The sequence below is a fragment of the Diplotaxodon limnothrissa genome, linkage group LG15 (genome assembly GCF_057381915.1).
Source record: "Diplotaxodon limnothrissa isolate DT_005_m linkage group LG15, D_limnothrissa_male_GT1.1, whole genome shotgun sequence".
NCBI lineage: Eukaryota > Metazoa > Chordata > Actinopteri > Cichliformes > Cichlidae > Diplotaxodon > Diplotaxodon limnothrissa.
The window spans coordinates 32,781,193-32,853,281 of record NC_140610.1 but is presented as its reverse complement, the minus strand read 5'-3'; the positions used below and the strand labels follow the sequence as shown (position 1 = coordinate 32,853,281).

At 40.8% G+C, this 72,089-nt stretch overlaps 1 long non-coding RNA gene and 1 pseudogene across 1 annotated transcript; both read left to right on the top strand.

Annotated features, from left to right (window-relative positions):
- Positions 1 to 38,973: 38,973 nt before the first annotated feature.
- On the top strand, positions 38,974 to 49,647 carry LOC146617792 (uncharacterized; annotated as a pseudogene).
- Positions 49,648 to 65,257: 15,610 nt separating this feature from the next.
- On the top strand, positions 65,258 to 67,477 carry LOC146617791 (uncharacterized). Its single transcript, XR_014906865.1, has 4 exons — positions 65,258 to 65,301; positions 65,764 to 65,842; positions 66,221 to 66,316; positions 67,079 to 67,477. It is a non-coding gene; the product is annotated as an uncharacterized LOC146617791 (long non-coding RNA).
- Positions 67,478 to 72,089: the final 4,612 nt, after the last annotated feature.

The window sequence follows — 72,089 nt, the reverse complement described above, 5'->3', positions numbered from 1 at the left end:
AGGCAGAGGTGTGCGGTGTGCACGAGCTCTCAGCCTGTTCCTGACGCCGGCTCGCGTAAAGGTCAATTTACTTGTCCATTGTTTATGGAACATTTAAACATGAATCCTTGATCTGCAAAAAACTGTAAGAATGGTGATAACAATCTACCAAATTGCTGTGAAGCATACATATATACTTTGATGCAGTAGTTTTGGTTTAATTACTCTTTATCTTTAGATTTGTCAGATTACAAAGGTCTAGGAGTTAGATGTCTGAATATTTTGCAGCAAATAGAAGGGCAGACGTAATAATTGACTCTTAACACCAAAAAGATTTGTTGCAACCTGCACAGAAAGGTCTTAATAAAAATGATTACATTGTACTGGACAAATGAATCCAGACGCCTCAGTGGGGGACGCTCACTCTTCTGCCAACAGAAAAACCTCAAAGGCAGGAGAAGGTTATGCTGATTATAGGTCATGTCATTTCCAAAAAACATGACACACTTGCCACAATATTCATCTTGCTGTGTGAAACTCCCGCCCACTCGCATCTTGAGCTATGGAGAAAGGCAGGCGTGAGCATGCAGCACATGGAATCGTTTTCATGGTCCAGAACCACGGAGACTTATTTTTTCCCCACACCTCTTATCATAAGCTCAGACAATATTGTCTAGTTACTCATGCTGAGAGATAGCGAGATGAGGAATGCGAGTGGCGAACGGCTTCTTTATGACACTATATTGAGATTGCACACCCACATATGTGGATACTCCTCCTGGTTAAAGAAAGGCAGCCCAATAAACAATGTATTTGCAGCTGGTGCTGTAATGACAGTCTGGGCCTGTGACGAGTCGCTGACAGAGAAACAGACCATTAAAATGCATTGAGGCGCAAATTCACGTCGCTTTCAGATAAATAGTGTTGAATAACAAGGAACAACATGGGTACCCTTGGTTGGTATTTCTCACTCAAGCTAATCGCTAACAGGAGAGCTGATGCTGATGGCGATGTGAGAAAAAACCCTGAGATGAGACATTAATTCATGTTCTCTGAGCTGCGGGGCAGTAATGTTTTGTCACTAAGTTACCATTTAAGATTTTTATTATAGATAAACACATCAGAGTGATGCAGTTCATAAAGAAGTATTAAGAATTTATGTTGCGGTATCAAGTGTTGAGTGGGCCACATGTCTGGATTTTAGCACCTCGTTAAAAGTCAAGCAGAACATGAATTATGCATGGATGAAATATTGTTCCCCTGGCACGGCTGTGTTTCTTAGGGATATTGTTGGGTGCAGAGACAAATCAAAGAGTCACTTGAGCTGTTCCATTTAGGGGCAGTTTACAGGCCTATGGGTGAATTAGGATCACACACGAATAGCGTAGGGGAAGCGTAAAGAATTTGTCGTCAGCGGGGGTTAGCAACAACTGGCTGGAAAAGTCTGCAGTTTGCTGATAGGAAACATAGCACAGCTTGCAGTAAACTTCAACTGCTCCCAGTCTGATCTGAGATCTACTCACTCACTCACAAATGTAAATTACATCTCTGGGAAACAGCTCGGATCTGGCACTTATCCCCACCACTCCCGAAAGGTTCAAGTTTAGAGGTTAAGCAGCAAACAGGGTCCTCTGGGTCACTTTGTAGCTAAGGGGAAAGGCACTCTAGCCTAAACAAGCTTCCAGTAGGGCTGACTTAGAAGAACTGACTGAATTTAATTTCACTTCTTAAACTCTGAAGATTTTTTGTGATGATTTAGTCAAAGAACTGGTGCCAACATAAGTCATATAATTTGTCTGTTTTTCCTCTTGTTCTGGCTGGAACAATGTAGGCTCTAAAAGTGTGTAGATGCCATCATTTAAGTCTTGTGTCATGGATTACAGATTAAGAATTACATTTTTCATTATGCTGTTGGGCGACTGAATTTTCAGTCCATGACTTTATTGTGGTATCAGAATCAGAATCAGAATCAGAATACTTTATTGATCCCTGGGGGAAATTATTTTTTGTTACAGTGCTCCATTTTAAACCAACATTAAGACAAGACAGACAATACGCTAACTAAGAATAGTACAATATATACATATATATACATACATACATACATAAGTCACTTATAAATAAATATTTGGAAAAGAAACATGTGTAGTTGTAGCAGCAAACAGTGTGTTAAGTGGATGCGTTGTACAGGGAGATGGCCACAGGCAGGAATGATTTCCTGTGTCGTTCAGTGGTGCTTTTCGGTAATCTCAGTCTCTCACTGAACGAGCTCCTGTGACTGACCAACATGTATTAAGGTCATAGTAACTTTATATCCCTGTTATGTATACAAGTATGTCTTGTCATTCCAGTATTATCATGGAAAAATGAATCTCTGTGAATAAATGGTAAACAAACTATACCAGACTAGTTCTATATTCCTTGAAGCCTATTAGAATATATTTTACCTTACAGATATCAATGTAACTTCAAGTAAACAACTTCAGAACTTAACCATCTAACCACTGTCTTTATACATTTTTTTTAAATGCAATTAATATGTGCAGTATTCTTAGTCTCATATTTTCCTCTTCAGACACAGGTGGCACAATCAAAAGTATCAGTTTCATGTACCAGAATTAAATCCCCTATTTGAAAAAATGAAATCTGTATAGCTTTTTAATAATGAAATACCCAGCGATATTTTTCTAAAGCAAGCAACCGTTTCTTTCAGACATTTAACAGTTTTTACAGTGAATTTTTTCACAAGAGTCAATTTAGACAGTTTGTGAGGAAACCCCAACATACAGATAATATTAAATTATGAGTAAAACTATTATTGTGGGGTCTTTTACCTTAAAATATAAAACACCTTGATCCTACTGAAATATAAAATTTAACCAAATTGAATTAAACAGACTAGTAGTGATACAGAATCTAAACTAAGTGATAACATTGAACATGCATTTGGGTACTAGAGCTTGCACCCTTTTCCCCCCATATACTGTAGACATTTGAACATTTGAACAAGAACTGTTCGCGACAGCATTTTTTACATTCAATTTAAAGTTTTATTTTTACCTCAGAAACATTAAAGTCAATAACTTGTTAAATCCATAGCTGGCTATAGGTATGACACTAGGTTAGACAGTAGCAGCACTGAACTGAGTTTGAATAATCACTTATGAATCAATCTTTTATTTTTAAGTAAAAGATGATGTTACATTGAGTACATGTATATAAAGTGTAAACCAAATCTTGAGGCAGATTATAAGGAATTTTCTGGATTTCAATAGTGCTGATACTTTAAATTAAAACACACACACACACACACACACACACACACATTATAGGTCTAAAGAGTGAATCATTCCAAATACATTTTAAGGCCTGCTATTAAGATATGTGTTTGATTGACAGTTTTATTAATTGTGTTTTATTTCTATTTAGCTTCAAAAGTTTAAAAGAAATAAACTCAGTGACCTAAAATAGAAGTCATGTTTTCAAGAAAAAAAGGGTTCATAAATATTCAGTGAATTGCAGTATCAAGTTAGTGAATTGCTTGACCTTCACCTCAATTGCTTTTTTTCACTTTCATTCTGCTGATGGATACCGATGGAAAAAGACATTCCTGGCTGCCTGGGTGGCACATGTGTTTGGTCATGTGCTGAAATACCAGAAAAGCACAGAGCAAAACCCTGCTTTGCATTGCAAAACAAAAACACTACTTGTCAGTTCAGATGTGGGGTGGAAAGGTTGGGCTGGGGAGGGGGTTTTCTGCCAGTTGTCAGCACCCACGGCTGTGGAGTACCCATCTCGACAAATCGCCTCTGTCAGCTGAGGGATGGAACATGAGGCTCTGTTGTGGTTCTGAAGTACAGATCAATGTCAGGCGTGAACTACTAGCTTGGCACTTTGAAGGCAGGGATGGTCATGTTTGGTTGCTGGTAGTGGAGTCAGAATGATGTTGACTTCTTTTCCCCATTTGTCCCCTAACAGACCTCGGTGGCCAACGCTGGTGAAAGTTTGGGGTGGAGTCTCTCTTTGTGTGTGTGTGCTTGCGAATGAGGGGGTCTAATTTCAGCTGCTTAGGCCTTGTTGTGCCTCGGAGTGCGTGATTTTAGGGTCGTAAGCTCATGTCTTAGGAGGCCCCAGCTGCCTGCCTGCAGGCTACGATCATCTCACCAACAAGCACACACATCTCACACCTACACATCTCACACCTACACATCTCCGCACTTTAACTAAGCAGCAGGGTCAAAGTTAACCCTAACGCTGAAAAGCAGGATATAAATAAAAAGGTCTTCTTCTTCCACCACATTCATGTTCATTCTGTGTTATCTGGGTTTGATATCCATACAACCATGTCATTGATTTACTGTTGTACGCAAGCCAACTTCCATGTAGCTCAGATTTCAGATGCTTTCACCAGCACCCAAATGCCCCATGACTCAGCACACCATGCCTTAAATAGGCAGCAAACAGGTTACAGATGAACTCTGGTATACTTTAACAAACAGCATGCCAGAAATAATTTAGACTTCTTCACTTTTTATACACTTCAGTGTGTTTAATTTTTACCTACATTTACAAAACCTACATTTAAACATCCAATATCCTTAGATGTACCTCTACAAGCTTTAGACACCTGGTTCCTTTTTGTTTGTGGTTCATTTCTGTTTGGAGAATTGTTTCTTGTTTTAATTAATATTTAGTTTGCTATTTGTAGAATTTTTTTTTTTTGCTTTATTTTAGTTCCTTGTTATTTAGAAGTTCAGAAGTCTTGTTTATTTATTGGATGATTTTCATGGTTGCCTTATTAAGCTTTATTTTATATTTTTGTTACGTCTTCAGTTCTAGTACTGATGCCTTTGAAGGCTATCTAACTTCCTTTCAGTCTCACCTCTCTGTTTTTCTTCTGTCTTGTAGTGTTTCCCTATCCCCCATTCCCCTGTTTAACCATGTTTTATTTCCTGTTTTATTTTGGTAGCTGTTGTTTTCTGTTTATTGTGTTGAGCCTTAACCCTTAGTGATCCCTTATGTGTCAAGTGTATCTGAAACGGATGAGACCCATTTTATCTAAACACTATACCCAAACCCCAAAACATGCTGCGCCAAAAAACTGGTCCACCCCAAGGATCAGGATAGAGTAATATCAGAGTAATATAGTGTACGCTGTTAAGTGCCAGGAGGATTGCCATGATTTATACATAAGGGAAACCAAACAACCTCTGGCTAAGCAGCTAGCACAACACAGAAGAGGTAACTCATCTGGCCAGGACTCTGCAGTCTCTTTACACCTACAGGCCAGTGGACACTCTTTCAACAATGAGGATGTACACATCCTGGACAGGGAGGAACGCTGGTTTGACCGGAGAGTCAAGGAGGCCATTTACTTGAAAAGGGAAAGACCATCTCTGAATCGAGAAGGGGGCCTAAGGGTACATCTGTCACCATCTTACAATGCTGTGATTGCAGCCATTTCCCAATTCTGTGAATGTACTCATGGCCATTGATCAGTGGTTGTTGGTCAATGGTCATGACAATTTGCATATCAATAATCATAAACTGACCTCACAGCCCATTGTTCATTCAGTGGTGCTAGCTTCAGTCATTGTGCAAATGTACTGTTTATAAGGTTGGGGAAAGCTGCAGTCAGCTGAGACTGGAGATGTCCCTTAGATGAGAGACAAAATGTTTCTCCCACTGAAAACGCTACATCCAGATGAACAGAATCAACTTTCTGTGATAGGAATAAGATTGTTCCCAGAATTTTGGAAATGCTCAAAATGTTGTCATATGCCTTTTCTGGCTTCTGTCTAGATCACACAATGTCAGAAAAGTACTTAGGGATAGAAAGAAGTGCTTGTCTGAATGTGGCAAGCTGTACAAAACAGTACAGTACAGCACCAGTCATGTCTTTCTGTTCATCTTCTATCTGTCATTGTATAAAGCAACATGGTAAAAAACAGCTGTTCACAAACACCAAAATAAAAATAATAAAAACTGCCATTTATTGGTTTTCCTCTTTGCAAGCTACATGTTTATTGTATACAGTGTTGGGAAGGTTACTTTTAAAATGTATTCCATTACAGAATACAGAATACATGCCCCAAAATGTATTCTGTAAAGTATTCCGTTACGTTACTCAATGACAGTAACGTATTCTGAATACTTTGGATTACTTAATATATTATCATGCTTTTTACAACAACGTGAATGTACTATTGTTGTGTGATTTATTACTATTACTGAAGGTCCGCGACTCCGAACTGTAGTAAAGGGACCTCTGACTAATACGGCGGGGTCCCTGTCGGCTTGTAGCCGAAATATAGATTTACTTTGTTGTCTGGGTCAACTTTTCTTGCGAGAGACAGAGAGAGGCGTTGAAAGACTGCTCCAACGGAACTTATTGTTTTCGGAGGAAAACACGAACACGGTGTACAGTCGAGTCTTAATAGCTTACTTACAACTGGGCTCGTCAGGCTCTCTTCTTGGCTGAAGTGGTTATTATTATATTTACATGCTTCCAGCTCCCGTTTTTCCTCGATGACAACACGTACCTTTCCACTCCCCTTTTTCTCCCTCCTCGCACTCACAGACCCATAACGTGTATGGCAGTCCATTCTCCCTGCAACACGGACAACATTGCCCATGATGCTACATTCTTTAGAGCTATGCTTGTAGCATTCTGCCTGTTAGCTTAGCACAACAACAACGAAAAGGCGCTCTCTCACCCAGGAAACACACAGTCGCAGAGAGAGAGAGAGCGTCGCCCTGTAACCATGGCAACCGTAACGCTGCCGCCTGGAACAACAGAACGTAGCTGTCAAACAAAACCCAAACAGTCCTGACCCGCGACAAAATGAAACAGGAAAGTACCGCAGTGTAATCCATTTATTTCAACAAAGTAACTGTATTCTGAATACCACCTTTTTAAACAGTAACTGTAACGGAATACAGTTACTCATATTTTGTATTTTAAATACGTGACGGCGGTACATGTATTCCGTTACTCTCCAACACTGATTGTATAAGATAACATAATCAACTACAGGCACTGTTAGCGTCACTGTTTGATCAACAGTTATTTACACATATGCATGAAACCAAAGTGCCACTGCACCAACAACAGGAAAATGTTTTTAAAAACAACAACATAACGTACATAAAGTATTATATAATATTCACCAGGTAGACATAAAACTGTCATAATATCACAGATCATCTACTAGAAATATTCATTTTTTTATTCTCTGAAATAGCTAAATGGTACGCTTCAACACTTTTAGATCTAAAAACTTAAGTTGCTCCATCTGTTAGTCATTCTTCTGCTTAGGATGCATGAAAACCCAGGGCAAGGCATAGTGATCACAATGTTTCTGCACCTGCAATCTCCCTGACAAAGGAGACTGCCAAGGCAATCACTGAGAAAATGAAAATACTGTATAAGACTCTGTAGGTAGGTCTCCTTTTATTCAGTTGCTGCCTGCAGGCTATTTCTTTATACGGTCATGAACATTTGTTCATCTTGGCTAAACGCTCACTTATATATACTTTTTCGCATTCATATGTGTGTGTGTGTGTGTGTGTATATATATATATAACAGTTCTGTAACTGTAACTTCAGTCGTTGCTGTGCTTTTTTTGGAAGTCGAATTTCCCAGAGGAACCCACCCGAGGGATTAATAAAGTTCTATCTTATCTTATCTTATCTTATATCAATATGATTGGATGAACAGCTCCAGAGAGAGAAGAAGAATGAGGTACAGCTCAAGATATGAGGACACTGTAAGAATCATCACTTTGACATCACGGCTGTTGAAATTGTTTCCCTTTCGGTCTTGCTCAGTTTAAAATGTCTCGCTTGCTCAGTCTGTTAAAGCAATGTCATTGTGCCAGACTCAGGTTGCTTTTGAACTGGAACCACGTAAGGTAGCACAATAAATTTTTTTGCATATGAAACCGAAGGACTTGTACTTACATGTTATGCCATTAGCTTGTCCTAGGTCACGCTTTCCTTCCACATGTAGCTTTGCTAAAATTACATAAAAAGTGCTTGCAGCAACAAAAACACAATATTCCAGAAACACGCTGATCCGATCAGCTGTTCACAACACTTTCTAGGTGGCGCGATCTATTGTATGTCCACCATTACCTGCCCGGAACCAGAAGTGACGTCATTTTCACGGAAAATGGCGTTTTTTACGTTCAGGGCGTTATAAGCCTATACCAGTGTTTTTAAAAGTCATATTTGGCTTCATGCTTTTCTGTATAGTTTCTGGGATGCTTAGAACTCAAATTGCACTGCTGGAAATAGTTTATTTTGATGCACATGCTGGGTTTTTTTTTTTTTGCAAATTTGCACTATAATATTTATTTTCATTTTTCCTGCAGTATCTAAAAATTGGTGTATCTCAAAAATGAAACTATGAAGACACTCAAAATAAATTTCCTGTTAGAAACTATTTTGTGCAACTTTTTTGTATTTACAGTTTCAGGAATAAACTCTTAAATTTCTCTAACTAGAAACACAAAAAAAGACAAAAAAGATTTTCAATTTTTTATAGTTTATTACACTTTTTTGCAATTTATGTAATAACTATGGACTAAATGCATATATATATATTATTAAAATTTGGGCTATAACGGTTGCATTGATGTATAGCAACTTGAAATGCTCCCAAAAATGGCACTACAGCATTTAAAAATATAAAGATAAGCTCTGGTGGACTTGGTTCTATGGTAGGTCTTAAAGGGTTAACATTCTCCACAAGGACATTCAGATAACATTGCTGAAATGAACCACATCATGCAACATTTCTGTAAATTAGTCATCACTGTTCAGAGGTGCCAAACGTATAGACATTCTTTATTTAACCCTTGTGTGGTGTTCATATTTTTGTTACTCAGCCAGTGTTCATGGGTCTGGTGGACCCGCTAGAGTTTTGGCTTTCCAAATTAACACTATCAAACAATTTTATGTTAAATTACTCAACAGATGTTTACTTCATCCCAATTACAAGCCATATGAACAGTAAACATGGTTAATTTTTTCCCTTTACCTTTGTTAGATCACATTTATGAATTAATATGTGTCTCATTTTTTTGATTTTTTTTTTATAAAACGTTATAAAAAAATAAATCAGTTATAATCAAGTGGAGTGAGTGGAAAGACAACACATTTACACGTGAAGCAATATGTTTCACAACTAAATGGGATCAGCTGTTCATCAATGGTGACATTATGCCCAGGTTTGTAAAACAGGGGGAGGTGGCGCACACACTTATCCCACACTGTCCTGATGGCAGCTAGCTTGTCTCTCTGCCGTCGAGCTGGTCTGTCGTCTCGGTTATCAAAACGGATAATCCTGGAAATTTTGTGGAAGTTTTCCAGAGACATTGATGCACGGAAAGGTTCGTGCCGGTTTCTGCATCCCACAGGATTCTGTGGATTCCCCTTTGGACCTGAAAACTCCTGCAAGGATAAGAACCCCAAAGTAGGCCTGCAGATCAATTTGGTCCATCTCCTTCCACCTCTCTCCAAAAACACACCTTCCTTCTAGATTACTGCAATCCAGAATAATTTTCTGGATGGAATCTGGGATGAAAAGCTAAAATGAAGACTTGATGTCCTGCACATGAGTAACTGTCAGCCGTGTTGGCCCTGGCTTATCACAGTAACAGCTCTGCAGGGTGGCTCATTTCTTGGGCAAGAAGACCATTCAATTTCACCAGTTATTGACATCCATATTTCTTCACTTGCTGTCTGGTGGGCTTGTTCTGGTCCTGGAGCTGGCAGCAGATGGGGTACTCGTCTTCGTTTTGTTACTAAATGGTGCTCAACCTCATCCTCTTCTTCAAAGTAACTGTCAGACTCTGAATTTTCAGAAATGTGAAATATTCTGAAACCTCTTTGTCAACATCATCCTCCGAAGCCCCTCTCTCTTCCAAAATCAATTGGATGGCCCTCGCAGCAGATAATCTTTTGCCATCTTGATCAGTTGTGATAAAGAACCACACTGGTAAAGTCTTTTTTATAGTATTATGCCCCTAATTTGCAGGTGGGACAGGGTATGAGAAAATAAAATTTGGATCCCTCAAGAAAGAGGGTAAAATGTGCGGGAATGTAAGAGCAGACGTGTTGATAGTTGAATTTTCAACAATGTTGCAACTTTGTGCGGGAACGGAAGAAAACACTATCAGCAGCACCAGAAAGGAGGAAGACAGAGTGTGGGAACACAGGACCTGCACTTTCAACACTTTTATTAGACCTGGGTCCAGTGGACCCGAACACCTTGTATGTAATGTAAATGTGTGGGGGGAGGTACAGTATGAGGTCATTGAAAATTAGTTCGGATTTATGTTCTTCACAGAAAATAAGCCAAAGCCAATGAATTTCAGGTTGAAAAAATAATTAATTGTTTAATTTTTCTTTTGAGAAAAACTGAAAACGGGTCTCACAGACCCGAACACCATACAAGGGTTAAGTAAAAGTACAGACAGATACCTGTGTTTAAAAATAGTCCAGTAAAATATAATATAATATAATATAATATAATATAATATAATATAATATAATTATTTCCATGATGGAAATTGGAGTTGATGGAGTTTATCAAAAGGTGAGAGTATGTTTTGCATACAGCATTAGAATAATCATTTTATTGTCATTATGTGTTCACACAATGAAATGTTCTTTAATGGAGTGACTTGAAATACAAGTACTATCCAGGTGAAGTCACCTGAGCCAGTCAGATAGTGAATGAAAATACTGTTAACCTGTCAGTGCTTTTTCTTCTAAAAACATGGATTAAATGATTGTAGAAGGCACATGAGAAAAAATCTAGTGTGAGAATGCACTGCCTCCTCTTTTTGTTTGCATCTAATGACAGCTGTTGTTTTTCCAGTATGCAGTTCATGCCATTTAGCATCCAGAATTAAACAGTCACAGATTTCAAATACATTTTTTAATCCTATTGTACAGTTTACCTTTTTAATATGATCATTTAGAATAGAATATTCCCATTGGACTAATATTGTCATTTATGAATCACATACCTTGTCATTGCATTGTCACAGAAAGGCTTTGAAAGCACTATGGCTTCTTTGCAAAGAATGATCTAAATACCTCTTAAAAAGGTTTTATGAGTGCGCAATAGACCTATCACTGTAGAGAAATATACAGGCAATACCTATTGAAGAAAAGCAATTTCTCCGTGGCTGGTTTCAGGTGCACTCAAAACTCTTCAAAACTGTTTCTGTTTGGTTTAATATTGCAACTCTTTTAACTGATTTATTACACATAACTATTTTTCATTTCTTTTGCTCTGCATATGCAAAGCTCTTCAAATTATCATCACGAACTGTGTCCTATTAACACGCTTGCCTTTCCTAGTAGTTGCTGAATAGTTGCATTAATTACTTGTTAATCTGCTTAACTGTAGGTAATAAAGGTACTACAGTGCAGTGGTTTCAATCATATGTATTTAATAGATTCTAATTTGTTCATATAAATGACGAGTCTTTTTCTGACCAATTCTATTTACATTGCACATGCTTCACTGCAGCATTGTGTTCCACCCTGAGCCTATCGCTGGCAAAGTTTGCTTCCTGTTAAAAGGGATTTTTTTCCTTGTCACTGTCACCAAGTGCTTGCTCATAGGGGGTCATCTGATTGGTAGGGTTTTCTCTGTATTATCATAGGATGTTTAGCTTACAATGTTGTTGTGATTTGTTGCTATCTAAGTAAAAACTGAAGTGAATTTTGCACAGGGAGTGACTCAGGTCCTGCACTAACAGAATCGATCATTGCTGTTTGTATCCAGCCAACATATAGTTTAGATTTCTCTATCAGCTGAAACAGAGGCCATCCAAATGGCTATAGCTGTGGTTGTTGATTGTGTGGCACCCTGAGTATTTTGAGCATCAAGAACAAATCTGAGATGTGTTCCTTATGTGTTCGTGTGTACCCCCCCCCCATCATCATCTTTTTTGCTATTTGTTGTGACACTAGTTTGCATCATAACAGAGCGATGTTATGGTGATATTTAGTTTCGCCAGTAGGTGGCACACGGGTGACTGGCAAAATAATCCCTCATAAAAGTATCGCAGGCAAGTTATTGCAATGGAAGCCATCAGTAACACTGAACTGTTTTGCTGTGTTTCAGGTGAGAGCAATATATAAGCGCTACATACATTTATGTAAAGTTGATACTTATTTAACATGTTTGAGTGTAATTCTTGTTTTATATGGTGTTTAATGTGAGTGAATAAGAGAGTTGTTTCACGTTATCCGTAAATAACGCTAGTAACGTTTGTGTGCTAGCTAAGTCATGTTAGCTTCCTGCATTAATCTCTGTAACTGTGTTGTTCCATCAGTAATGTGAAAGAAAACTGTTAGCTGGTTTTAGTTAAAGTTATAGGAAATAGACCAGCCAGTACATGTTATGTTGTCTATTGTTTACTGGTCATTTTCTCTGTGTGCTAAGGGCTGATTACATTACACGTAATGCTTCACAAAAGTATGTTGGGGTGATATTTAGTTACGCCAGTAGGTGGCAGTGGCGGCTCAGACACACGGGTGACTGGCAAAATAATCCCTCATAAAAGTATCGCAGGCCAGTTATTGCAATCAAAGCCGTCAGTAACACTGAACTGTTTTGCTGTGTTTCAGCGCAATAAACCTTCACGTGCACCTGGATGAACCTTGTCTTCTCTCAGTGTGTAACAATTGCAGATAATACATGAATTGTTTCTGTCATCTGCACACTTACTGGACATGCAGCTGAACACCTTCTGTAGTAATTGTTTAAGCTTTGCCCAACAAGGATAGATAGCTTACCTTAATACCTATATTCATCTCACAATTAAACTCTTTATTGTATCATATTGGGGTTTGTCACAGACCATAAATGCATCTACTAAAACTCTTGGACAGAGTTCGAATCTTAGTAACCTCAATCTCAAGGTCAAAGGTCAGATGTGAAGTTTTCTGAAAATCTTTTGAATGCTCTTTCACTGGCTGCTGTAAAACAATAGTTTCCAATTTTATGGGAAAAATGAAGTATTCTTATCTTATGCTTTGGACAACTTGTCATGCTTACCTATGCTGGAAATTAGAACATTTCTAAGAGCTATGCAATATTTTTATTTTTATTTTGGATTGCTTTCATTAGCTCTGATTGACTAATTCAAAAGGAGAACCCCTTAAACAAGACACTACTGCTACAGATTGTCAGGTGACAATTTAATGTACTGAACCCCATCTGTGTCAAATTACAGAACCATATGATATCACTAAATATGCAAATTTAACAGCTGTCATTTTTTTCTTTTTTTTTTGTAGGGAAATTAAAAACTGGCCTCATGTAACTCAGTTGTGTGATTCATTAATTCAAATATGATCTTCCAGTGGAAAGACCTCTACATGGAAATCTACTGAAAATGTGCTTTTCCCAAAAATGACTACATAGAGACACCAACCCACACACTCAGAATACAGGGTGGGCCATTTATATGGATACACCGTAATAACATGGGAATGGTTGGTGATATTAAAGTCCTGTTTGTGGCACATTAGTATATGTGAGGGGGCAAACTCCTCAAGATGGGTGGTGACCATAGTGGCCATTTAGAAGTTGGCCATCTTGGATACAACTTTTGTTTTTTCAATAGGAAGAGGGCCATGTGACACAACAAACGTATTGGTAATGTCACAAGACAAACAATGGTGTGCTTGGTTTCAACTCAACATGAGTTATTTACAAGTTTCTGACCACTTATAAAATGTGTTCAATGTGCTGCCCATTGTGTTGGATTGTCAATGCAACCCTCTTCTCCCACTCTTCACACACTGATAGCAACACCGCAGGAGAAATGCCAGCACAGGCATCCAGTATCCGTAGTTTCAGCTGCTGCACATCTCGTATCTTCACACCATAGACCAGCGGTCCCCAACCTTTTTTGCGCCACGGACCAGTTTATGCCTGACAATAGTTTCACGGACCGGCCTTTAAGGTGTCGCGAATAAATACAACAAAATAAAACTATAACCAGTACAGAAAAAAATAAGATTTATTCATAACACACGTGTAAAGACCCAGGAAAACCGAGTTAACGATAAAAACGATAACAAAATAACGCTGAAAACCGATAAAAACCCTGAAAACCATACATTTCACACGAGCCTCAACTGTACCAAACGACTCGGGGGTTGGGGACCGCTGCCATAGACAATTGCCTTCAGATGACCCCAAAGATAAAAGTCTCGTAGGGTGTCTTGCATTGAAATCTGCTGCAATGACCCGGTTACTGCGTTCACCAGATATCAACACAATTTCGATCTACTCCTCACGTGTTAACCTCTTCGACATGTCAATGGCTGTGAACAAAGAGAAACTTGTAAATAACTCATGAAAGAATAAAGTTACGTTGAAACCAAGCACACCATTGTTTTTCTTGTGACATTACCAATAAGTTTGATGTGTCACATGGCCCTCTTCCCATTGAAAAAACAAAAGTTTTATCCAAGATGGCCGACTTCTAAATGGCCACCATGGTCACCACCCATCTTGAGGAGTTTGCCCCCTCACATATACCAATGTGCCACAAACAGGACTTTAATATCACCAACCATTCCCATGTTATTACGCTGTATCCATATAAATGGCCCACCCTGTACATTCAAAAAGGATATGGCTTCATATCGAAATAGTGTTAGCTATGGCAAATTAACCATATTACTGAAGAGTAGAGTTACCTGTGAGAATTTCACGGCTCTGTTTTGTAATAAAAATGCTTTGATAAAGGCTAAAACCAGGCCTGCAGATACAGTGGAGAAAATATTTGTTCTCATGTTGAATTTGTAACTTTGCTCACTTACAAAGAAATTGAGCACTCTCTAATTTTATGGTAGCTTAATTTTAATCCAAATCAAATAATTATATTCCCCACTGCATGTACCTATAATGGAGCAGAATTCAGAACGATAAACTTAACTGCATTAGCAGAGGTCAGCAATCATAGCTGAATAGATCTCAGCTGTGATTTCACTGGGTTTATGTAAAATGTAATTTAACACAGTGAATAAACACATAAAAATTAGGGTTATTACAGTATATGTGTACCTATAATAACAGAGAAGAATTCTTTTTTATTGAATTACAAACGTGGTTGCATTAGTAGGACATAAATGTCATTATACATAAAGATCTAAAGAATGTCTTGCAGTTACAGTGCAGTACATGTTTGCATTATAATTACAGAAATCTCCAGTTTCAGCCATACAGGTTTAATGAAACTGTAAAATATACAGTATATAAAACATTCACACTTTTTTTAAAAGGTTCAAGATTTATTTCAGTCATCATCATAATAGAGTATGATGTTATATTGAATTACATGACATGCAGAAGTCTAGAAAAAACACGAACAATTAAGGTGGTATTTTTTTCTGCTAACATGCTAACCTGTGTTTTAAGGTAATATCATATGCAGTGTTGTTTTGTCACAGCTTTTTAATTTTATCTTTGGTTGAAAATATAAAGTACATAAATAATGCCTATCCTGGATGGTAGCAAGAAGACATAGACTTGTTTTGTAGTCACATCACAATAAATTAGAAGACGACATCAAAAAAGTACCAATTGTCATGGTCCTGGGTCCTTTTGACCCAGCGTTTTGTGTTTTCTCTTCGCGATTTTGGTTCTGTTCTCTAATTGGTGTTTACCCTGTTCCCCCCGTGTGTTCCTGTTTTATTGTGAAGGTCTGCGTCTTATGCGAGTGTTTTCAGTTTGCCTCCCTGGTCTCGTCATGTTAATCACTCCCAGCTGTGTCTCCCACCTGTGTGTAATCTCCCTGTGTTCTCAGTGTATTTAAGTTGTATTTTCTGTCTTAGTAATCGCTGGTTCGTCTGTGTTGTTTCCCCTCGGTCTCCCTGCGTCTCTTCATGTGTATTTCCCCGGATCTCCCTGCACCGTCATTCCTGGTTTGTGTCGTTAGTTTACCCAGTTTAGGTTTTCGGTTTCATGTTCACACCCCGTTGCTGTTTGTACCCACTGCTGTAAATAAACACTCACCTGCACCAGAGCTGCCGCCTTTTGGGTCCTTTCTTCACCTCCACACGGCTTGCCCCGGCAAACCGTGACAGTACGAACCAGCCACCATGGACCCAGCGGCAGTAAATCCTTCCGAGGAGCTCCAGGACGACATTGCGTACAATGTGGAGATTCTCCTCGGGCTATGGCTGGAGAACCCTCCAGAGGAGCTTCGTCGTGCCGTGGAAAGTCGGCTACAACGGCTCTTTTCTGGCCTGCCATGGCTTCTGCAGTCGCTTCCTCCGACCATGCAGGCTTTTCTCCGGCTCACACCGCACCTTCTCTCAGCCACTCCTGCCTCGCTGCCCGACTCGCCGGATGTGATCTTGCCCGGCCCGTCGGAGCCGTCTGCGGGGAGGAAACGCCGATCGCGCCGCAAGCGCGCCACCCCACAGCCGGACGTTCGGGCTTCTAAATCGCCGGCTGTGGTGAGTGAGGACTCTTTTTCATTTTCGGACTGCATGACTGTTCATTCAGGGGCTGCGTTTTGTGTGGCGGATGTCAACGCGAGCTGCTTATCGCCTGTGCAGCTACCGGCAGCTCGGTTAGCTCCCCCGCAGCCACTCTCAGCTCGGTTAGCTCCCCCGCAGCCACTCTCAGCTCGGTTAGCTCCCCCGCAGTCACTCTCAGCTCAGTTAGCTCCCCCGCAGCCATTCTCGGCTCAGTCTCCTGTGCCTCCTTCAGTTCAGTCTCCTGTGCCTCCTTCAGTTCAGTCTCCAGTGCCTCCTTCAGTTCAGTCTCCAGTGTCCCCTTCAGTTCTGTCTCCAGTGCCGCCTTCAGTTCAGTCTCCAGTGCCCCCTTCAGTTCGGTCTCCAGTGCCACCCTCAGTTCGGTCTCCAGTGCCACCCTCAGTTCGGTCTCCAGTGCCACCCTCAGTTCGGTCTCCAGTGCCGCCTGTAGCGCAGGCCCCAGTAGCTCCAGTGCCGCCTGTAGCGCAGGCCCCAGTAGCTCCAGTGCCGCCTGTAGCGCAGGCCCCAGTAGCTCCAGTGCCGCCTGTAGCGCAGGCCCCTGTATCCCCGGTTTCACTCATTCACTCCATGCAGGGAGAAAGTCTAATTTCACCTCAAGGTGCTTTTCACGGTTCAGCCGCCATTGGCACAGTTTGCTGCTCCAGGGCTTCCCCAGAGGCTAGGTCTCAGTCCCCAGCTGATTCTGGACCCCTGAAGTCTATGCAGCCACCTGAGAACTGCACCATGTCAGCGTTGCCTGGGCAGAGCCAGTGCTCAGTGCATCGCCAGTTGCCTTCGTGTTTGCCAGAGGACTCCATGACTGCTGGCTTAGTGGTGACTTCTGCTGGAGGGTCCGTAGGACCACTCCGGCCTTCGTCTCTAGTCTCCGCTGGAGGGTCCGAGGGACCGCTCCGGCCTTCGTCTCCTGCCTCCGCTGGAGGGTCCGAGGGGCCCGTTCAGCCTCCTGCCTCCGCTGGAGGGTCCGAGGGGCCCGTTCAGCCTCCTGCCTCTGCTGGAGGGTCCGAGGGGCCCGTTCAGCCTCCTGCCTCCGCTGGAGGGTCCGAGGGGCCCGTTCAGCCTCCTGCCTCCGCTGGAGGGTCCGAGGGGCCCGTTCAGCCCGTCCAGCCGCCTGCTGTAGCTCCATCATCATCCTTGCCTGGCCCAGCCTCCGTGTCTTCAGCCTCGCCTGGCCCAGCCGCAGAGCCTTCAGCCTCGCCTGGTCCAGCCGCAGAGCCTTCAGCCTCGCCTGGCCCAGCCTCCGCCTCTTCATCCTCGCCTGGCCCAGCCTCCGCCTGTGCTTCGCCTGGCCCAGCTTCCGCCTGTGCTTCGCCTGGCCCAGCTTCCGCCTGTGCTTCGCCTGGTCCGGATCGCCATCGCCTGAGTCGCCGCCGCTGCCTTCCGCGCGGCCGGCCCCCGGACCCTCTTCGCCCGAGTGGCCGCCGTTGCCTTCCGCACGGCCGGCCCCCGGACCGCCATCGCCTGAGTGGTCGCCGTTGCTTTCCGCACGGCCGGCCCCCGGACCGCCATCGCCTGAGTGGCCGCCGTTGCCTTCCGCACGGCCGGCCCCCGGATCGCCATCGCCTGAGTGGCCGCCGTTGCCATCCGCACGGCCGGCCCCCCGAACTGTGTCCACGTCGCCGCCGTTGCCGTCCGCACGGTCGGCCCCCCAAACTGTGTCCACGTCGCCGCCGTTGCCGTCCGCACGGTCGGCCCCCCGAACTGTGTCCACGTTGCCGTCCGCACGGGCGGCCCCCCGAACTGTTTGGACTCCTGTGCTGTCGTGATCCTGGGTCCTTTTGACCCAGCGTTTTGTGTTTTCTCTTCGCGATTTTGGTTCTGTTCTCTAATTGGTATTTACCCTGTTCCCCCGTGTGTTCCTGTTTTATTGTGAAGGTCTGCGTCTTATGCGAGTGTTTTCAGTTTGCCTCCCTGGTCTCGTCATGTTAATCACTCCCAGCTGTGTCTCCCACCTCCCTGTGTTCTCAGTGTATTTAAGTTGTATTTTCTGTCTTAGTAATCGCTGGTTCGTCTGTGTTGTTTCCCCTCGGTCTCCCTGCGTCTCTTCATGTGTATTTCCCCGGATCTCCCTGCACCGTCATTCCTGGTTTGTGTCGTTAGTTTACCCAGTTTAGGTTTTCGGTTTCATGTTCACACCCCGTTGCTGTTTGTACCCACTGCTGTAAATAAACACTCACCTGCACCAGAGCTGCCGCCTTTTGGGTCCTTTCTTCACCTCCACACGGCTTGCCCCGGCAAACCGTGACACCAATAAAATCTCAAATAGTTGCAACCTGTAATTTTAAAGAAAAAAACACTTTTGCCAAAGATTTAACACAGATCCACATTCGGTGAAAAGTCTTATCTATAGTGAACCGAAACAACATGCTCAGAATGGGTGACCATTTGTTTCTTATTGACAGCTTCGCGACACACTTGCTGTGAAGCTGGATGACTTTGAGGAGCAAGCTGCTAGATATTACAAAAGTATTGTGCATTTTATTTGTGGACTCTAACAGATTTTATAAAAAAGTGCGACAGAACAGTCTGCTGTCATTCCCAGGTATGTAGGGGGGAAGACGGGCAATAGGGTCATAGCAAAAGCCTTGGTAGAAGAGGGCCCAAGTAAAAATCAAAGTTACTATCAAACAGATATAAATATAGAAAAAGATTAGAAAATGTTTAGTGAATAAGACCTACTCCTCTTCTGGTGTCACACAGTTACACATCCTTATCATTCAAACAGCTTTTTGAAGTGCTGTCAATCATCCATCTGTCATCTTCATCATCAAGCCCCTTCAGCGGTTCTGCCTGAGTCCTGAGAGTCTAGAAGATCCTGAGGTATTCAAGTATACCTGCTGTTTAGCTTCCAGCTCAGTATGCACCGCAGACCTGAATCAGTGCCTTTCGGTCACACACAACACAACACAGTTATCCATCTTCCTTTCATTTCGTTTCACTTGACATAACTGCCAGATGAAAGCAGATAAAGAAAGCCACATTTTTAGTACTGGAAGAAACGTGCAAACTGGGAATTTTGCATATCTGTAAGATAAATTAAAAAATGAATATAAGCCTGAGTATAATATAATGCCCTTCTAATAGGCAATCGATGTAGATCAACTTTGTAGATCAACTTTTTTAAACTTTAATATTTTAAATGTTTTAAAAAGCTCTTTCTAAGGTTCTGCATACTTAAGAAATTATGTTAATACCCATCCTCTCTTCATACCTTCCTCCACATATGGTATTCTCGAAACTTCCATCCAGTGTTTCCTCATTTCTATCAGAAGTACCATGTCCTCTTCTTCAAGCCTTCTCACAGCCATCATCTTATCACAGACCTTCTTTTTGGAGTGAATTCAACCGTGCCTATAATTAAAAGAACACAGGACACTTATATTATTTCTTAATATTACTAAAGTAAACTAATATAAAGCATACCTTCAAGGGGCAGCTGCCATACGAAAGCATCACTATCAGATATGCCATTTCTACCATAGCAGAGAAGACTATTTTGGTCTTTTTGCCTTATTCATGAATCTGACACCTCATAACACTATTTGTTGGTCTGTTAAGGAAAACTATACATACCACCAACACACAAAAATAGACTGAAAACAATCAAACAGGAGCAACATAGTACTGCAATAAAAACCATTAGACACACCATAAGCACCTGTTTTCTTGTGAAGGTCCTGAGCTTGCTGCTTGACACACAAATCAAGGTGTTTTATCATTGTCTGGAAATCTATAAGTGCGCCCTGACCTCTTTATCCTTTAAGAACAAATGTAAATTGTTAATGATGTGTTCAGCCAAGCAGATTAAACACAAACTTTATGCACACAAAATAAGCATCCACTCTGTGCCCAGTCCTGAACATCAAGATGTCACATTGCTTCGTTAAACAGTTCACAAACATAAAACCCTGCTGTTATCAGGTTTTGTCATATAAACATGTAAAATGAATTATAGAAACTGTGTTGAAAATCGGACTGACCATTACAAAGAATTCTATCTGTTAAGGTCCAGGACAGGTTGGGTGATTTTAGGCAGCTCCTTCAATGCCTCCACCTTTGGGTGGGTCCTCTCTTCCCCACACCTTCCAGCCATTAGCCATCAGGAGGCTGAGAACTTAAGGACAGGCTGAGGCTCGGATTCTCTGCCAAATTGCACTTTTCACTTTAGTGGTAAATTGGCTCCAGCTTATGTCTTTGAATTCCTTGGCTCACAGTATTCTCGCAACTGTTTCCCATCTTCCATACAGAATCCAAGACCCAGTGCCCATTTACTCATCTGAAGGACAAACTGGATCAATCTTAAGGATTTTCTAGTATATTCATCCCCACATTTACCTCCAGCTCACTCTCACATGCTGAAATCTGTTCTACCAGACACAAAGCTGCCTGGCTGCTCTCTACCATGCCAGCTCTCCCTGATCTGGAATCCAATTTGCCAACTGACACATTAACTCACCACCTTTTTGCCTTGGACCACAAGTAAGACAATCTCAATGAATACCATTGCCCAGTCTCTACCAACTCCAACTAACATTGTGTTTCCCTGTTTCCCAGTATGGTATCAGTCTCCAGTCTGTGCTGTTCATCCTTGCTTCCCCCACACTATTCACTAGTTCTCACCTCTCCATTTGATCCAAAAACCTAAGGAATGTAATGCACTGGAATTGGCACATGAAATCTGCCTGGATTATAATGAACCTGGTGAAGTCACTGGTGGAATTAACAACTCATTTGTAACACATAATTAAATCTCAGAAACATTACTCATGGTTATATATCTATGAAAGTCAAATTCACTGATAATTACTGGGATGCAGCAGTAGTTACTGGTAATATAAGAATGCAACTTGTCTCAATAAACATGAACCAACCCTGTTATTAGTCACTAGTTAAAGGTCTACCATATTGCTTTTCTTCTGAAGGGTCCAACGAGGCCAAGATGCAGGAGCTGGTGTGCTTTCATCAGCAATCTGTGACGTTATTGCAATGTGCCATTTTTACATATTCTACTAAGTTTTAAGAAAAAGCCTGATGTTTTTTTATTCAAAGACACATAACATATGTATGCTTTACCAGGGTGAGACAGACTGCTCAAGCCCCGTTTTGTAGCCTTTTTCACATCAGAAGTTTAATTTGACAAATTAACTAGTAAAGGTTTTCTTTACTCTGAATCATTGGACATACAGGTCTGTCATGAGTCATCCGAGCTTACAGAGTGTGTGGAGTGTGAAATTGAGGACACAAAATGCAAACCCAGAAGCAAGCAGTATTCAACAGAAAGCGATTTGTTTTATTATGCTGTAAAATAGTCAAACAGGCAAAACATAAAGTCCAAGAGGGAACTGAAAACTATCACAAACAGACCCAGCAGTGAGGGGCACAAAAACAAACACTTTCACAAAGACTAAGGGGAAATAGCACTACTTATGCACACAGAAGGTCAATCAGGGCAAGTGGAGACAGCTAGGGAAAACAAGACACAGATGAACTAATTGCCACAGACAAGACAAGGGAAGTAAAACTAAATACAAAACACAAGTGGCCAAATACTACCAAAAGAGGACAGGAAGTAAACAAAGACAACAGACTCCAACGTACAAACTTGACACAGAAGGGTACAAGGGGAAGAGTAAGAAAACAAGAGACTATAGAGAATAAATTCTAAGTGGGATACGAATGGCAAAAACATTAACTGAAGCAAAGCACAAAGCTTCAAAATGATAAACAAGTATGCACACTAATAAACCAAATAGAAGACATTTAATAGGAAAGAAAGATCCCATAGAGTCCATAACTGAGTTCAAAACCCAGGATCATGACAATATCAAGCATGAAGAAATGAGGGGATTCTTAGGCAAGTTATATTGTACAAATATAGTCAGAGGTTTTTAAAATGTCGTCACTATTAAAGCTATCTGTTGAGAGTTATTAGTACATCCAATGATATAAAGCTAAAAGAAAAATGTTGTTAATTTTATTTTTTTTAAGGAGGACAGTCTTGGCCCCGAGAAAATACAGCTAGGCAGATACACATTTAGTACGAGTATTTTTTGTAAATTATTGTTTTTCTGGGGGGGGTTCCTTAAACACAGCAGTCCGCTCTAAGTACGCAGTTATACCTCTGACTTCAGTTAATAAATACTCAGAAGTTCATGTCTTGTTAAAAACTCTATATTCTATATATTCTATATCGCTCTCTCAAACATCAATCCCAACGCATAAACACGGAAGCTGCATTTGTTTGCCTTCAGTGGTCTTCAAAATAAAAGCCCCAAAGTTATATTGTAATTTCACACAAAGATGTAAAAAGCAGGAACCGATGGGAGATTTATCAAAGAAAAGGCAATATATATATTTATTTATGCTTGAATGCTCGCTTCCTAATGAGCTTACAGAGGTCTGTCAGAGACAACCAACAGACAAAATGTGGCCATACAGTTCCATACAGATTGTCTACCTGTTCTTGTCTCATTACTAAATAAAACAAAAACAGGGTCCAGTTCAAATTGCTAAACAATGTGAAGTGTGATGCAGCACATGATAAGTGTTTTGCCAGTCCTGTTCCTGTCTGATTTTTCAGTGTACTTCACTGTGGAATTAGATGCTTCCAGCAAAGGGGTCGCTGCCATCCACTCGTAATGGTCAACTTCTGATGAGCTATGTTCTTGTTTGTTTGTTTTTTCTCTTATTTTATTTCATTTTCCCCCAAGAGCACAATTGCAGTATTGAGAAGCAGGAGCTGCTGGGAGCCAACCCACTTTTGGAGAAATAGAGACGCTGGCTTGGGGGGGAAGAATATCCACTCACGCTGGATAAACCACAAGAATCTCACCCACATAAGTCAGCTAAGCACCTCAACTTCAGACTCGGTTGAGCAGGTGATTAATATGCCAAGGGCTAATGCAGAGGCCTGGTTTTGAGTCTGCCCCAGACCTTTTCCTGCATATCACTGCTTGCTTTGTTGTAACCTCTGACTGATGAAAGCCAAAAAATGTCTTTAAGGATAAGAAGGACCTCAAACCCCCTACTGCAATTAAATTTTACCATAACTTACTGTCTAAATTCTGCTTGAGAAGATAGAGTTGGTTCATGGACATTTAACATTATGGTCTTTTATATTTTACCTGTCAAGTTCTGCAAGTTGAGGTTTTTTGTGCAATTACTGGGGCCGGATTTTTAACCAGGAAGTACTCTAAAATAAAGGTTTTATTTGTAACATCCATAAATATTAAATATTTGGATACACTTATAAATTTTTACCGAACATAAGAAACAAGTGGTGCAAGGCAAGTTTAAATCGTACCCACTTCAACAAAAGCAAGGAATAGTGACAAATAAAACTGAATGATGACCTTCATATGTGCAGAGATATTTGACTTGTGTTTGATGTGGATAATATTCCCCCTTCACCTAAAAGCTGAGAACACAAGACTGTTTATCTCCCTTACTCCATACTCCATTCCACTTCATAAGATGTGTGCTTTCAGTGTAGCCCTCGGCCACTGCTGCTTTATGTTGTGTTGAGACATGACTCTGCTTTAAGAATCGAAACTGCACCGAATGGACTGGACCTCTGACCTTTAACACTGACACAGCACACTCTGCAGTTGCCAAGAAAGATATATGGGGTTCTTGCTTTCAGTTTAGTAGCTTTTTTGTCAAACCTTGCAATTCCCTGATGCTTTGCAGTCTGTCAGTTTCATCAAGCTGCATTACAGGATGGAACAGGAGTGCAAAAGAGGACAGTGCAGAAAAAATGATCTATAATATGTTCTGTAAGAAAGCATATATTTGAAATATGATGCTGATGTTAGTGCTTGGAAATTAGATCAAGCAAGTGTGTGTGTGTGTAGCGTGTAAAATATCATGTTTATATATTATACACTATTACATATGTTCAAACTTTGAATCATAACATTTTTTTTGCAAATTGGACAACGTTTAATAGAAAATAAAAATTAGATTTCATTTGAGAGAAACTGACCAAGGTGTTAAAAATAAAAAATATTCACTACATATGTAACATATTTCTCCTTTATATGTACCATCTAGGAACTCCAGAATTTTGTTCTAATCATATTAGACTATCTACAGATTTTTTTGTTTCTGTGATGAAACGTGTTATTTCTGAAAGTATTTTATATAGCAAACAACAATCTATGCATGATCCAGGACAATAGCTTCTGTAGTCACACATTACTCCAAATAATGCATTGAGGTAAGTATAAATACTGTAGGTGCAGGTGACTTATAGTGCCACTAATTAGTACATGTTGTTGTGGTGGTGGCAACTTGCTGGCTCTGGTGTGCACTAGGCAATTTTGTCTGCACTGCACTGGTAAAATAATCTGTTTCTAAATAAATACATAAGTAAATAAAAGCACTGTGAGCTTTCTGTTTTTGCAATATACGTATGCTCTAAAAACTTGAAACTCTTCTTTCTTTACCCCTCACCCCGACCACATACAAAACCTGAAATTACAAAGTCCTCATGATGTAAAACATTATGCAGATCTCAGTTCTGCATCTTAATAAAAAAACAAAAGAAAAACAACCTCCTTGCTTATGTTTCTGCTTTAATTGTGTAGCTTACTTGTCCCATTATGAAAATTCTTGGAAGCAATAGCAGAAAGCTGCCACTGTTACTACAGCTCACTGACCACCAATGAAAAAAATCATGAAATAATTAATATCCATTTAGGGTGCTCAGTTAATAGATTCAGAGAGGAAATAAATAAAAGGAAGTACTAATGGTGACATTGTGACTATAAAACACATTGTAGAGTGGCCAACTCTATTAAAAGGTGTACAAATGTTCAATAATATATTTAAATAGAGCACAAAACAGCAACAGTTGTGCAGTTCAATACCAAAGTGAAATCTTCATTAGACCCTGGAAAGTAATAATACTGGAACTCATAATTCTGCATTTCCCCTTGCAGCAACTGAGTACATAATTTCACCATCGTAAATGATGTGGGGGTCCCCACTGCTCATTTGCACCAAATGGATGAAGATGCACGACAATGAATATACCAGAGCTATTACTCTCTCACTGTGACCTTTACACAGGAGAAGTTAGCTGAACATATGTTCTCTAACAAGAATTCTTTTTCTGTAGCTCCTATTTATCTCTTGGGTCTCATAAAGTCTCAGTCCTTGTTGTTTATGGTGACCCTTAGTTTCTCAAGCCAGCCCCTATGACAGGGGATTTTGCTGCCTTATTACGGTTATAAAATAAAATTTAGTCCAGAACTTCACGTCCTTGCTGAACTCAGGCACATCAACATTCAGCCACTTTCACATTTAAATGAAGAAGATTACTAATTTTGCCACATGATAAGGTTGTGTACATGAATAATTCAGTGTAACTGTACTGATTGTACTCAGACTGTGAAGTCGAAGAAAAAAATTAAAAAAGTACATCCTGCTGATTAACACAGTTGTCATTTATAAACATTTGTGGTTGTGTTACTAGTTACATACTAGTAGTGGCAATTAACTGAATATTAATTGTGTGCTATTCCAACAGGGAACACATCAGAATGGTAGTAATAAAATCTAAGCTATCAAAACCTGTTCTCTACTGGTCATTAGATACTTAGCTGAAATAACAAGTTGGCCATGGGAGGAGATAGATGTCAAGACATCAAAACTCCGCACAACCCACGGAGATCTTCATCAAAAAGTCCCTGATGTTCTATGAGATACGATAAGAGAGGGGGTGAGAACTAATGAGTGTCAGGGCCACAATCCAAGATGAAGTATGGAACATCTGAAAATATATGAGAAAAATGGCCCCCAAAAAGAGCGGGTCCATGAGTACTTCAGGCAGCTAAAGACAAATGGTGATGAGGAACTGTACGAACAACCAAGCCCCTGCATGGGATGTCTTATCGGCAAATGGAAGTGGCTGGCATTAACAAATCCTACCTGTGGTTATAAATGGTCAATCAAAAGGACAGCATGGCAGAACAAGAACAGGCTGCAAGCATTAACATAGCTGGGACTAACACAGCTGACAGGGCCCAAGGCTGTGCAAAGGTGCCCAGGAGATTATTCATTACAAAGTAGCTAAATTTAAAATGCAAAATGGGACAGCATACAACGAGATACACAACCAAGTGGTTGGTGATTGCAGTTACTGTTACCTCAGGAACCCTATATTGTAGGGTAAGGACACAAGAGAAAAACTCGACAATAGTGCCAAATTACAAATTTTATATTGTAAGGTAAGGATCCTAGAATGATAGAGAGAAAACTCCAACTATTAGTTGACCCCTTTAAGCAAGCACTTGGCGACAGTGAGAAAGAGAAATTCCCCTTTGACAGGAAAAGACCTCCGGCACAATGAGGCTCAGGAGGGGCGGCCATCTGCCATGACTCGGGTGGCGGAAAACATAAGAGAGCAGTGGGAGAGAGCACAAAAGACACATGTGGGATAGAGCCAAAGTTTTAAAATAATTAAAAGCAATAATAGTGTATAAACAGATCAAGCAGTTAAGAAGACACACTTATCTTCAGAAGCCCCCAGCAGCCTACGCCTATTGCATTGTAACTATGGGATGTTTCAAGGTATAACTATAAACTTTATTTTTTTTAAAAAGGGAAAGCCTGCTCCGGAACCTTGAAGAAAATTAGCTATGGTCACAAGATTTTGTAGCTTCATGTTTCTTGGAGTAAACTCACCAATTACCATTAAGGCTAACACCCAATGTGTTTCATACTCAAACCAGTAGTTGGTCTGGTGCCAACGACCAAGCTCAGAGTCACTAAATCCTTTTTTCCCCTCATTCTGTTGAACATTAGCAGAACCCAAGTATACCAAGCTGTCACGGTTTGGCGTGGCAAACCGTGGGGGAATGTGGGAAAGGAGGACCCAGGCGCGGAGCTCAAATTACAAGCAGTGCGTTTATTTACAGTGTGGTAGAAAGCAACAATGAATCCCAGTGTTTTCCCCCAAACTCCCGTGTCGTGTCCTCCTAGTGCTCTCTGCTCCCGTGTCAGCACCCCCCGGTGCTCGCTGCTCTCCAAGCCTTCCACGCTTCTCCTGCGGGAAACAATAGCGGCAGCTGTCAGGACACTCAGTAATGGCAGGCATACACTTTATGACAAAACCTAGACTGGGTAACTAACGTGGAGTCCCAAGCAATGATCCCGCGTCGGTGGGAGCTCCAAGACTCTCTTAAGTAGCTCCCCCGACGAGGCCTGATCAGCAGCAGGTGTGTGGCTTCGGGTGTGGCCAGTCCCCTAGCAGGGCCACACACCCCAGGCCTGACGGCGCCTATAAACAAGTACTCAGACACACAGCCACCCACACACACATATGTACAAGCACAGAGAAGGGGAAGCAACACCAACAATACATAATAATAACACAGGTCCATGACTGCCCAAGGGTCCTGGGTCGCCCAGTCCCAGGACCCTGACACAAGCTTTACAAATTTTGACCACATGATTAGCTAATTACAGCAATTCATTTCTTCCTAATGAAATGAATCATTTCTACTTCTGGATGGATATTGCAACAGTGTCACAACTATGCAAGAAGTTAGCTAGTTAGAAGTTAGTTACAAATTTTTAAAAAAGATCTAAGTGAGATCAAAATGAAGAGTTCACAGTTCTGAAGTGCTGTGTTCTTACATATGACTAATTAATAATGGCTGGTGATTATTCACAGACACCTTATCAAACTGATCCTATAGGAAGATGTTTTCTTTAAATATTTATATATTTGTAACTAGAAAATTTGGGAACATTTTAAAAGAATAAAGTTGTCTGTAGGTTTCAGAAAAGTCTTGTGCATTAAAGGTTTATAACAAAAAGAATAGAAGAATGGCTTATGTCTTGGTTGACCACTTAATCTTTCAAATTTCATATGATGATAATCATAAAAACATTTTGTGGAAATTTGTGTTCTCCAGTCACAGACAGATATTACCAAAATAAAATTTAAATGAATCCAGTAGTACACATTAGCACCACAAACAAATTCAAATTCAAATTCAAATTTTATTTGTCACACACACACAACCATACACAGTATGACATGGGGGTGAAATGCTTATAGTTGTACAATGCCCGACCATTAAATGACAGAAAAAAGTTTTACAGTATTTACAATTTACAGGTTACTACAAAATTTACAAATTATCTTAGAAATTTAAAGTAAAAAATGTGCAAATAGCAGAAAGAGATTATAAGAATTATAAATTACAGGAAATGTGTGGTGGTGCATGTGGTGATGTGATGTGTGTGAGAGTCCAGTCTTATAGTGATGTGTGTGGGAGAGTCCAGTCCTACACCTGGTCCGAATAGCCTGGGGGAAGAAGCTCCTCCTCATTCTCTCTGTTTTGGCCTTAAGGGAGCGGAAGTGCTTCCCAGACCTCAACAGTGAGAAGAGTCTATTGTTGGGATGGGAGAGGTCCATCATAATCTTCCTAGCTTTGGACTTGCACCGCTTGGTGTAGATGGACAGCAGGTCAGGGAGCTCTGATTGAATGATGCGTTCGGCTGAGCGCACCACTGTTTGCAGATCTCGTCTGTCCTGCTTGGTGCTGTTCCCAAACCAGGTGCAGATGTTTGCCGTCAGGACGCTCTCGATGGTGCAGGAGTAAAAGTTCTTGAGCACCTTCAGTGGCAGATGGAAGTCTCTAAGTCTTCTGAGGAAGAAGAGACGCTGACGGGCTTTCTTAACCAGGGTGTTGATGTGGCAGGACCATGACAGGTCCTGAGTGATGTGGACACCCAGGTATCGGAAACTGTCCACTCTCTCCACTGGCATGCCACTGATAATGAGGGGTTTGTAATTCCTTGCCTGCTTTGTAGTGAAGTCCACGATCAGCTCCTTAGTCTTGCTGATGTTTAGGAGGAGGTTATTCTCCTGGCACCAGTTCTCCAGGTTCCTAATCTCCTCCAGGTAGGCCATCTCGATGTTGTCGAAGACAACAAACAAGGCAGATATATGAGACTATTATTAAGAATAAACCATATAAAACAAAACTTTAAGGCCATGATTTATATAATTGTCACATTTGATAAATGGCACTGTCTTCTCAAGGTAACATTTTGAAGAAATCCAGCATTTCTTCTGCTTCAGTTATTCTCCAATACGAATTGTTCTTTAGGGCATTTCAGTCCATTTTCTAAAAAGTTCTTTATGCATAATGGTTTAATGAGACCTTTATAAGATTAATTTTCTAAATAGGTCTGATGAGATAGTCAAACACATCAGATATTCTTGTTATTAAAAGTAAGTAAGCTGTGAAACCAGCAAAGTATAACACGAGAGCTGTAGAGTGAAATATTCAAAAAGATGACAAAGAACCCCCAAGAAGGCAAACAGCAGGGATGCATCACAATAACAAAAAAAGCTTTCAGTTATTTCCACTCATCCATTAAATGAGAAATACAACAATAAAAAACTGAATTTAAAAATAAAATTCACACTAATGTGACCAAGTAGCCATCTGGTGTGGGAACTAATAAAATTGTAAGAGAAAAAAGCAATGTGCTAGGTTCAACGAGAAAGGTTGAATTTTATGACTAGTTTAAGGGCTCAAAATATAAAAATAGGTAAATAGACAAACACAGGTGAAATTTTGAATTAATTAAGGTGATTTTTTTTGTCTTCACTGTGTCATAGCACAAACGATTGCTGTGCAATCGTGTGCTTTAATTTGCTTAACTATGCTTGAAACTTATAAAATCCAGTTAAACCCGAGGTGTATTATACATTTTACACACAATATAAAAACTTTGCAAGGATTTAGCTGTCACCTAAGAAACCTTCATTCTTAAAGCAAATCGGGTTAGACTTGAGAAAGAGAATTGTGGATGCTCACAAAACAGGAGCTGGATACACAAAGTTATCACAGGGTTTCTGACCCAGTCAAGAACTGGAGTGAGAAGTATTATCAAGAAATTCAAAGAGAGCCGCACACAGTACAGAACTGGGCTGGCAGAGGTAGGAAACAAAAAATGATGTGTGAGAGATGTGCAAAGACACCAAAACAACTGCCAAGACACTATTTGGGAGACTGGAATTGTAGTCTCAATAAAGACAATCACCAGAAGCACAGGAATGGACTACAATGCTGCAGACCAAGAAAAACTCCACTCTTCTGCAGAGGTGAAGTTTTTGCTGAAACTCCACTTCTGTCTGAAGTATGCTAAGGAAAACCTGAAGAAAGACTTTGAATCACAAAGTCTTTCTTCAGGAAAGACTTTGTGATGTTTCCTGAATCACAGCTGAAATCACAGCTGGTCAGTTGTGATGAAAACAGAGCTCTTTGGTCTCAGAGATGCTGGTTTGTTTAAAGAAAGAAGGGAGAGGGCTACAACCCAAAGAACACCATTGCCACAGTAAAAAATGGTGGTGGGATTGGTCTCTCTCGAATAAGGAATTTTGTCAAGGTAGAAGGAATAATTAAGAAAGAATGATATATGAAGATTTTAAAAGAAAACTTGAGCAGTGAAAGTGGGTCTAACTGTTATGATTTTCGTTTTATTTCCTTTGATTTTATTTATTGTTGTCCATAATTTTCATATTCCTTCACATCAAACCATGTGTTTGTACACCATAAAACAGTTTTTAAGTGATGCTGCTAAGAGAAAATGACACAATGTATGCTTGGATGTTTTGTTTTATATTCTTTGGGGTATATTTTTCATCTTCAAAACTTCTGTCAACCATAACATATCCACTCTACCACTCAAAAAACATGGTGAATCTTTTTTCATTTAGTTGTACATCTTACTTTAATTTGTCTTCTCTCAGTGCATAAAATACGGTCGATCCCCAATATTTGCTGGAATAGGGCAGCACAGTGGCACGGTGGTTAGCACTGTTGCCTCATAGCAAGAAGGTCCTGAGTTCAATTCCACCATCAGTCCGGGGACTTTCTGTGTTTGCATGTTCTCCCTGGGTACTCTGGCTTCCTCCCACCGTCCAAAGACATGCACTTTGTGGGGATAGGTTAATTGAAAAATCTAAATTGCCACTAGGTGTGAATGTGAGTGGGAATCGTTGTCTGTCTCTGTGTGTTGGCTCCAGCACCCCCTGCGACCCTGAAAAGGATAAGCAGAAGTGAATGGATGGATAGTTAGTGACCACAACCACCCAAAAATAGCTAAAATCCAGAAAAAAACTTGAGACCCCCTCTAAAGGCTTTGTGTTTGGAATTGACATCGATTGGCAATGTTTGAGAAACATTTTATTGATATTTCACCATGTTTACATTAATATTAATATTTGGAAATTAGTAAATCATTTTTTGTCATAAAAATCTATTTAGCCAAATAGTAAAATTAAATGAAATTATCGAATATTTTAGATATGCTTTATGAAAACATCCACATATAGGCGAATCTGTGAATACTGAGTCTTGAACTTTAAGTGAGATCTAGGATTTACATACAGGCTAAGTTAATTATAACATCAGGCACACATTTCTAACAAACTTCTGTTCATTTCAGATGATGAAGATATTTAATGTGTGCTTTGTTTTAGTTAAGCTACAGCCAGTTTAATGACACTACTTGTCAGAAGCTGATATTTTGCAGAAAGAAAATTAAATGCAGACATGCAATAGTGATATTTTCTTAATATGTTCATAATTTGAAGTCTGCTTCTATATTTTTCATGAAATTAAATACACTGACTTCCATTTAAACAATCGTGTTGCTGTCATGACAAATTCACCTGAACAGATTGGAAGTGCCATAATGAAATCCTTGCTCTTTCCATTTCCTCCATATAGGAAATTTCTGATGTGTGCAGTAATAAACATGACTAATCACTAACAACTATGCATTGTCCCTTGATACTTGCCCTTTGATGCTGCACCGCATGCACAGCTAGGTGTTGTTCATCCCGTTGATTTGGTGCACAAACACTGGATTATTTCCCTAACTTTCCAGTCGAATTAATTATTCATTGTCAACCCCCAGCACCACCCTCTTGTGTATGTGCTGCATACAGATCCTTTCAGGACTGTCCTATATTGCATTTTTGAGGGGAGACGGCGAGGTTTTTCATCAGCAGAGCAGAGAGAGATTTGAACAGCTCCCCTCATGACCTCATCCTTATGATTGCATCCTCAACCCATTATTGTGTAGTGACCCAAATTTCCACAAACTCCTAAGCTGAGAGGAAGAATCACTATTAGTTAAGTAGAACATGAATGTAGCTCCCTCTGAATGACTGCACGGTAAACTTTCCACTTTGGCTCAAAGCTTTCAGTCTTAGCTAATCAGCGATTGCTTCACATAGCAATAACAAAGCTGGGGACAAACACACAAGAGAAGCATTTTTGGGAGGTAAAGGTAGTAGCAGCTGTACAGAGGGGTTGGTGGAGTGTGTGAGATCAGTTGTAAATCCATTGTAATCTCTTTCTAGCAGCAGAGCTGTTCCACAGAGGCCTCATAAGCAGGAGACCTTCCATTATGACTGGGCCTTTCATCCAGGTAAAGGAGATTACATCTGAGGAATGCTCTGCTTTTTGAAGTTCTCAGAGATCCAACAGCGCATTATTCTGGTCACATCCCCATCACTGTGACCCCTCACAGACCTTCAAAACTAATGCTTACTTATATAATCTGCATTAGACCTAAATTTCCACTCAACTAATGTATTCATCTACTCAATGGAGACAAGTTAGAGTCCTTGATTCAGTACTTTAGTGTACTAGTTTTCATGAGGGCCATGCACAAGGACTATGAATGGCAAACTCAGTTGAAGCACACTACTGTAATGCAAGTAATTTTCTTTCTTTCTTTCTTTCTTTCTTTCTTTCTTTCTTTCTTTCTTTCTTTCTTTCTTTCTTTCAAGCTCAGGTCCTGTACCAGAGGCCTGTGAGCTTCAGGGTGCTCCACAGTATCTTTGCTTTTTCTAGGACTGTGCCCTTCTGGACAGAGATCTCAGATGTTGTTCCTGGGATGTGCTGGAGCCACTCGCCTAGTTTGGGAGTCACCGCACATAGTGCTCCAATTACCACTGGGAGTACTGTTATGTTCACCCTCCACATCTTCTCCAGCTCATCTCTGAGCCCTTGGTACTTCTCAAGCTTCCTGGATTCCTTATTCCTGATGTTGCTGACATTCGGTATAGCTACATCTATCACTATAGTCGTCTTCTTCTGCTTGTCTATCACTACTATGTCCGGTAGGTTAGCCATTACCATTTTGTCCATCTCTATCTGGAAGGGATCAGGATCTTAGCTTGACCATTCTCCACAAAGCTAGGGGGCGTCTCCCATTTTGACCTCACTTTTCAAACAGTATCCTTTACTCTAGTTGATAGTCATTTCAGTCTAAATGCCTTAAAGTTAAGATTAATCACTAATGATTATTTTTGCCTGACATTGCTACAAAAAGCTGAAGTTGCTGATTTCCTTGATCTCTGCTTTTCAGTCTTTTCTTACATTTAACTACTGATTTTATCTACTGTTCTGATTTTATCTGTTTTGATTTTATATACTGTTTTGTTTGTTTGTTTGTTTGTTAATTAGTTTGTTTGTTTGCTTGTTTTAATCAATTTTAAATCATGCTTTTTATTTGTTTTTGTTTCTAATGTCTCTGTAAAGCACTTTGAATCACCTTGTTGTTGAATTGTGCTATACAAATAAACTTGCCTTGCCTTGCCTTTCCTACACAACCAGTGAAAAACTTGGACACACCTTCTAATTTAATGGTTTTTCTTTATTTTGATGACGATTTACATTGTAGACTCTCACTGAAGGCATTAAAAATATGAATTAACACATATGGAATAATGTAGCAAACAAAACAGTGTGAAATTTCTCAAAACATGCTTTATATTTTAGATTCTTCAAAATAGCCACCCTTTGCTTTGATTACTGCTTTGCACACTCATGCTTCGTGAGGTCGTCACCTGAAATAGTTTTCACACAGTCTTGAAGGAGTTTCACTACAGAGCACTTGTTGGTCCTGTTGCCTTCACTCTGCAGTCCATCTCATCCCAAACCATCTAGATTGTGTTTAGGTCAGGTGACTGTGAAGGCCAGGCCATCTGGCGCAGCACTCAATCACAGCACTCAATCACTCTCCTTCTTGGTCACACAGCCTGGAGGTGTGTTTGGGCTCATTGTCCAGTTGCAAAATACTCAACACAACTAACCAACCAAATGCAAACAGGATGGGATTGCATTTGTGCCTTCAGTTTTCAATACATCCCCAAAAGAGTCATGAGCAAAGCACCCACACACCATCACATCCATGCATGTAGAGACCATCCCTTCACCTTTTCTGCGTTGCACAAAGACATGGCGGGTGGAATGAAAGATCTCAAATTTGGACTCATCAGACCAAAGCACAGAGGTCCACTGGTCTAATGTCCATTTCTGGTGCTTCTTGGCCCTAGGGATGGGTATTGATAAGATTTTCACGATTCCAATTCCATTTTCGATTCTGTTTAACGATTCGATTCTTTATCGATTCTCTTATCGATTCTCTTTAAAAAAGGAGAACACTAAGGTCGATTAGCTTAGAACTTTGTTTTATATCTTCTCTTTGAACAAGATAGAAATTTAGGAGTAACATGGCCTTACAAACCCAACAGTGAGATCTTAAGAGATCCACAGCCTACGGCTCTTCAATGAGGTGTCACAGGGTCCCCAGGAAAAAAAATTGTAAATGTAAAATAATAAAATAAATATTCTTCTGTAGCAATAACAAAGTATAACATAAATTATTCTGTAGCACTTACACAAGAATATCCAGTAATGTCCCTGCCTACAATTAAACACATTCACTTACCAAAAATCGGGGGCATCTGCTGTGGCAAATGGGTTCAAGCCTTTTACCACAAACTTAGTCACTGCTCGGTGACATTCGTCTATCCTGGCCTGAAAGGAGACGCTAACGGTAGACTGCAGCGAGAGCTGCCAGCATCTGAGCCAGACTCTGTCTGTCTCTCTCATCACGGTCACCTAAATGCACAGTAATGGCAGGTTTTGTAATAAGGCAGATCGCGCTAACATAATATGCACTGTTAGTTGATTATTTACCTGCCGCATTAACGGGAGAGGACGTGCAAACGTTACCGCTGCTGCTGGGTTGAGATTCACGAGTCCGGAGCGGAATTAAAAACACGACATTCATTTAAGGTCATCGCGTGTTTTGTGAGCAAATGCTTTTGCATATTCGTAGTGTTTCCTCCCTTAAATGAAATATCCACTTTGCAAGTATTGCAAGTTGCCCTGTTGTCATCCGTTCTCGTAAAGTATAACCAAACTTGTGAGCGTTTGAGCCGCTTACGCGCCGTGTTTCCTGCCAGGTAAATGACGCTCCGCAACGTGATGACGTCATTCGGGGCGACTGGAATTGATAAGGGAATCGTTTGCAAAAATGGCAAACAATTCCAAGGAATTGAAACAGTGGGAACCGGTTCTCAACAAGAACCAGTTTTCGATACCCATCCCTACTTGGCCCAAACAAATATCTTCTGCTTGTTGCTTTTCCTTAGTAGTGGTTTCTTCAGTCCCCTCTGAACAGTTGATGTTGAAATGTGTCTGCTACTGGAACTCTGTGTGGCATTTATCTGAGCTCTAATCTGAGGTGTTGTTAACTTGCGATGTCAGAGACTAGTGATTTGGATGAATTTATCCTCAGCAGCAGAGGTGACTCTTGGTCTTCTTTTCTTGGGGTGGTCCTTATTTGAGATAGCTTAATTGTAGCACTTGATGGTTTTTGCTAATGCAATTGGCAACACATTCAAAGTTTTAGCAATTTTCTGGACTGACTGATCTTCAGTTCATAAAATAATGATGGACTGTCATTTCTCTTTGCTTAGCTGATTCTAACACCTGAAAACCATTTCAGGTGACTACATCATGAAACTCATTGAGAAAAGGTCAAGGGTTTGCAGCGCTGTCAACAGCAAATGGTAAATGGCCTGTATTTATATAGCGCTTTACTAGTCCCTAAGGACCCCAAAGCACTTTACATATCCAGTCATCCACCCATTCACGCACAGGTGATGGCAAGCTACATTGTAGCCACAGCCACCCTGGGGCACACTGACAGAGGCGAGGCTGCCGAACACTGGCACCACCGGGCCCTCTGACCACCACCAGTAGGCAACGGGTGAAGTGTCTTGCCCAAGGACACAACGACCGAGACTATCCAAGCCAGGGCTCGAACCGGCAACCTTCCAATTACAAGGCGAACTCCCAACTCTTGAGCCACAATCGCCACAATCGCAAAGGGTGGCTACTTTTCAGTTATTTATCAATTCTTTCTTTGCTACATATTTCCATATATCTTTCTTCATATGTTTGATGTCCACAGTATGTATCTACAATGTAGAAAGTAGTAAAAATAAAGAAGGTGTGTCCAAACGTTTGTCTGATAGTGTTATCAGTCCCAAATCAAGATATATTTTGCCATCAACTATACATAAAAATGTTTTTTTAAATAGCCCCAAAATAATATAATTTTTAAGAGCAATTTTGAATTATATGACCTTATGATCTCCTCCTAGCAATGCTCAAAGGAAATGTAAATACCGATGTGTGTTTTGAAGATATATTTTTGCAGACCTAAAGAAAGATGCAGTTTGACAGACATTAAACTCAAAACAAGCTGTTAATGCTGTTAACAGGATAAATAAAGCACAAAGCCACATAATCCAGAAAATCCAAACATTTCTCAGAATACAAGACCTTAGAAAGCACAGAAACTCATCCCAAAAGGTACACTTGGACAACATGGCAAAGGGCAAAGGAAAGCTGAAACAATATATGCAAAAGAGGTAAGGGAGATAAGGAGGGAAGAGGAAACTAGTGGGGAACTAAACACAGCTGAAGATAATTAACATAGAGAGACAGGGGAAGATGAAACAACACACAGAGGACAACAGCTAGCAAAATAAAACAGATATAAGACAATTAAGCAGGGGGAAGAGATTAACAATGCAGGGTAAGGCAGAAAGAAAAACAAAGAATAGAGACACAAAGATACATAAAGGGAATTAAGTATATACAACCTTCAACTTATGAGAAACCAATACTAGGAACATAGAAATTACTACAGATGGAACTCTAATTTAAACACCAAAACCAGGGAATAAATCACAAATATAAACAAAATATATACAAGAGCCTGCTGGGAAGGTATTGAAGTACAACCAATATTAAAAAAATAAAAATAAAAAGTCTCAAACAGAAATCATTTTCAAAACCAAAAGGAATCGTGAACTCACAAAAAACTCAAAACCCAGCATCCAAGACAGAGAAACCATGACAGGTACAACTTGGCATTTTGACTGCTTCTTAAGCTGCTAAAGAAATGTAATGATTTAGTTGGTGCAAGTTCTGTTTTAACTTGATTTAATGTCATCAGCTTTACGTGTCATTGCTCAAATTTTGACTCTTATTGGGTAAAAGTAAGGAAATTGTTGAAACAGAGTTGACCAAAGAGCTTCACAATTAGTTATGAACAAGAGAAAACAATAGAAAAACAAATACAGAAAAATAAGACATTAGATGAGGCAATGGTAATATATAACATCAAAACAAAACAAACATAAAACAAGCCTGAAGATACTCAAACTGAACTTGAATTAAAAGCCAATGTAAAAAAGAGAGTTTTAAGAAATGATTTGAAAGACTGTATAGGTACAAATATCAGGTGGCAAGTTATTCCAGAAGGCCCGATCTCCTCTATGTTTTAATCGAGACCTCGGCTGTACTAAGAGCATCTGGCTTGAAGATCTCAGTGCTCTTTTGAGATGTTGAGGAGTTTGCTTAAATAACCTGTCATGGTCCTGGGACTGGGCAACCCAGGATCCCTGGGCAGTCATGGACCTGTGTATTATTATGTATTTTTAGTGTCGTTTCCCCTTCTCTGTGCGTGTACATATGTGTGTTTCTCTGTGCTGTGTTAGTCTGTGTCCCACTCATATGTTTAGGCGAGGTATGGGTGTGTATGTCTGCGGGTGTGCCTGGAGGATGGAGCTCGGCCACCTGCAGGCCTGAGGGGTGTGGCCCTGCGGAGGGACTGGCCACACCCGAAGCCACACACCTGCCGCTGATCAGGGCTCGTTGGGGGAGCTACTTAGGAGAGTCTTGGAGCTCCCACCGACGCGGGATCATTGCATGAGACTCCACGTTAGTCTTCTGTTCAGTTAAGTTAGTGTGCATGTATGCCCGCAGTTGTTTGTGTCCTGACGGCTGCGTCTATTGTTTCACGCAGGAGGAGCGTGGAAGACACGAGAACAGCGAGCACCGGGGGGTGCTGACACGGGAGCGGAGAGCACAAAGACACGGACTATTCACGGAGAGACACAACACGGGAGTCTGGGAAAACACGGGGATTTATTGTTACTTTGTTGCACACTGTAAATAAACACACTGTTTATACATAGAGCACCGCGCCTGGGTCCTCCTTCCCCACACATCCCCACGGTCTGCCAGCCAGACCGTGACAGAATGATCCCGCCACGTATGGACCCAGCGGTCTCTGAGGAGAGGCTCAGGAGGGAGGTTATGGACAAGGTTTACCGCATGTGTGAGTTGTGGTGGGAGAAGCCCGCGGAGGGGTTGCGTCGCGCCGTGGAGAGGCGGCTGCAGGGGATGCTGTTGAAATTCCCCTGGCTGGTGGACTCCCTTAATTCTGTAGTCCTGGACTTCCTGCTTTCCACCCTCCACCTCCACTCTCCTCCTCAGGCTGCTCACCGGCCCGGTCAGCTGGTGGATTCACAGCCTGAGACGCCGGCCCCGACATCTACATGGAAACGACGTTCGCGCCGCCGGCGTTCCTCACCGCAGCCAAAGCCACAGACATCTCAAGAGCCGGCTGTGGTGAGTAGTACGGACAATTTTTCATTTTCCTCATCATCTGTGTTTGTGTCTGCAGTGGACGAGCTGACGGTGCAGGTACCATCACCTTGGTCGGAGGTCGCTACACCACCCGCTGCTTCACCATCTGCAGCTGTAACACCGTCGTCATCTCAGTGAGTCGGAGGAGCTCAGCGGGCAGGAGCAGCTCAGCGGGCAGGAGCAGCTCAGCGAGAAGGAGCAGCTCAGCGAGCAGGAGCAGCTCAGCGAACCACCAGCAGAGGAGCTCGGCGAGCGGAAGGAACAACCGGCGCTGCCAGCCGAGGAGGAGCTCGGCGAGCCGGGGGAGCTCTCGCTGCCAGCAGCCGAGGTGGAGCTCTCGCTGCCAGCAGCCGAGGTGGAGCTCTCGCTGCCAGCAGCCGAGGAGGAGCTCTCGCTGCCAGCAGCCGAGGTGGAGGTCTCGCTGCCAGCAGCCGAGGAGGAGCTCTCGCTGCCAGCCAAGGAGGGACCCGCTCAGCCGGAGCCGGAGGTCAGCGAACCGGAGGGACCTCCACGTCTGGCGCGGCCTCCACGCCATCCACGTCCTCTGCATCCACGTCAGCGACCAGCGCGTCATGAACCATGTGCCACACCTCGCTGTTGCTCACTGGAGGAGCAGCGCCGCCACCGGACCCGTGGCAGGCCGCCTGGGGAGCAGCGCCGGCGCCGTCGAACCCGGGGCAGGCCGCCGGAGGAGCAGCAGCGCCGCTACCGCCACTGGATCCCGGGCAGGCCGCCTGGGGAGCAGCGCCGCCGCTACTGGGCCCGGGGCTCGCCACCGGAGGGGCAGCAGTGCCGCCGCCACTGGAGCAGTGGCAGGCCCCCAGAACTGTTTTTCTGCTGTTGCCGGACCCGTGGCCGTCCGCCGGAGCTGCAATGTCGCCACCATTGGACTCGAGGTAGGCCCCCTGAACTCTTTTGTTATGTTGATGGGCCGCCTGAGACTGTTTTGTGGCGTTTTTTCTTTTTCTTACTCCGCTGCGGGATGCGCGGTCGGACTCTGGGACTGTGACCTTGGGGGGGTTGTTTTCTTTGGTGGTTTTTGCTTGTTTTGGTTCTGCCCTCCGTCCTGGACCTCCCGCCGCCCGCCCTGGGTTGGTTGTACTGTTGTTTTTGGGTCGTCGGGAGCCGACCCTTAGAGGGGGGGTACTGTCAGGGTCCTGGGACTGGGCGACCCAGGATCCCTGGGCAGTCATGGACCTGTGTATTATTATGTATTTTTGGTGTCGTTTCCCCTTCTCTGTGCGTGTACATATGTGTGTTTCTCTGTGCTGTGTTAGTCTGTGTCCCACTCATATGTTTAGGCGAGGTATGGGTGTGTATGTCTGCGGGTGTGCCTGGAGGATGGAGCTCGGCCACCTGCAGGCCTGAGGGGTGTGGCCCTGCGGAGGGACTGGCCACACCCGAAGCCACACACCTGCCGCTGATCAGGGCTCGTCGGGGGAGCTACTTAGGAGAGTCTTGGAGCTCCCACCGACGCGGGATCATTGCATGAGACTCCACGTTAGTCTTCTGTTCAGTTAAGTTAGTGTGCGTGTATGCCCGCAGTTGTTTGTGTCCTGACGGCTGCGTCTATTGTTTCACACAGGAGGAGCGTGGAAGACACGAGAGCAGCGAGCACCGGGGGGTGCTGACACGGGAGCGGAGAGCACAAAGACACGGACTATTCACGGAGAGACACAACACGGGAGTCTGGGAAAACACGGGGATTTATTGTTACTTTGTTGCACACTGTAAATAAACACACTGTTTATACATAGAGCACCGCGCCTGGGTCCTCCTTCCCCACACATCCCCACGGTCTGCCAGCCAGACCGTGACATAACCGGGCGCCATACCATTTAAAACTTTGAAGGGACAGGGAGCCAGCGTAAATTTGCTAAAACAGGAGTGATGTGTTCATAACTTCAAACACCTGTTAAAAGCCATGCAGCAGCATTTTAGACTAACTGCAAGTGATGAAGAGATAAGTGTTCAAGACCCAAATGAAGAGAATTGCAGTAGTCCAATCTAGAGTTGATGAAGGCATCAATAAGTTTTTCTACGAAGAAGATATATAAAATCCTCCTATGATGGTATAGCCATTGCAAGTCTTCCTATTTGCCTACATCCTTTTATGACAGGTGCTCCATTATATTCTATTATAAAGATGAAAAAAATAATAAAATACCAACAAAACTCTTGTTCTGGAAATAGTTCTATAACAAAGGCTTCTATAAATCACAAAAGTTGGTGTGAGACGAGCAATAATTCATATATTAGATAATTTAACCTATATCAAAATACACATTACATAATTTCCTTAGGGATTATTAAAGTATTCTGAGTCTGATATTCCTGTGGAAACTATCCTAACATTGTCATAGCTTATTTTAATTGTATTTATATAGTACTTTATGCCAATGAAAATAGGATTATTTTACAATGTGTTTACATAGTGCTTAGAAATTCTACTCCAGCTTATTTAAATTTTCTTCAAAAAGTATATCCACTGTATGAAGGAAAATGGGGGATAATTTACCAACAATTTCGAGGTTAGAATTTATGGTGCACATCTTTACAAAGATACTAAGAGAGTAGCTCACTGGAGCTTATCTTGGGCCATAATACTGATGTGATGGTTTTATTAATATGAGAGATGATCGAAAGCTGTCAGGGATGATGGATGATGCAGGAAGTAAACGGTCAGATGGATTCCTCTGCCTAGCCACTTATCTGTCTCCAGAACACCTGTTCATCTTCTCGAATGGGCGTGGGTGCCTCGAGTTGCTGAAAAAATGTGATGTGAGTGCTGCCTATACCTCCAAAATTACTACAACTTGCATGGGGAAGAGCCAGTTCAGCAGCAGAAGTACACATCCTGTATGTGCTCAACGGATGTTCATGATACTACAGAGGCTGTCGTGGTTAAAACACAATTACTCTGTTATGCACAATTAGTCTTATAATCACACTGTTGCAATTTCTGCAGCAATCAAAGTGCATTCTACAAAGCAAAGTCGGTCATAACATATTGATTGCATCTACACTGTATGGTCTAAATCTTAGCTCTCACAGCAACAAGCCTCTTTTTTTCCAATTTGACTGAATCTAATTGTAATCAAGTTGGTATGCTCATCATTAGGCTAACTGTTACTAACTGGAGATGCATTTTACATAAAATACCTAACAAACTCCACATGGTAATAATTGAGAGCACATTGTGATAAATGTTTATTGTTTACCAACCAAGGCAGACAAGGCCGAGTCAGTGGAAGTGATCTGGGTTCACGTCATGGTAAGCTGTGTACAGGCTAGGTTAAGTCCCAAATGCAGAACTCTGAGACAGAAAACATAACTTAAAGCAGCAGTTTTATTGTTGGAAAGACGAGCTAAAGCTAAAGATAAAAATACATGAAAACTAAAGAAAAACAAAAGGAGAGCTAGAACTACAATAATCCACTTGGTATACATGACATGACCAGAACCCATAGCTAATGCAGGGAATGCAACAACAAACAGGGGAAGACTGAGGACTTAACTGGGACAAATATGGCATAATGTGACAAAGGGGAAAGAAACTATAAATAAGCACAAAACCAAGGAATACTAACAAAACTCAAAAACACTTCAACACGTGGTCACTAGACCCAGGACGATGACAGTACCCCCTCTCTAAGGGCCGGCTCCTGACAGCCCAAAAAACAAAACAGCGTTTGACCAGACCTGGGTGGGCGATGGGTGGTCAAAATACCTTTGGATATGATACTAATGATTAACTTGTATGATTTTGTGAATGGGTAAATGGGGGTTGTAGTATAAACACTTTGAGTTCTCACAGAAAGTAGAAACCACTATATAAGAACCACTCGATTTACCAAATGAACACAACAACACACAAAATGTCCAAACCGGTTAGCCTATAAAATCCTTAGTGCTTTTCAATATGAATGACTCTGCTGCCAAGGGGTGTCGAATTTTGGATTGTATGTAAGCCTTGAATTGTGTTGTCTTGTTTTTTTCAGAAAGTAGCATAACATTGTTGAAAAATAGTCTAATTAAGATGACAATGCTTCATACTAATATGAATACTAATAATACATTGTCAATATCACAAAGAAAGAAAAAAAAACGTTCGTAAATGTATTTATATTTCTGCAATGATATGACAAGGTCACAAGTTCTGATTATGTTGTAAAAAAATGTCCAGTTAAATATGTGTTAGGTTGTTTTTTTTCATGTATCAAACTCTTTTTATTGCTATACTTTTGTATTATTACTTACCCAGGTTGTCACCTGAAATTTTGGAAAGTGGTGGGCTTATCAAAGGAGGAACTCAGATTTCCCATGTACTTTCTGCCCTTTGGACTCTGTCCTGGACCTTTCTACACTTGCCCCAGTGGCTCTAACCTCTAAAATGATGGTAATTAATTCAAGACATTGCAGGCTAAGAATGAAATTTCATTTTCCTGTATATCTGTACACCACATTTATTATTGCAGTATAACTACTTGCTGTGTGTCATCTTGCTTCATGGATATATAAAGTTGATAAATTCTAAAAATACTACCTAAGGAGAGCATCTAGATAGAATTGGTCCCAGCACAGAACTCTGTGGAACTCCATAACATAACAACTTACTGTGTAAGGACGATCCCCCTTTTACGTGAAAAAAAAAATCATGGTTAAAATTGAAATTAAGCTCATGCGTAAGTTCACTAAAGAAGTTCTGTAGTCACACATCTGTCTGCTTCCCAGGTGTTTGTTGGCTAATCGAAGGTTTACATCAGGGGTGCCCAATCTCGGTCCTCGAGAGCTACCGTCCTGCAGCTTTTAGATGCATCCCTACTCCAACACAGCTGAATCAAATGGTTTGATTACCTCTTCAGCATGCCATCGTGTTTGGCAAAGGCCTGATAACAAGCCATTCATTTGATTCAGCTGTGTTGGAGTAGGGATGCATCTAAAAGCTGCAGGACGGTAGCTCTCAAGGACCGGGATTGGGCACCCCTGGTTTACATTATTTCCACTTTCCCATGCTGTCAAGTTCATTGTGACATCACTGGTCTAGACCAATCATCTTTCTGCCGGCCTTCTAAGACCAATCAGCTTCCACTCCATGTACTTTAAATCTCACTGCTCATTTGTCATTCTCCCCCACCCACCTCCTTCCCATCTCTGCCTCTACCTTATTACTCAGGCCTCAATCAATCCTCCCTCTTCATCTACACCACCAGACTTCGGGGGCCCTGTCACCACTGGGATTCTGTAATGGTGATAGGGACTAGGACTAGGGCCTTCAGAGTCTAAACATAAAATACCTTAATTAAGTTCTGTATGTCAATAAATCATGTTAAATTCCTCTTAATGATCTCTCCTTGCTGAAACATTACTTAATGGTAGGATTGCTTTGACCAGTTACTTGCTTACTTACTGTAACTTTATTTATGAATCATGGTTAACTGGAGGTTACTTTAAAAAATGTTAAAAGATAAAAAATAAAAAAGGAGAAGAGATTTTTATGTCAGTTTGGTGTAAGGTTATACCATCTGTAGTTGCCAACTATAATAAACTAGAAATGATGATCAAATGTCTAAATCACTAACTTTATATAAAGAAAAATGAGCATAGCCACAGTGGTGATAGCCATTGGTTAGAGAGGTCACAACTTTGTTTGAGGACCACAAATATTTAAGAGTCACAGAAACAAAATTCTGCGTTTGCACTATGTCACATCTGGGTGGTGGTTTATTCTGTCGTTTATTCTGTAAATGTCATTTTTGGACTGTTTTACAGTTTTGTAACAAGCTGTGAGTTGCATTTGTTAAAGTTAGAAAGATTTAGTCTGACTACTACAGAGGAATCGAAACTGAAAGAAATGGTCTGACTTTCAGAAGTTATATTACAGTACACAACAATGTACCAAGTATTGGTATTAGCTGATTAGCTGTTGGTCTTGTTGACTGATTATGGCATAACTGGTACAAAAATGGGTCTGTGACACACAGTCTTTTATGTCACATTAATTTTGTGTGGGTGAATTTCAGGGGTGTTTTTTAGAATGGAGATCTCTTTGATGTAAAACAGATAAATGACAGCAGTGATGGAAGGAGCAACAAGAGCAGTGTGGTGCGGGAAGTCAAGGCTTCGCACTATGCTGGCAAGGCAATGGTTAAAAACAGAGACTAAAACTTGAGAAGCTGGAGACTCGCCCAAGGACAGGAGACTGACAGGGACAAAGTGAGACAAAAACTTCATTAGGCTTTATTTTGCTTTTGTTACCAGATTCATTCTTCAGTCCAGGAGAAAATTGTGCTTATTTTGCTCCAAGATATCATTTCTTAACAATGCCTGCTGGTGTCATTTTGTTCATCAGCGTGTCAGATGTTTAACTGATCTGCAATTGAATTGTGTTAAACTAGGTCTCCCCCCCCCCCCCCCCTCTCCTTCCTCCTCCACTTCTTCACACATATTTTCTTTTTCAGCATGCTGCATAGGTGTTATGGAGAGGGCAGATATTTAAAGTAAAGAGATGAGGTTCTGAAGTGGCGCTCCGGAGAGATGTCTGCATAATTCCAAAAGTCAGATGAAGAGGATCTCTCACTCTGCAGTACTGTCAATCCGACAGCTTTGAAGTGTGCAAAGTTCACAAGAAATCCAAAACAAAGAAGGATATGGTGTTGGAATCCAGAAAAAACAAAAGTTGATGACTGTACTCTACATAGGAACATAATGCATTTTTTTCTTCCATCCGTTGCAGCAGGATCGTTATTTGTGGGCCTAATGAGGAGCAGGTGCAGAACTGGAGAATGAAAAATATTTGAAATAATTATTGTACTGCAACAAGACTTCCCTCACTTGGGTTTGCATATGGAGATTTTTAGATGGGTTTTTCAGTACAGAGACTCTTAACATCCACTAGGTTTGCCAGCAAACCACTCATGGTTAGTGTAAGAGGAAGGTTACATTTTAGCCACTTGCTGAACATAGTTTTAAAACTGTCACACTGAATATCTATTTTGTTTTTTGTACGGATTTGTTTTTACAATTCTTCTGTTTTATACACACACATATGCATGTACAAAAGTCTTGGGCTTCCCAAATTGCTCTATATTGTGTAAATAAAACAGGAAATAATACATGGGTGCAGCAATTTATTAAAATGTGCAAAAATATAAATACAGAATATAATGCAAAAACTGCAGTTCAGGCCTAAAGATGTAACCTTTGCCAAAACTGTTTCGGTACTGTGATGATATCTGAAATCTGACTGAAACTCTTCAAATAAACCATTCCTCTACAGATAATAAGTTAGTTGTCTTACAACTACTCTTTCAAGATTTTTTTTAGATGAAAGGAAGGTTGGATATTGCCCATAATGTCTAAGCCAGCTGGGTCAAGTGACAGCTTTTTAAGAAATTATTGGATTACTGCCACCTTAAAGACCTGTGGTACATAGCCCATTAATGAAGACAGACTCATCATATTAAAGATTGAAGCATTAATGGGAGGACTTCTTTATGCAGTCTTAAATGGGGCTAACAGACATGTTTATGGTTTGGAGGAAATCATTACTAAAGTTGACTCAAAACTCAGTCATACAGAAAGAGTCTAAATAAATATCAGAGAGAACAAAATATTTAGTACTATTTCACAGACATGGTAGTTGCGATGTTCTTATTGTTTTGTCAGCCAAGCTACAGTGCTGAAAAGAAAGGTGTTATTCGTATTCTCTTCAATAATTGATGAGTACTAAGATGTCCTAGCTTTTCGGAGGGCTTTTTCATAGAGCAGCAAACTCTTTTTCCAGACTAAATCATGATCTTCTAAATTAGTGAGATTCCATTTCCTCTCCTCTCAAGCTTACGTGTTATCTGCTTTAAGGTGTAAATTTGAAAGTTACACCAGGGAGACAAGTAGTTCTGATTTGAGGCTTTCTCTAACAGAGAAGACAGAGTATTCATAGTCATACATAATATGGTTTTAACATTATTAACAAGATAATTGACTTCTGTGGGTGTAGAGATTAGGTAGCTGCTCTGTGCTGTGTTGGTACATAGGATTGAAGAAGTTAACAGTGTATGAATTATATCACAAAATTTAGTCACATCACTTTCAGAAAGACATGTATTATAATGAAACATATTCGCCACCACTGTGATCTCCATTATTTTAAATTTAAATGATAGACGATCAGACAAAAGAGTTTTTTCAGGGAGCACTATTAAATTTTCAGTTTCTATGTCATATGTCAAAACAAGCTCAAGAGTGTGATTAAAGTGGTGGGTGGACTCTTTTACATTTTGAGCAAAGTCAATTGAGTCTAATGATAGATTAAATGTATTGTTGAGGAGTTTCTGCATCTCCATGGATGTTAAAATCTCTGAGCTGTGCACTAAATCACATAAATAGTCTGAGAACTCAGATAACAATAAATAAAACTGTTTTTTGAATTGTCAAATTAGGGTGGACAAGCCTCAGAGTTAGGCTTTCAAATGAATTAAAATTCAGTCTGGGTCTATAGTTGATTAATTAGATGAGTGGAATATTTTTGCCACCCCCCTCTCCTCGGCCTGTGGTTCGAGGTTTCGGTTAGTCAGTATGACTTGGGTGCACTGATTCATTTACCAGGTTTCTGTATGGCAGAGTAAATCACTATGTTGATCAATTATGAAATAATTTACTGACCAGGACTTCAAAGATGGACATCTAATGTTTAATTCTTATTTAACTATTTTACTGTTTGGTGGAGATGAGGATACTATATTGTTCTTTCTTTCTTGTTTTTTTATGTTTAAGTATTATAGACAATTTCTACCAAAACATCACTCAAACCAACCAGCTGATCTATACCACAGCAACAGCAACCCTCAACATGCTTGGCTATAAGATGAACAACAGCCACAAGGAGCAGTACCCTCCATGAAGAAGGAGACTGGGGGCCAAGATCAAGGCAGCACAATAGGAAGTTAGCCAACTATTGCAACTGTAGAAAGTTGTGATGAAGAAAGGGGTGCCTAAGAAGTACAACAAGCTGTCCATACCTTGCATTTCAATCCATTATCACGGCAAATGCCGGTCCAGCGTGTCCTTTTCATGCTTTGCCTTTGCTATCAAGCCTGAGATAAGTTTCCATATTGTGGAGAGGCAGGTAATTGTTCAGTAGTTTGATAGTCTTGCTCTCTTATGGAGATCCGTGATGATCAGGATTGTTCTACTCTCTGTTATCCAGTCTGGATGTGTGCCTGCTTTTCTCAACCCACCAGCATTCATGGTGTTCTATTAACCTCCTTAGAAAGTAAGCATTGATCATGTCAGGTCTTAACGTTGTCCAACTCTTCATTCTGGGGAGTTGATGTTAGACATCTGCTTTGATTAACAACCTCTTGTTGTTCTAGGAGGTTGTTATGGTCTGCTCTTTGGTCTTTGGTCCAGCAGCCAGTTGGCCTTGGTGATATGTGACAACTCTTTCTCCAAGATGTTCTTCCAGTATTGCAGTTTCAGCGTTGGGTGGGTCTGCCCTATTATTATTATTATTCCCTTGTAGTTGAGAGTACACTCTGGACGGCTCTTTGGAGAACAGCCAATTATTCTTTTGGCCTCTGCTTCTCTGGTATATCTCTTCAGCCTCGTGGACAGAGCAGTGTACACTAGAGCATTACCGCTAGTGTAGTGACACTACACTGCTGATAGTGGGTAGGCTGTGGAGTGCAGCGTTCGCATCCGCAAGCATGTCCTGCGATGGGACTTTGTCTGTGAGTCAGGGGAGTCATGCTTGTGATTGTGCTTACCATGTGCTCAGTTCAGGGTGTGTGTGTGGACAGATGTAAAGAGTTTAACCAGAGAAATAGATGGTGCACTCTATTTAACCTCTACTGTAACTTTGTACAATCTTTAATGTAATGACAAAATCCCATTTATCCCTTTTCACACTCTTAAGTGATACTTTTTCATCATTCAGTTTAGGACACCTTTAGAAAATCCTGCTGAGTGCGCTGACATTCAGCATCTGCTCAGACTGAAAGGTCTCGCAACGCCCACAGACATGTTAGGAGCAACAGGGAAGCGAACGAGACGACCTTTCACACCCCACTGGGGCTACGAGACCAATGGAGGGGAAGGTAACAGTGAAGAAGGACTATTCAGTTAGTATTCAAATGAATGTTACAGGTGACATATGCAGACAGAGCACCAGCTTCTAGGCAGCAGGGAAAGAGGAAACCTTTTTGAATAGCTCTGCCTCCCAAATAATTGAACAGTCTTTTTTTCTTTTTCTTTTTTCAAGGCAGCGCAGCGTCCTTCAGTTGACATTCATCAATGGACTGAAAGGAGTTTATTACATAAGTAAAGACTGATTTCTTGTGTACATTACTGTGGGCATACCTCAGCCTTGTTTACAGCTTATCACACTTTTATTTTCTTGTAGTTTTGTTTACTCCGCTGTGAAATGAAAGAATAATTGTGTTAATTACATGACAAACTGAAGTAAATAGAAAGCAAACAGCATGGCTCACAGCCTCACTGAGGTATCTTGTTAAATCAACTAATTATACTGTGCTTTCTCCACACTGGCAACGTTGTAACCAATGCAGCTGGCTGCTTTGATTTCAGAGCGGAAGTTTCATCAAGTTTGTAACTGTCCATTCATTCTTATATAATGAGCATTTGAGAATCATTCAGTCGTCACACAGTATTCTACATAACTAGTCCCACTATAAAACTTCAGCTGCATTATATGGAAAATGGGCTTTTCATTTCCCATTCATGTAATACAGCTGAACTTGGCCAAAGTAGGCCAATAACTTTTTTCCCAAGCCCACACACCTTATTAAAACAAAGTTGGCATAATCCATTAAGTTATCATCATGTCTTTAACTCCGTGAAGTCTGAAGACTTAATTATACTTTCTGTATCCGGGGGTCCTCTAGGGTCCCTGCCCAGGCCTAAGTGACATAATTTCATCATCAGACATTAGGTGATAGTGTCCATACAGAGGTCTGTGGAGAATTCGTATTACAATGCACCAACTATGCATACGCGGAAGGTGGTGGACTTCAGCATAACAGGAATTACTTTTTAACCACAGTGTCACAAGACACATCAAGGAAGCAAGAAAAACTGTTTTATTGTTAGCTGACAATGATAAATGGCGCAGAACTTTTCAAGTCATACCTTTACGAAAAGAAACAATAAAACATTATTTAAACACCCCAATAGACATAAAACAGTATTATTGAAAATTCTGCATAAAACATCAAAAGTAAAAATAATTATTCTGATGAAAACTGTTCCCCATCAGTGTTAAATAGATTAATATTACTGCTGTACATGTTAAAGGTTGATTTCATTTTAAATGCGTTATTTCTGAATGGCCCATAACAACACGCCAAATACCTTGAAACACTCTCTGCATGATCCCCATGTGGGAGATGGTTGAATGCCTTCTCTACATCCACAAAAACATGTAGACTGCTTGACCAAACTTCCACAAACCCTTGAGTATCCTTGAAAGGACAAAGACCTGGCCCAGTTTTCCATAACAAGAACATAAACTTTATTTAACCTGAGGTTCGTTCAGCCATCAGACTCTCTTCTCCAGTACCCCAACACAGATGTTCCCAAGGAAGCTGGAAAATGTGATCCTCATGAAGTTGGACCATACTTCTCAGTCCTTCTTTTAAAAGGGAATCACCACCATGGTCTGCCAATCGCCTGTCCAGAGGCATGTCACTCAAGACACAACATGCAGAGCCTTGATGAATTCAGGGAGACTCTCACCCAAGAGGACTTGCTACTCAGAAGTTGTTTAACAACCACCAACGCTGTTCTAGCGTACTTGTACTTAGAACATAACAAAGTTAATAACTGCAAATGGATTATTATTATTTAAATAGTGCTTTATGACTCTTACTGAATACACAATGTTACATTTAACAATTAAATTTAAAAAATGCAAAACTTGTTTTTAAAAAGATGTGGCTAAACATGTTCGCAGTGGAACTTCATTTATTTGCCCATAAAAGTTTATGACACTCATGAAATCCTCATGGCTGTTCTTCTCTATATCATTGAATTGGAAGTTTGTTTGTTTATTTTTTTTAAATGAACTCAAAGTGCTTTGGGCCACTGACAGAACTTTTGACTGTTCTGATGAACGGCTAAATGTAGTTTTTAGTTTGCCATTTACAAGTTAAATATCTATATATAGTGATTTATGGAAGCAATTATTTTCCTTTATTATTATTTTAGACAGTATTAAATTTAATCCGCAAATTAAATTAGTAAATTCCCTTAAAACATTGCAGAGTAGAGTGTATATTAAGTAATAGTCACATCAGACCCACAAACTCTGGCCTGCAACACGACCAAAGTCCTGTAAATTGTAGCTACTGGAAAATCGTATTAATGTTAATTGCTATAATCTAACTATTACATTAAACTGAAAGATTTTCGCATCCTTCTCAGGGCTCTCCAGTAACACATAAGACTCTCAGTGGATGCACTGGCCACCATGGTGGAGCATCTTTACATTGTATCACTTTGCTAGTCCGCAGGCTTTTCCTGGAAGGAGCATTGCAAATAAACACACACAATCCCACAGTGACAACTATTGCTACATGTAATTTATTCTGTCAAATTTTCAAAAACAAAAAACATTCTTTTAAATACTTCATCCATGCCAGCATAATTCACTTCCTAGATGCTATAAATTCAATTCTGTGTTATTTTTATGCCAAATCACAACAGCAGTTGCCTCAAGCTGCTTTATATGGTAAGGTAACGTGATCCCACCCTAATTATACCAGCTTTACTAAAAAGGAAAGTTTTAAACCTAATCATAAAAATAGAGAGGGTGTCTGTCTTCTGAATCCAAACTGGGAGCTGGTTCAACCGAAAAGGGGCCTGGAATCTGAAGGCTTTGCCTCCCATTCAACTTTTTAATACCACAGGAACCTTAAGTAAGCCAAAAGTCTGCGAGCAAAGTGCTCTTTTGGGGTGATATGGTACTATGAGTTATATAGGAGCAACACATTCACACTTTCTAGTCCCTGTCAGTACTCTTGCTGCAGCATTTTGGATCAACTCGAGGCTTTTCAGGGAGTTTTTAGGGCATGCTGATAATAATGAATTACAATAGTCTAGCCTAGAAGTAATTGATGCATGAACCAGATTTTCAACATTACTCTGAGTCAAGAACAGTATAGTTGTTTGCTATATTAAAGTGGCCTTTTCTGATATAACTTCTAACTACCCGTTGGTGGTGTTTAGGTGTTTAGCTGGCTCTTGTCAGGTGCCTGGACATGGGGGGGGATGTCTAATCTGCTGACAATAACTCATTTCAACAGCATCGGGAATAAATGAGCATGTTTACGCACATTTTCATGTAGCAGAGTCCTGACTTCAGTTCAGGGTTCAGGAGATGAGGCTTGAGGTGAGGAGGAAGAGGATGACATATGATAAAGACGCCAGTGCATTGTCTCTTTGCTTCACCTTTTGTACTTTTTTGCTGAAGATGATAAAACACAAGCATAAACCTTCAGATCTTGAGTTTAAATGCCCCCCTTTATGGCAACCAAACATCTACAATTTCTCTTCTTCTCTGACTTTAATGTTTCACATAGTCTCATATTTAAAAATGCCATTAGTTGAAACATTCCCTGGTATTCAAATACGATGGGGGAGCATCGCAAATCCTATGTGTTTTTAATACATTAATTATAACTTCATGAGAACAATTTGTTGAAAGATGTGGCTACACACTATTCTATGGATATTTATGAGTGTAGTATCCTTTTTTTTATTTAATAACCTAAAATAATGACTGACTACACATCTAGAGTGCCTCATAAGTCAGAGCTACTCCAATTCAGCTAGGACAATGGTTTATAATATCCTTAGAATTCCTTTATTATAGCCTAAGGCCAAAATATTTATGGGATAAGATATAATTAGAAGAGTGACAGAATTCAACCACCCAGGGTAATTAAAGAAGATGGGATGATTTTTGGAAGGGGTTGTATAATAATTTCAAATGGGTCTTTATAAATAACATAATGGATATAGATAAACTAAGATGAGCCAAGTGGCTTATATCTCCTCTAAAAGAAAATAATAGCAAGGAAAATCAAAATTCTGACAGGTCATCACTGATAACTTTAATAACTTTGATGTTTTGCATTATATAGCTGTCATAAAGCATTTGAATTAATAAATCCTAGCAAGGGAGGGGTCTTTCAGCCAGCAGCCATTTCAGGCACAGCAGCTAAATATACTGATGGCCTTAGGATTTCAAGCAGACAGCTTTGTAAACACATCGATTCCTCTTAAAATTACTAGATGCAATTCACTTAGAAGGTACTCAAAAGGTCGTTTTTTTTCTTGCAGTTGAGGCAATTTCGCCATAAATCAGTACTATCATGCTAATCGATGGTAATTGGTTAATTGGCGTTAAGAAATGTATGTTCCCATGGGGTGTAAAGGCCTCTGGATAGTGATCAAGCCTTGGTCATAGATTTTTCGCTGTTGTCTCGCTTTCATTAACTCACACTAAAATTTTATCTGATGTTTTTTCTGACTTCCAAAACCCAAGATTGTTCCAAATTTAGAATCTTGTTTGGTTGGGAGTAAGAGGATGAATTTATGTTAATTTATAGTGAAATCTATTAATTGCAAAGTCACCCACAATAAAATCTCATTTAACTGCAAGGTGTTGTGGTGGAGGTGGAAAACATGAGAAAACATTGTTAATTAAATGTTTTCAGTGTGTCAATTCTACACTTATTACCTCCTCACTTCATTATCTTGAAGGTGGCCCATAGGTTGGCTTTACCCAGCTGACATTTTCTGCATATGTAACTGCCTGCTTCTATTTATACTTGTATTTATGCGAGGGGACATACAGTTTCATTCCTACTGGCAAATTAGTTACCAGATATGAAACAATTCAGCCTCTAATTTCACTACTGCTTCAAGCGAGAGGAATGGGAGAGTGACAAATATCACAAGGTGTTCCATTTTAACATGACCTCTTAGTCAATAGTGAGACTCTTCGAAGTGGCATTCTCAAACAACATACAATGCAGATTTAACAGCAGATCTTCTGGCAAACAGAGACATGAAGCTCCTAAACAAGGGACCTGTTTTACCTTAATATAAATATAGGTAGAATGTTTTCAGTTTTTAAATAAGCACAGAAGATAGCATGGATGTATTACAGGGCTCTGACTCAGGGGCCTAAAGCATCGGGTTAAGGGGTGAGGCTGGGGGGTAACAGTTAAAAGACACTTGCAATCACAGAGATGCCTTGGGAAGATTGTTGTTGTAATTTGGGGCTACATAAATAAAATTGAATCAAATAGAAACACACAAAACGACATACAGAAAGTTACATAAACTGGCCCCAAATATAGACCAATAAAGATATTCTAATATGACCTTGAAGACATGGAAAAGGGAGATATCCCCAACTATTCAGATCCAGAACCATAAAGAAGACCCAAGTTATCATGGACGCATTTTTGTGCCTAGGTTTTGCCATTTATTTTGAGATTCTTGTGTGACAGCCTTCTGAGTTTTGCACTTTTTGTTGTGTTTATGGTTATAATGAAAGATACATATGATCGCTAATAATCAAGAAGCAACCACAAACAATAAACCATAACTGAAAAAATATTGTCTATACAGTGGATAAAAATTTTACAACATCTAAAAACAATTTAAGAAGACTAAACTATTATCTGGAATTAGAGTAATAAAAAAACATCAACAGAGGTATACAGCAACTCATCCGGAGCTATTTATTGCACCCTAGGGTGACTATGTGTATGCTTTTGAGGACTAAAAGGGTGCATATCTGTTCTTAAGCAGTACAAAGTAAATAATTATGTTGTTTCTTTGAGTGCAGCTTTAACCTCCTAGGACCTGGCGTCCACATACACTCAACAAAAATATAAACGCAACACCTTTGTTACTGCTCCCATTCCCCATGGGATGGACGTAGAGACCTAAAATTCATTCCAGATACACAATATAACCATCCCTCCCAAACAGTGGTCACAAATCAGTCCAAATGTGTGGTAGTGGGCACATCTGCCATATTGAGATAATCCATCCCACCTCACAGGTGTGCCACATCAGGATGCTGATCTGACATCATGAGTAGTGCACAGGTGTACCTCAGACTGCCCACAACAAAAGGCCACCCTGGAATGTGCAGTTTTTTGCGCTATTGGGGGTCTGGGGACCCAGAACCGGTCAGTATCTGGTGTGACCACCATTTGCCTCATGCAGTGCAACACATCGTCGCATGGAGTCTATCAGATTGTCAATTGTGGAATGTTGGTCCACTCCACTTCAATGGCTGTGCGAGGTTGTTGGATATTCATGGGAACTGGTACATGCTGTCGTATATGCCGGTCAAGCACATCCCGAACATGCTCAATGGGTGACATGTCCGGTGAGTATGCTGGCCATGCAAGAACTGGGACATTCTCAGCTGCCATCTGCCCTGAACAATGTGAACCATGATTCATCCGTGAAGCGTACACCTCTCCAACGTGCCAGACGCCATCGAATGTGAGCATTTGCCCACACAAGTCTGTTACGGCGACGAGCTGGAGTCAGGTCAAGACCCCGATGAGGACGACGGGCATGCAGTTGAGCGTCCCTGAGACGGTTTCTGACAGTTTGTGCAGAAATTGTTTGGTTGTGCAAACCAATCGTTCCAGCAGCTGTCTGGGTGGCTGGTCTCAGACGATCTTGGAGGTGAACCTGCTGGATGTGGAGGTCCTGGGCTGGTGTGGTTACACGAGGTCTGCGGTTGTGAGGCCGGTTGGATGTGCTGCCATATTCTCTGAAACGCCTGTGGAGACGGCTTATGGTTGAGAAATGAACATTCAATGCACGGGCGACAGATCTGGTTGACATTCCTGCTGTCAGCATGCCAATTGCACGCTCCCTCATTGCTTGTGGCATCTGTGGCATTTTGCTGTGAGACAAAACTGCACATTCCAGGGTGGCCTTTTGTTGTGGGCAGTCTGAGGTACACCTGTGCACTACTCATGATGTCAGATCAGCATCCTGATGTGGCACACCTGTGAGGTGGGATGGATTATCTCAATATAGCAGATGTGCCCACTACCACACATTTGGACTGATTTGTGACCACTGTTTGGGAGGGATGGTTATATTGTGTATCTGGAATGAATTTTAGGTCTCTACGTCCATCTCATGGGGAATGGGAGCAGTAACAAAGGTGTTGCGTTTATATTTTTGTTGAGTGTATGTGGACATCATATTTCAAAATGGGTTATTTAGACCAAAATACTCAATTTTGCGCTACAAGAGCCATTGCAGGGGGGGGGGGCGTGGCATGAAAAGGGAAAAAACAAAACAATGCTTGGACACTGCTAGAACAGGACGCCCACACAAACGCAAAGCAGGAGATGAAGCATAGCTGAATATGTTTCCAAACCAACTTCATTCTAAGCCAAAGACTAGAAAATATGGTGAAGCATATCTGCCCTTTGGCTTCACCTGCACAAGTGCCGAGGTAGGTCTCCCCTGCAGAATTGGTTTTCCCTGTGTTGAGAGCACGCGCTGGGCTCTCCAAATCACAGACAAACAGTATCCCACATTCTTGATTTTTAGTTCACAAACACTTGTTGTAATAAATAACTACTCCTGACATTTTGGAGATGTTAGCTCTTTATACAGTAAAGTTACAGTGGGATACGAATAATATCAGGCTGATCCTGCCAGGATTTGTTCCCCCGGAATTCTAATCACGGACAAACAGGATCCCACAGCTGTTTATGTTTTTAAACCCATTTTGCACAGAGAGACATTTTTGAAAAATGTATTGATAGCCAGTGTTGGTCAAGTTACTTGAAAAAAGTAATCAGTAACTAATTACTGATTACTTCCCCCCCAAAAGTAATCCCGTTACTTTACTGATTACTTATTTTCAAAAGTAATTAATTACTTAGTTACTTAGTTACTTTTTAAAAACACGATTTACAACCTGAATAGTTGATAAAGCCGTAGATCTTTCAGCCCAATTCTACTTTTTCTGCATAATCCATCATACAAAATGTAATCAAATGGAAAAGTCTCTTTTTTTAACTTGTTTTATCAGTTTTAATCTTTTAACTTTATGCATCAAGTAAAAATTAAACTATAAGCAACATTCTCTGACTTGAATAAATTAGTTTAACATTTAAACCTATTTTCTACACATTCCAGCACATAAAATAAAATATTTTTTGTGTTTACACTCAGTCTTTCAAATAGATGCAAGTAAAACACAGCAGAAAATAAATAAAGTCAAAGACTCAGCGGTCCTGTTGCTCTATTTTCACCTGTAAAGCAGGACTGCGGTAGGCGGAGGTTTACCCTGGTGCAGGTGTGCCGCGGTCAATGGAAGAATCCGCGAGTTTCTCTGTGAATTTCCCATTACATCATAGCGCACTCGGCGCTTCCTTGGAAGTTTAGGGGTTTTTTCGCTGTAAAAAGAAGTTTTCATCCCACGCACGATGGACGCTAATGTTTTTGTCACTTTTTATGGAATCAAACTCAAAGTAAGGTCAGTACTTCCACGCTTTAAACGCTGCACGCTCATACTCTCTCCCGCACTCGATATATGATCCATTGTTGATCTGCACACAGCTGCTGTCACTAACGGCGCACTCGCTTACGTCACTGTCTTGAGACATTCTCGCAAAAAAATCACGGTTTTAGTAACGCAGTAACGCAGCGTTCCTACAGGAAAGTAACGGTAATCTAATTACCGTTTTTGCAATAGTAATCCCTTACTTTACTCGTTACTTGAAAAAAGTAATCAGATTACAGTAACGCGTTACAAGTAACGCGTTACTGCCTATCTCTGTTGATAGCAGTGTTGAACATTATTACACAGGAAAAAAACAACTACATGTAAAATAATTACACCGTGACGCCTCTGCCTTTCTAAATAGAGGGACATTAACTGTGTGTGTAAATGTAAGCGTGTAAAACCATAAGATAGAGGCAAAATACTGTTAATCTGACTATCTGCCATTCTGCAATTCATCTCATGTAAACAATAACGTGGAGCACAGTGTGACATGGAAAAAGGCACATACCTTTAACGTTGCGTGACAAACTCTGTATTCCTCATCCACACATAAACCCAAAAAAGGAGTTTTAAAAAATCTCAGTTTTCGGTGATTCCAATCGCCGTTTACAGCTGCGTTTTCAAAATCACCCGTGTACGTGCGGACGCAGCGTAAAAGAGTTAGTAGTTTAATTTCTTACTACCTTACTAACCTTAATTGTTTACTAAATATTTGAGGTGTGAAATAAACCGCAATGGAGCAAAATATGGGTGTATGTGGTTGGAGGATGTGTGTATGCGTGCGTGCAGGGGGGGTGAATATTTTTCTTGTAAAACAAAGGGGGACCCAACAAAAAAAGTTTGGGAACCACTGCTGTATACTATGCCGCCCACTTGGTTATGGCGTTCCATGTATGCCCTGCCTGCTAGCATATTACACCCTGCTCTTATGTGCTGGATTGTTTCAGGAGCATCTTTGCACAGCACCAGGGGTCTTGTCTGGTGTGGTAAACGCCAGTCTCTATGGATCTTGTGCTCAGCGCTTGTTCCTGTGCTGCCATGATTATTGCCTCTGTGCTGTCTATTGCCAATTTTTTTCCAGCCACTGGTAGGATTTCTGATGTCAGCCGCTTCCTCTATCTGACAATGGTGCATACTGTGCAGGGGCCTGTCCTTCCATGATGGTTCCTCCTTTTGCTCCTCTTTTTTGGGGGGGGTTCCTGCTGCCTGAGGTATTCACTGAGCACATGGTCAGTTGGGGCCTGATGTACTCGTGGATGTTCCTTTTCCCATCCTGAATCGTGGTGCTGACACTCACTAGTCCCCAGCCTCCTTCCTTCCGCTTAGCGTCTAGTCTCAGGGTGCTGGACTTGGGGTGAAACACTCCATGCGTGGTGAGGAGTTTCCTGGTCTTGATGTCAGTGGCTTCTATCTCCTCCTTTGGCCAGATTATTATCCCAGCAGGGTACCTGATAACTGGCACCCCGCATCAACTGACTTCTCAGGACTTGCCTGACTGTCTGCAGGTACTTGGTGGTTATACTTGTTAACTGTGGGTACCGTGAACAGTAGTGCCAGCAACATGTCGGTTAATTTGAAACATTTTGCTGCATGTATTTTTAAGGCTATTTTTGTAGAGGGATTAGTAATTTGCATTAACATGACACATAGTTTTATGATAGCATAGCGTGCTACCAGATGATATCTCTTCGATCCATTGGAATATGACACAATCAACTCTTCATCAGTTGGTGCATCAAGCTGGCAGGGATGATGGTACTCTACTCACTGGCCATGTGATCCTCTTGACTTTCTGATAGGCCTTTTTTGCAGTCAGTGACACAGAGCTCCATTTCATGGGGATTAATTGTTGCTTGGGCTCACAAGCCAGGGATATCCTAAGCATTTTGCTTTAAATCTCTTTCCAGCAAGGTGCTGTCTTTAATACAATTTGAAAAAATGATAAAAGCTAGAGATTAATGATGGCAGGATGAAATTCATTATATTGCCATGAACTGCAGGTATTAAGACTAAAGGCTGAAACTTGCATTCTTCAGTAAGGTATTACCTTTGTGATATTTTAATGGGCTAGGCTTTGAAGATCTAGTATAAATACAGCAGTATATATTGTTAGGGAGGTGAAATTAGTACAGTGGATCTTTGCATCTTATCTCAGCACCTGTTATATGCTGTCACTATAGATCTCTGAGAGGCTTTGGATAATACAGGATTTAGCATTGTATAAACAATTTCATTTACTGCTCTTAAACAATTTGATGTAACACCACAAAATGTCTAAACATTATTTGGTACAAATACTTGGCTGCTTTTGAGAAAAGTTCCACAAAGATAAATCCTACACCATTCTTCTTACATTTTATTTGTTTGTCTAACTCACTTGTGTTTAAAAAGATGTTAAATAAAACTCTGATCTCTAAACTATGTCAGTGAGCTGAAAGCACCTTGATGGTGACACCCTCCTGTTGGGTTTCTCACAAGGGATTCTGCAGCATACCAGGAACTTGCAACAGTTTGCATCCGTTGGCGTCATCTCCTGGTAATAAGCACATCTGAATGAAGACCCAATCAGTTCTTATGGAGACAGATCTCTCTCTTTCCATCTTTCTCTTTTTCCTATGTATATTTGGTGTAACTGAAATAAGTTTGGAAATTTCAGTATGAAGCTGTTAACAGCGGCTAGTTAGGATAGTTTAGCAACTTCCCACTCTCTGGGCCCAGTTACTCAAAAGGTGTACTGTAATGGTAATCCATTTGCTTCATTGCACATCGCATAATCCAGTTCACTTTTGTCCTGGTTGTTCAAAAATGAATTGATCCAGGTACAGATTTTTAAGGATTTCCAAAAGCGGACTACCAAAATTCACACATTTCGTGGAATATTTAATTATCAGTAAATTCATTATTTTATCCACAACCCTATTTACCTCATCTACTTTGTCATGATAAAGATGTAAAAAGCCATGTTTATGTGAAAACATTTTTCAAATATTGAGGACATGCTTGGTACTATCCTATATGGGTGGCAATGCCAAAAGAGAGGAGCAGAAGAACAGTAGAAGGAAAAATGAGAAGAAGAAGGATAGGACGTTCTCAGGATATTATTGTGTTATTTATGCTTGAGTCTCTGAAGTTTGATAGTCTGTTACTATCACCATTTTGAAAGCTTGGCATAAAAATATCACTTTAAAAACCCTACAGTGAAGTATGTTGATGGCGAGGACAACCCATTGTCTCACTGTGCTCTAGCTTTGGTGCACCCAGATCTCCTGAAGTGTTTTTCTGTGAAAAGCAGGCTGCCCTTTTCTACCTCTAAATCCACCTAATGTGTTTGTCACTCTATTTAAAGGGCGATCTGACTGGGGAATTAAAAAGATTAGTCTCTTTCTACAAAGGTAACATCCATCCATCCATTCGCTTCCGCTTATCCTTTTCAGGGTCGCGGGGGGCGCTGGAGCCTATCCCAGCTGTCATAGGGCGAAAGGCGGGGTACACCCTGGACAGGTCGCCAGTCTGTCGCAGGGCCAACACACAGGGACAGACAACCATTCACACTCACATTCACACCTAGTGGCAATTTGGATTATCCAATTAACCTATCCCCACAAGCTGCATGTCTTTGGACGGTGGGAGGAAGCCGGAGTACCCGGAGAGAACCCACGCAAACACGGGGAGAACATGCAAACTCCACACAGAAAGACCCCGGCCTGATGGTGGAATTGAACTCAGGACCTTCTTGCTGTGAGGCAACAGTGCTTGCCACCGTGCTGCCTTACAAAGGTAACATTTGATGAAATTCTTCTAACAAGGATGTTTACTTCGGGAATATTTAGCACTTGAGCATAACTGAACGATATCATAAACTGCTTTTATCTGAAATGTATCTGAAGAAGTGCAAAGGGTCACACTGATGTGTGTAAGAAGCAACTGAAGACGTGTCACTGAAAAACCTTGTCTTGATTGTTTTTGTACTGCTACCAAATGCAAACCTGACCTACAAATATCATGGTCAATTCTCTCGATTGATATCTGAACTGAACTTCTGAAGTTCAGTGCTTTATTTACTCCACTAACTAAGAAAATTAAAGTGGATATGAAACACTTCATGTATAAAATCTAATTTACAGCATGGAGCCCTGCCCTCAAAAACTGACATAGATGTCTGTGTAGCTAGATTTGTTGTCAGTAGACCTACATTAGTTTATGTTTGCTTACTAGTAACATAAGCAATAACTCTGGGGAAACTAAGGACACTAAGACTAAAAATCAGTTTAAGGGGGTCACGTTTGTGCTCACCCTGACTCTAACAATGAGTTTGATGTTAAAACTAAAGCTATACTGTCCACTTTCACTCTCTGTCGCTTCAGCAGTAAGTAGTTCTCTGTTGTTTGGCTGAAAGGGGATTTTCCCCTTTCAGTACAGCCGATTGGTTTTGTAAAGCACTTTATGAGTGAGAACAGTGTGGAGGTGAGCCTGTTTGAGTCAGGTGACGGATGGATCACCGACAAGCTGGAGTCAGAAACTGATTCTTCCTTATCCAGTTGTTTCAAAATGCCCAATACTGGCTTCTCTTCATTGACTCCATGTTGAATCCAGATTTGATTTTAATTTCCTTCTCATCACACACAAGGTCTTGAATAATCTGCCTTATTTTACCTGCTGTATAACTATGGATGGAGACAGACTATTGCCAAACACATAACCCTTTATGTGGTAGTTAAATATGTTAACAGAATTATTGTCATTGTACCAGAAGAAGTGCAAATGCACTTGATGACTTTCTTTTTACAACAATTTCATGCCTAAATCTCAGTTGTACTCCTAACAAAAAGTTATTACGGTCAGGTCCATTAAGGGGATATTATAGAAAAACATGATGTGGCACTTTGGACTTAATTGCAACATAGGGTGACCAAATATTAGACTTTGGTCTTACATCCGTTTCCAAAATGTGCATGCATGCTTAGATACAAAGGGTCTATACTGTAAATTTAAAATTCCCAGATGTTGGATTTCGAATACACTTGACAAATTTCTGCAGTGAGTGGAGGGATTTCCAGTTGTAATTGATTTAATTTAAATGTTATTTCAATGTTTTATTCTTTATGCCGGAGGTTTCTTCCTGTCACCAAAGTGCTTGCTCATTGGGGGTCATATGATTTTTGAGTTTTTCTCTGTATGTATTATTGTAGGGTCTACCTTACAATATAAAGCACCTTGAGGGCGACTGTTGTTGTGATTTGGCGCTGTATAAATAAAATTGAATTGAATTGAATGTTTAGCGACTTTAAATTTGGAACATTTTTTAAAAGTAATTTAAAAAAATATTTCATCATTTATCATCTGCTAACAAGGTAAAGGCTAGCTGGATTGTTGCTAATACTGTGATTTTTGAATGCAGAGGAGCTTTGGACACTGATACACAAGGTAAGCTTTCACTATGAATGAACATTTTATCATTTGGGTAGTTAGATAATACCAGTCCATTATAAGCTCACAGTATTTTGTGTTCGGTCAGAAAGAGGCTCTTTGTATTATTGTTCGTGCTGCCTGAGATAGTGTTCCCAATAATTTACCAGTCAAAGCGATATTTAGCTTGTTTTTCTGTTAATGCATTAAACAGTAGTATACATATTATAACAGTATTATAATTATTATTATCTTCATATTGCATTTAATCAATTGCACTGTTGTTTCATATTGTCCACACATAACCCAGACTCACTACAGATATGTATAAGCACACACCATCAGTCCTCATCCTCTGATCTCTATAAAGTGAATGCACCTACTTGAAGAGTGGATACACTGACTGAGTATTATCACAAAAAAGGGAGAACAGAAAGAGAGGGAATCTGTTTGTTAGTTTGATTGGGTTAAATACATTTTATTTCACCCAATCACACACACGTGCTGTTTCCTAGTTGTAAGTGCTTTGTCTGAACATTCTTTAAAAATTCCTATATCAAATTACTTGACCATCTTGTTCCACAAATTAGTTCTAAATCCAATTAAAATCCATACATTTTGGTAAAACATGAAATGATTTTCTGTGTCACCCTTACATCTTGGCTTAAAAAGCTTAATACATTTATATGTCTACAAACCCACCTTATTCACTCTGCTCTGATGTGTGTTGATGTGTGAGACAGTTTTTATTTCTAAAACTAACTCAGAGTTTAATACCATTACAGTACAGACCTGCACTGTTTCACCGGGGAGTTAATTTCACCTAATCTCAGCCTATACTGAGATGTTTTCTCTGACCTTGACTGCATAGACATGATTTCAATGTCAAACATACTGTTGGAATTCTTCTCAATGAGAATCAAATGAGTCCTCTCACTATTATCGACCAGCAGCAGGATGTTTTTATCTCCTGCCATGCACTGAGATCTCTGCTCTGGCAGACTGTTGGGAAGCCCAGTTGCTCTGGCACAGCATCACAGCCTCAGCTTTGGAAAGAGCTCTGCCACCCTGACACTCCTGGGTTGCACTGAACTTTTGACCCCCTCTGTCTTGGAGACAAGTGTCACTGCTCTATAATCCCTTAATCCCTTTCCACCTAGAACTTATTATAATTTAAAAAAAAAAAAAAACCTGCTTGCTCCAGAGAACAGGTAGAGCTACTTCTACAGCAAAGAATGCCATGCTCTTTTTTTTTTTTTTGCTTATGAATTGCAACTTATGATGGAAAGAGCATGATTAGGCTCACTTTTAGCAATCTCCAATTACCATCTGTTGTTTCTGTTTCATCCTACCTCTGTAAAGTAATACTGTTTCAACATGTAAAGCTGCAAGAACAGGCAGAATTGAATGCAGCTGAGCAAGTGACGGACTAATCACCTTAACAAATGGGATGGTGTCAGCTCCAGCGATAATTGATTCCCAATATTGATAAGCTGAATCCATGAGGGAAATGAACGTTTTGAGATTCCTGCATGGGTTAAGTCTTCCATCGGCAGCAGCCAGATTCTTTGGGTGCTGCAAATCTTGATCCAAAATCAAAAGATAAGATATGAAGATTTTTGCCACACTGTAAACCCCAACAGTCTACCTGACTTATAAAGTTTGTGGATATAACAATTAAAATTCCTCACAAAGTTGAAACAACTTAAAACTTTTCTGTTCGGTTAACGATTCAAACAGTTATAATTGTACATGGCTTAGAAGTTAAGAGTAAATACTGCTTTCTTAATTATGATTTTTGAGTAAATGTTTTTTTCCGAGCTCCGCATGTGGACGTCATGACGTCATGACGTCTTCTCTCTAACCTGAACGACGTTGACAGAAAATTCTGTTCAATATGGCTGCCCTTCTCGAGCGACTGGAGAACACATTTGGAGAAACTTGTAAGTAAAACTGAACCTTCGTTATGTTTATTTTTTCCGTAAAAAAGCAAGTATATTAATATGTTGCAGCCAATAACTTGTTTTCGAATGCGCTGTTGTGTTAAAAAGCACAGACCCAGGTGGTGAATAGTTGTTCGCGGTTGTTCGCGCTCTTTTTCAAACATAGATTATGTCGTCAGTTTTACAGTTTTAACCGATTAAAACACAGTTTTACGAAGAATCACACATAAAGAAAGGGTCTTAGTGATATTTTAACGACCCCTTGCCAACGCAAGAAAGTTGGCGTTTTTACAACAGCAGCCTCATTGTTCGGCAGGTTTTTTTTTTTTCTTCTCATTAGCATCATTCAAAAGTGACTTAGCTAGCAGTGGCAACTTCTATCTAAAACAATTGAAATATAGCAAGGTGTTGTATATTTAGTGTGCTGATAAGGTTTTCAATATTTTTATTTTTTCTTCCAAGGCTGAAGGCCAAAGACAAAAAGACAGAAGAAAAAAAAATTCAGACTGCAATTAATTTCAGGTGGAGACAGTAAACACAGGTGAGTTGAAAGATCTATTGAAGAAACCATTCATTAAGTCCCTTAAGGTGAAGATTTCATATATTGATAATGATAAAATTAACACAAATTAAAAGTTTCACTGATAAACACACAATTTTTCCTTGCTTTGAACCCCATGTTCTATATAGATCACAGCTCTGATCTGGAGAACACTATTTTAAAATACTGTGTAGGGTTTTTGTCAAATGATTAAGAAACATACTCTCTGTCACAAGAGACAGAAAGGTTGTATCTTAAAAGAAAAGTCTCCAAAATTTAGTAGAGTCTGATGTCATGCAGTTTCATAAACATGTATTCTCCCCAAAGAATGACACCTGAAAACTTTGCGTTAAATGAACTTTTCTTTTCCCTTTTTAGGAGGCGCCTGATATCAACGTGAAACGCACTGCAGTACTTCGTGCCCTTCCTGTATACCTGCGGGAGGAGGACCCAGAATTCTTTTAGACATGTAATGTAAGTGTATTTTTGCATTACTTAAATTCTGCCAGTAAGATAAAATGCTATGGATTTTTTTAAATACAATTTAATACCCTAGCAGCTACCAAATTGTACAAACAAAATACCCTCTCTGTAGAAAACCCACACACACACAGGTCAGGAGCAGGGCACAGGCGTATCACAGCACTATGGCTATGCTGCAGGTGGCCCAAAAACCAGGCTGAAGTCAAGATTTAGTTTCTTTTTGAGATAAAGTCATGAAATAAAAAATTACTTTTTTTTTTAGAAAAATAATAAAAATACAAATTATGTAATGCAAGAAGCTAACACGTTAATGTACATTTTTCAAAAAAAGTAGAGTACCCTAACTCGTTACAAAGTAACCCACTACACTGCTGAATGTTTTGCTAGATTACAGGTCATGCTTGTCACATTCTCTCAAACCAACCTTACTTATTTAATTGGGGCGATCGTGGCTCAAGAGTTGGGAGTTCGCCTTGTAATCAGAAGGTTGCCGGTTCGAGCCCTGGCTCCGACAGTCTCGGTCGTTGTGTCCTTGGGCAAGACACTTCACCCGTTGCCTACTGGTGGTGGTCAGAGGGCCCGGTGGTGCCAGTGTCCGGCAGCCTCGCCTCTGTCAGTGCGCCCCAGGGTGGCTGTGGCTACAATGTAGCTGCCATCACCAGTGTGTGAATGGGTGTGAATGTCTGGATGACTGAATGTGTAAAGCGCTATACAAATACAGGCCATTTACCATTGATACTGTGTCTATTCCAGGCGGACGCATTGGATGAGTCGACCCTCATTGACACTCCAGTTGCCCTTCTCACAGTGGTTACCGACGGCGCTTCCCAGTCCAGTCCATTTTACTTCCTCAAGCATGGCTGTTTTGGTGAAAGGCGACTAGGTGATGCGTGATATTCCCAGATTTGCAAATGCATTTGCTTTATTGTTTGGCTTGATCTATGCTCTGCATTTAGACTACCCCAGGAAGCTGGTTCACACATTTGCCTTAGTCCAAAATATCTTCATGGGGCTTGATGACGGCAAACCCCTGAAACCCCTGCCTACATGCTCTTAAGGAATATAAGGCAATGTTTGTTAGGACACGCACTCTGTTACTGAGCACTTTGTTTGAAGCACTTTAAGCACTTTAAGTTTACTACAGGCTTTGGGTGGATTTAACTCCATCAGTTTACCTAATTTTCCTATACTTGACTGCCTTATCTGGTTATTTGGAAGCTGATCATCTTTGTACCCATTTTAAAAAATTGTTTTTCATTTCTATTTAAAAAAAAGTGATTAGTATTTGACTTTTTGTTTTGCATTTTTGTGTATTTTGAGAAAGATGCAATTAGGACTGATGTCGTCCTTTGTGAGTTTATAAAAAGATAAATGTTCTACACAGAATTTATAATGCTCACTTTATGGTGCCGATGTCCATGTTAGTTGTTTTATAAAAACATTTGTGATGTTTTTAAATTTTCATGAAAAAATGTTAAATAAACAAAATGTAAAGTAACTGAATTTCCGTACTTTTTTTTTTTTAGTAGTCTACACTCACAACATATCTTTTAATTAATAATCAGATAATTTGAGTTTAGGTTGTAATATAATTGCATTGTGTTGCATCAAAATAATAAACTACAAGAAACACTAAAATATTGAAATTAAAGTATACAGTCTTTGAGTAAAGCTCAATTAATAAAATATAAAATATAATTTAAAATTTTTAGGTTAACAATAAATACAAATTTTGAGTACCCCATACTTAGAAGATATTAGTTTTTGTACTTAAATCTTTTGAGGTAATCAGTTTCCACAAAAGTTTTAAGTTCAGTCAACTTGTTCGGGTTTACAGTGCACTGCATCTATTTGCTTTAATGCAGTTCTAACCACACTCATAAGAAACGGAACATTTCCAACATTAGACTTTAAGAGCAGCAAGATGGTTGACTCCCTCTAGTTTCCTACTCTCGCTCGGCTCATAGATTTAAAGAATCTCTTTCAGAGGGTTGGGAAGGCAGAAAAAGAGATTATGATGGCTCCTCTGAGCCATCTGAGCTCCTCTTTATGCCAACCTTCTAAATTTTCTCCCTCCTTTTGTGCCTCCCTCCTGGGTCGGCTGTCAGAATTTCTCTCCCAGACATCTCAATTTGTAAACATCATGCTGTGACATTCTCGCAACAGATGCAACCAGACGCTGCAAATGAAAGCACTACAACATTATACTATCAAATGTGAGCGCTTGGCCTTAGATGTTTAGGGACTTACAAATGGAAATACATGCATCACTTTAAGCGAGTTGAGTGTTTGTATGTGTTTATCCTCTTTTGTTCTCTATATTAATAGCAGCTGATTGCAGTTACGTCTTCTGATATCTTTTTATGGATTAATCCACATCAAAGCATCTCGTGTGGCATGCAGCCTCTAGATATGCTACCCTAATTACCACTTACTGCACGTAGTCATAAATCTGATGATGTGTATGTATTGCTGCCGTATATACCTTCCATGCAGTGAAAGGTGGGGGAGCTTGAGGAAAGTCAGTGAGTGCTTGAGGGAATACTTTAACCACTTAAATGTATTTTCTGCCCGATTTAAAATGACATAAGTCTTTTCAAAGTCAATCATAAACAATGTGACTTTAAACCTCTCATAATCCACCAGGTTAATATTAGGTTTACTTGTACTGTAATGCTTTCTGAACTATTGACACATTAAAATTGAGAAAAATTTAGAAAAACAAAGATACAAACAAAGATAAGATAAGATAAGATAACTCTTTATTGTCATTGTCACAGTCTTATAGAGTACAATAGTACAATGAAATTGGAAAACTGTCCCATGTCGTCACTACGTACAACACAACACGAAACGACACATCACAACACAACACAGTAACTTAAGTAATAAAAGTAAGAAGAAGAAGTGTATGTGTATTGCACATTGTTATTGTTATAAATATAAATATTATTATTGTTATTGTTGTTACCCCCCCAAAAAGGGGTAGCCAATCAGTTCAGCTGTTTGCATTGATTAGGGCTATTGCCCTGTTGTAACAGCTGTGCTTGAGTCTGTTTGTCCACAACCTCAGCAGCCTGAACCTCCTGCCAGACGGCAGCAGCTTCAACACACACCCAGGACCCAGGGGTCCTGTGTGTCTGTAGTTCCGTAGGATGCTACATGCCCTTTTGAGACAGCGCATACTGTACAGGTCCTTCAGGGCGGGAAGAGGATGTCCAATGATTTTTTGGACCATATTAATGACCCTCTGGAGTGCTTTTTTGTGTGCCGTGGTGCAGCTGGAGAACCATAGACAGATGGAGTATGTCAGCACACTTTCAATGGAGCAGCGGTAAAAGACGATCAGCAGCTCCTTCTTCAGGTCCATTTTTCTGAGAATTCTCAGAAAGTGGAGACGCTGTTGGGCCTTCTTTAAAACTGCTGAGGTGTTTGAGCTCCATTGGAGGTCTGTGTCTATGTGCACACCCAGGAACTTGAAACTGGACACCCTTTCTACACACTTCCCGTTGATCCTGACTGGTTGCAGCTCAGACTTCCTCCTTCTGAAGTTGACCACAGGCTCTTTTGTCTTGGTGGCATAGAGGTCCAGGTTGTTGACAATCTGACAGCCTCTGAACCTCTGCTCTGTATGCCGTCTCGTCTCCCTCAGAGATGAGCCCCACCAAGGTGGTATCATCAGCAAACTTAATGACTACGTTGTCTGGGTGGGAACTAACACAGTCATGTGTGTACAGAGTATACAGTAAGGGACTTAGTACATAGCCTTGTGGAGAGCCGGTGTTAAGGCTGAGGGCTGAGGAAAGATGAGGCCCCACTCTAACTCTCTGTACACGAGGAAGTCTCTGATCCAGCGGCAGGTGGTAGAAGAAAGTCCGATATCCAGCAGTTTTACTATTAGTCTGTCCGGGAGTATCATATTAAGAGCAGAGCTAAAGTCAACAAAGACCTGGCGTAACGCCCTTGTTGTTCCAGGTGAGAGATGGTGGTATGGAGCGTTGTAGCAATGGCGTCTTCAGTTCATCTGTTAGCTCTGTATGTGAACCGGAGCAGGTCAAGTGTGAGCGGCAGGCAGGACATAATGTGAGGTCGGACCAGTTTCTTGAAGCACTTCATTATAACAGCTGTTAGAATAACAGGTCGGTAGTCTTTGAGGCTACTAATATTGGTCCACTTTGGCAGTGGGACAATTGTGGCCAACTTTAGGCGCAGCAGGATGCAGTGAAGCGTTGAAGATTTTAGTGAAGACCCCAGCCAGCTGGCCTGCACATTCTTTAAAAGGCTTCCGGTTACTCCATCTGGACAAGGCCTTCCTGGGATTCACTGCCCTCAGTGTGCGCCTCACCTCATAATCCTACAACATGAGGCTTGGGCTGCTCTAGCTGTCCAATGTTTTAGCTGCTGCCTCTGGTCCCTTCACCTCAAAGGGTGCAAAGAAGTGGTTCAGCTACTCTGCAAGCGCCGCATTGCCCTCAGTCAACGTGGTATTGCCAGGTTTGTAGTTGGTTAAGTGATAAACTCCCTGATCCCAGGGATCAGTAGCATGGACATGTGGTCTGACAAACCTAGATGTGGTAGATGTGTTGCTCTGTAGCCTTTTTGGATGTTGCTGTAGGCTTTTCCCTACAGCAACATCTGGGGAATACTAACCATAAGTGAGCATGGTTGAAATCCCCAGCTATAATGTGCACTGTGTCAGAATGGGAGTTCTGTTGACTGCTTATTGTCATGTGCAGCTCCTCCATGGCCGAGTTAGCATTAGCATCGGGTGGTACATACACGCCTGTTACCATGACAACAGTAAACGGTAAAAGGTATGTAGACGGGTCTGCATTTCACAATCAAATATTCCCAATCCGGGGAACAATGGCTGTCTACAGTCTTTGTGTTTTTGCACCAGCTGTCCTTGATGTAGATGCTGCCATTTTCTGACCATGAAGCTTTGCTCAGACCAAATGTACCCACATAGCAAAATTGGTATGGCCTGGATCTGGCCTGCACAATGTGCTTACACATGGCCCACATACCGCAAAAAATGACGGCCCTTTGGTGGCCCAGATCTGGTTTGCCAGAGGTGATCCACACATGGGCCAGCACAAGGCCATTTGCAGACACACTGGTGGTCCTGTGTAGCCCATGTGTGGATTACCTTTGACAAACCTGATCTTGGTCCACCAAAGGGCCGTCATTCTTTGCGGTATGTGGGCCATGTGTAAGTTGTGTGCAGCCACGGGCCAGTTGCAGACACACTGCTGGCCCTGTGCTGGCCCAGAACAGTTTCAGCTCTGGCCCCAGATGTCAGCCTAATGCCAGAAGTCAGCCAGCAGTGCCGGCTTGACACCAGATCCAGGCCAGACCTGTCTGCTATGTGGGTAAAGTGGAGTGTTTTCGGAAGGCAAGAAATATTCGTCCATTGGATCCTAGTTGGCTGAGTACAAATGATAGCTGGAATCAGTTCATAGTAACATTGTGCTAGTGGTGTGTGATTTTCAGTTCAGATGCAGGAGGAGAGGTGAATCAGGGAGCAGTAATGGGTCAGGTGACTGGCACATCTGTTGTGCATTTTCTCATCAAACTCTTCGTTTTTATCCAGTACAATGATAACCGCCAGTCATAGGCTGTGAACTGCCTCTAGAAAGAGCTACTGTGTAGAATACAAATGTGGGTAACCTGTTTGGCAAGCTCTGAGAAGTGCATAGTGTTGAGTTTATGTGTGTGGCGATGTAAATAAAGATTGATGTTTGTGTATGTGCTAGCAGATTGT